The sequence below is a fragment of the Lathyrus oleraceus genome, chromosome 4 (assembly GCF_024323335.1).
Source record: "Lathyrus oleraceus cultivar Zhongwan6 chromosome 4, CAAS_Psat_ZW6_1.0, whole genome shotgun sequence".
NCBI classification, from domain to species: domain Eukaryota; kingdom Viridiplantae; phylum Streptophyta; class Magnoliopsida; order Fabales; family Fabaceae; genus Lathyrus; species Lathyrus oleraceus.
Window position 1 is genome coordinate 487857617 of NC_066582.1, and position 72089 is coordinate 487929705.

Consider the following 72089-nt stretch of genomic DNA (forward strand, 5'->3'; position numbering starts at 1 on the left):
TTCATCAATCAGAAAGCAACTCTATTTGACAAACAAAATTCTCTTCCAAGAAATGTTTCATATCATCAAAAATGTTGAATTTCACGATAATTTCTCCAAATTCCATGGACATGGTTCCATTGTCAACATCAACTTTTGTTTTAGTTGTTTTCATGAACGGTCTGTCCAAAATGATTGGTGATCTGCTTGAATTTTTTTATACATACATGTCCAGAATGTAAACATATGCAGGAAAAATCAAGTCATTAACTTGAACAAGCACATCATCCACTACTCCAATAAGGCGAGCATCGCTCATGTTTTCCAACTAAATAGTAAGACCTGTATGTTGCAAAGGACCAAAATCAAGATTATTAAAATAGAAGTAGGCATAACATTAATATAAGCTCCTAAATCTAACATGTAATTTTCGAATTTACTATTTTCAATGGTACATGGAATAACAAAAGTTCCTGGGCCCTTGCATTTTTGTGGCTTGGCCTGATTGAGAGTTGAAGCGGTAGGTGAAGGTTTAGGCTGAATAAGGGCCAAAACATTTCGTCCCAAATTCACTCTCTCGTTTCCGGCAAGCCTCCTCTTGTGTGTGCACAAATATTTCAAAAAATTTGCGTATTTCGGAACCTGCTTAATCACATCAAGTAGTGGAATATTCACTGCCACCTTTCTGAATACATCAAAAATCTCTCTCTCTTTGTGTTCCTCATCGATTTTCTTATTTTTCAGAACTCTTAGTGGGAAAGGGATTGGTGGTACATACTCTTTTTCAGCACCACCAACAACATAAGGTTCAGGTTTATTTTTAGGTGTTGCACTACAATTTTTCTATTTTTTCTCGGGGCTGGTTCTGCAACTTTTCCAGATCTCAAGGAAATTGCACTCACATTAGGGCCTTTTGGATTCACTAGTGTTTCGATAGGTAGTTGGTTCGATCCCTGAACTTGCTACATGGCATTCATTGAAGTGGCAAGTTATCTATTTTGTGTTTGCAAAGTATGAATACTAGAATTTGTCCGTTGTTGAAACTGAAGATTATTCACAGCCATTTGCTTGACAAGATCCTCAAGTGAAGGTCCGGAATATGCATAAGTGGTTACTTAGGAAGGGTTCTGTGGTGGTGGCAGGGGTAACATTAATTGTTGTTGGCTAGGCTGTGGATTCCTATACCAAAGGTTTTGGTGGTTTTTCCAGTTGGGATGGTATTTGTTAGTGTACAGGTTAGGAATATTGTATTTGTTCTGATTTTCCACTTGATTGTAAAGGGATGCTGCATATGCTTGAGGCAACTTAGTGACCAACTCATCTTACAGAAGAGGACATGTATCGGTCAGGTGTTCGGTAGAAGTACAAATACCACATAACTTTGATCTTTGGGATTTACTTACTGTCAATTGTTTCACTAAAGAGGTAAGTTCATAAATATTGGTTTCTAGAGCTTTGTTGGAAGAAGAAACCTGAATATCATTTACACCTTTTGCTTGGACTATAAAATTATCCATAGTTGTGAACTATTGGGAGTTAAGTGACATGTTCTCAATCAAGGATTTGGCAGCAACTGAAGTCTTATCAACAAGTTCTCCACCACTAGCAGCATCTAAAATGTTTCTTTCCATTGGTAGAAATCCCTCATAAGAGTATTGGATAAGTAATTACTTGGTAATTTGGTGTTGAGGACATGACATTAATTGTTTGAATCTTCCCCAGTATTCTGCCAATGATTCATTGTCATGTCTTATACGACATATATCCTTTTTGATTGATGCAACTCTGGAGGCAGGAAAGTATCTTTCTAGGAGGACTTTCTTTAAATCATTCCATGTTGTAACAAAATTAGGCTCAAGATAGTACAACCAGTCTTTTGCAACACCCTGTAGTGAGAATGGAAAGGCTTTGACATTGGTATGATCTTTTGTTATTCCTTCAGGTCTCAAAGGTGTAGAGCAAACAACCTGGAATTCCTTCAGATGCTTATGTGGGTCCTCAACTGCAAGACCACTAAACATTGGTAACAAGTGTATTAAACTAGATTTCTATTCAAAAGGAACAACAACGTCATCATATTCAATACATAAACCATTATAATTAACATCAGGAGCAGCAAGCTCTCTAAGAGTTCTTTGATCAGCCATATTAAACTCAATAGGAAAAAAATCAACAAAGAATGAGAAAACACATAGCTAATTCAGCAATGCAACAACAAATGTGAAAATGCCAATAATGTCCATATAGAGCAAAATTATTGGAAAACACATAAAACGATTAAAATAAAATAAAATAAAAATACAAAAACACGAAATTTAATATAATGAAGCCAATTAAGAATTTTGAGATTTTTTTTTTTGGATTTTTCTGAAACTATGAAAACAGCAAAAAAAATATCATGAAAAATAGAAAAACGATGAATTTGAGGTTTTGAGGGTGGTGTCCCATAACTCTTTTCAAGAGTAGGGGACTTCGAAGCCTGGTTTTTTTCTACTGAAATGACATAGAAGAATATCAGACAATTTTTTTTCTTTTGAAACCGAGTTTGACGGATACACGTAATTATGCCAAAACAACAAGAACAGATGGGCCCAAAATGTAAGGGGAAACACCTAAGACTCTAATATTGGTTAAAAATGACAAAAGTCTCCGACAGCGGCGCTAATTTGATCCACTGTCACACACGGGTCAGAAACGAGTAATTAAAAACGGTATTCTAGAGAAGCGGCACTCGAGTACCGTATCGCAAGGACTCTTGGAAAATTAACCAAATAAGAAAACGAAATAGGGGGGTTTCAATTCGATTTAGAATAAGTGATTATAAAAAGTGATTATGAAATAAGTTGATCTACTGATTTGGATTCCTAATTTATCATTGGTTAATATAATTTTCATGCCCTAAGCAGATTCTAATCCCTTTTCAATTACAACAACAATATATGATATGTGTTCCTAATTTCTGAATTAAGCAAACAGATTCTGAATTAAGCAAACAGGTTAAGCATGCGCGAATTAAGCAAACACGATTATGGAACATATATCAATCAAAATTAATCAACACATACTCTATAAAACTTGAATAAAGCATACAAGACATGGAACAAGATGTTGAACGGAAAAAGACATTTGATTGAAAATTAAGAAACCTCAAAGTATCAACGGAAATCGATTACAACAGATCAACCTTGTGAACTTTAGTTCTCCATGAAATTCGTATCCTAGCCTCTAATTTTCGTAAATGTCGAATATGATTATTGTAGCAGCAAAAGTACTTATAAAACAAAAGGAAAATTTGGGCCCTTGTGGGATCCGACTCGAAAGTTACAAAAACGACTCAAACTAACTATTTTAATTAAGTCTGGAACTTTAAATAATTATTCGACCATCCTTCACTTTGTATCAGCTTTTGACTTCAACATGAAATTTGTAGCTCTCTCTCTTACATTTTCAACACATATTAGAACGCGCCAATTCGATTCCTGTAACTCAAGTTATGATCTGCATAGTGACAAGGTATCAAATAACTATTTATGCTGAAAATAAAGTACGAAAATAAAATAAAGTCAAAAATAAACTTAAATAGAAAAATACAGTAAAAGGATAAAAATAATAGAATAAACTATAGAGTTGCCTAAGTACAATAGTAGAAGAATGTGAATCAAAATACACTGATAAATGGGTGTTGCATCAATCGCCGATAGAGGTTGAACTTGATCGTCTCAGTGTGAGGAGGATGTTGTGTGTCCATCTTTGAGGTTGGATTTTCCCTCGCGATATGGCTAGCAAGAAGTCGGGGAGGGAGGGGGCAGTTTGAGTTTTGCATTTCTTTTCTTTCACGGTTTACCATTATGACGTTTGAATAAAGCGTTTGAACATTGTTGAATGTTACCACAGGTGACGTCAATGATCCTTTTCAAAAGGAGTCGTTCACAAGGGTGTGAGTTTGGTCACATTCAAGTGATTTTCAAATAGAGCTAGTGAGCTTCAAGTGTGGTTTGACACCTTGATAATGAGTGACACTTACAAGCATTCTAACATCCAAATAGGTATTTATCGAAAGCAAAAGACATTTTATATAAAGAGTGTGTATACTTTGATTTGACATTTATATCCCTTTTTATATGTGGATTGTAGAATTTTTGAGGGCCTATGACCTTTTTGGATAAGATAGTTGTCCAAATGAACAAGTGTTAGAATATATTTTGTTCTATTGTTTGACAGTCGTCCTTCAATTATTTATCATGATCAAATGTTTTTTATGGTAGATCCATACTTATTTACAAGGATGTAGAACCTTTCTTGACTGTATAATTGGTGGAATGATACATTTATTTGATGTCATTTTCTCAAGGTTATTACAATGTTCTTATCTCCTCTCTTATAAAACGATTAAAACTATTAGTCTTCGTTGATAATTAATATTTATTATAGATCATACATTTTATTGAGTATTTAATTGTATTCTCAACGACATTTAATAAATGAGAAATATAGGATTTTTTTACCAAAATAACCCAATTTTTTAAGGAAATTCCAAAAATACCCCTGGTTTCAAAAAAATCCCAACCTACCCCACTTTTAGGAGGAGGCGCCAATTCAATTGGCGACTCCTCTTAAAAATTGAATGGAGACGCCAATCCAATTGGCGCCCATGTGTATTTTTATAAAGGAGCCGCCAATTGGATTGACACCTCAGTGTAAAATGCAATTTTTTTTTGCTAAATGGTCTACATGATACATAATTTTGAAATATGACCCATTGATATTAATAAAATTTTCCGTTTACACAAAAAGCCTAATGGTGATGACCGGGAGCACCTAACCGACCTCCGGTCCCACATCCCCTAGCTACCCTAATCTGTGGCCCTAACCCACGTTGATGATTCACTACTGGTGTTTGAGTATCTGAGGGGCCAGGAGCATCACTACCAACTACAATAGATGACCTGTTGACGTAGTCAGACAAGTCGGCATAGTCTTCAGTATGCATCGAGGGTGTACCGCCATAACTGAGTTCATGACCCATGCCAGAGTAGTTGGGTTGTGTTTGACTCATTGGTGGGCGACCGAGACGGTTGAAGGGAGACATGGGTGTGAATGTTGCGTCGAGGAAAGGTTGGAAAGGTTGTTGGGGTGTTTGGTAGAGATATGGTTGTTGGAGGTTTTGGTTTTGTGAGGTGTGTGCTTCTTGGCTATGATAGGAGGAGGGGAGGTTGGTGTTGAATGATCGTTGAGTGTTCTGGCTAAGGCGGCTTTGGTAGGGTGATGTGTTGGATGTGAAGAGATGTTGGGTCTCAGGTTGATGGTCAATTTGTTGGTGGTGGTATGTGGTATGCTCTTGGTATTGGGGTTGGGTGTATGACATGTTTTAGTTATATGTTTGTGTGTTGGTTGAATGGAACATTTGACATACAGGGGGTTATGTGTGTGAGCAAATTCTTTACTTTGAATAAGTTTTGAATGATAGTAAATTGTGTGATCATTGTCTAATTGTTGGTTGTGCATTATTTTACATGTTTCATTTGTGTTTTTAGCCTATACTATTGTTTCGTGTCTATACATAAAGATCCACATTGATACATTTCTTAAAAGAACTCATAAAAACTGTTTTGTGTCAGTATGTATCGATACATGTTCATTTGCATCGATACATAAATTTGTTTTAAATCACAAAACGTTTTTGCTTCAGTATGTATCGATACATACGAGCTTTGTATCGATACATGCTTAGTTAAAATGTTCTATGTATCGATACATACGAGATTTGCATCGATACATGCTTAGTTAAAATGTTCTATGTATCGATACATACGAGCTTTGTATCGATACATGCTTGTATTAATTCTCTAAAATTAATCAAAGCTACAGTATGTATCGATGCATAATCTTTTGTATCAATACATAATTCTGTTTTGTCTACTAACAGCTTCTGTCTTTCACATATAAGAAGTATTTTTACAGCTCAGTAAAAATAGCACGAATTCAGAAGTGAAAAACAGTTGAACACAAATCAAAGGAGTGTGTAGCAGCAATTGTTTTGAGCAGTTAGAAACCTGAAAGAGACTTCATCTTCTTCATCTTCTCAATCTCTTTTCTGCAAGAACATCAACACATAATCATTCTTGTTCTTTGGATTAAAGGATCAACGAGATAACGTTCAGTGGAACGATCAAGGATCTAGCTGAGGTGTTCAGTGGAACGATCGAGGATCTAGCTGAGTTGAAGGTTGAAGGGGGTTTCGAGGAAAAACCAAATGGGTTGTCCTTCAAGAACTGGAGTGTTCTTGAGGGTTTGTTAGTCACGTTTGCAGAACAGATTCAGCCGTAGCGTAGGGTTTGGAAATTGGGTAATTTCGCAAACAGGTCGTGGAACCGGTGAATTGTTTGCAATTTCTTGCAGGAAATTCTTGATCGAGCTCAGATCAAGTGGAGGTTTTATACAAGAAGAAGATCTTGGGATTTAGACTTCTGTCTTTGTATTGTAACCTTGTATCAACGAATTCGGCATTATTGATTATAACAGTTCTCAATTTCATTTGAAATTGAGAGGGAGACGTACCCACACGCGAGGACGACAGTGGGGAACTTCCTTACCAAATATCTGCGTATCATATTCTTTCCTTATCTCTTTTTACGTTTTCAACAGTTTTGTGATTTCAGTTGGTGTATTGTGGCTGTACTTTTCGTGATACAATAGTGGCAAGAAAACTTCTTTATCTAAACTCCACCATTGTTCATCATTGATCACATATACACCAAATGTTTGACAAAACTGTCAGCTGAGTTTTATTCATTGGAATTAGGATTTAGTGATAAGTGCATTTGATTTGATAATATTTTGGTGTTAATAATCTTTATCGTTCCTATTCAAATCCAGCAATAAATTCGCGTGTCCGGTTTTCTAGTAGCGGTTCTGAATAGACGGAAGTCGATTTGGGACTGTAATTTTCCGCTAAGTTTCAATAACTCTGATAAGAATTTTTAAATCCGTTTATTTTAAAAAGAGGTGATCTATTCACCCCCCCCTCTCGATCACTAGCCACACCGTCTAACAAGTGGTATCAGAGCACCGGTTCGCTGGTGTTTTGTGGCTGCCTGTAACGATATGGATTCTGAACCAAAGGGAGCGTATAATAGAGCACCGATTTTCAACGGTGAAAATTACGGCTACTGGAAAGACTGCATGCGAGTTCATATAAATTCTGTTGATAGGCTAGTATGGGCTGCCATTGAAAATGGTCATTTTCAAATTACTATGACAAATGCGGCTGGCGCCATAGTTCCTAAACCAGAAGGTGATTGGAATGAGAAAGATGAGAAAAAGTGGTCGAGTGATTGGAGAGCTCGAAATATGCTAATTTCAGCACTTGGTGTTGATGAGTATTATCGGGTATCCCATTGCACGTCAGCTAAAGAAATGTGGGATGCTTTAGAAGTTGCCCATGAGGGTACCACTGAAGTAAAACAGTCCTGCATTAGCACACTCAATCAAGAGTTTGAGCTCTTTCGCATGAAACAAGGAGAATCTATCTCCGACATGCAAAAGAGATTTACTCATCTCACTAATCGATTGAATGCACTTGGAAAACCTGTTTCCAATGAAATAGCTACTAATAAAATTCTGAGATGTCTTAGCAGGGAATGGCAACCTAAAGTAACAGCTATTAAGGAAGCCAACGATCTAACGACACTTACGATTACAACTCTGTTTGGAAAGATGGAAGAACGTCAGCAAGCATTAGAAAGTCTTGAAAAGTTTGAGAACAAAAGTAAGAAGGAAAAGGAGAAGAAGAGAGACAAAGAGGGAGAGAAGAAGCCAATAGCTCTTGTGGCCTCTAGCTCTAAGTCCCCACGAAAAGAGCAAAGTGACAATGATTCTAGTAGTGACAAAGATTCGGATGATGAGGAAATGGGACTTTTTGTAAGGAGATATAATAGATTCATTCGAAAGAATGGAGTCAAGCATTCCGACAAAAACCTCATGAAGTTTCGAAGACAATCTACAGATTCAAAACAGGAAGAGAATAAGAAGAGTAGAGGAAAAGGATCTTGTTTTAATTGTGGTAAATCTGGACATTATAAAACAGATTGTCCTATTAAGTATAAGGATCAAGGAAAAGCTCCACCAAAAGGGTACAACAAACAAAGAAGAGCTTACATTGCATGGGAAAGTGATAGTGATTCATCAAGCACACAAAGTTCAAGTGATAGTGATGAAACCGCAAATTTGTGCCTTATGGCTCACACCAAAAATCTGTCCTACCCCAAGAAGAAAATCAATGATAAAAAGGTAAAACAAGCCTATTATAATAATTTCTCTTCTATGTCTTTTTCTGAACTGAAAATAGCTTTTGAAAAACTGCATAATGAAGTTGTAGATGCTTTTAAAAGATTATCTTCCGATAAACAAATTTTTTCATTTCTGGAAGGTAAAGTATACAAAGCTGAAAAAGATTTAGAATGGTTAAAAGCTAGTATTGCAGAAAATTCAAATTTTTTTGACATTGATGGATGTAGTAAAGTTGGGTATTGTGAAGCTTGTCATATTTGGCAACAAGAGATAAACACTCTCAAGGTCAAATTGGAAAAAGCTTTACAACCTAAGGTTACTTATGCCGTTGACTCTATGTTGTTTAAGAAGTCATTAAATCCACCATATGCAAAATACTCTTTTATTCCAAAGGATTTAATGAATAAGAATAAACAAACACATCATCATGGTTTATGTCATTATTGTTGTCGTGCTGGCCATACCATTGAGAAATGCAAGTTTAGGAGATTTCTTGTTCCTAAAGGTATTTATCAATGGAAGCCAAAAGGCAACCATGTTAGCACTTACCCACTTGGACCCAATGAAAATTGGGTACCAACTTCTCTCTTTTGATATTGTAGGATGAGTGCTTTGCTTCCGTAGATAGGAGATGGTTTCTTGACAGCGGTTGCTCAAGGCACATGACCGGTGACATATCACTTTTTATAGACTTCAAAGCAAAGAAGAAGGGATATGTTACTTATGGAGACAATAACAAAGGAGCTATACTTGGCAAAGGTAGTGTAGGTAATCCCTCTATCATTACTATTTCTGATGTCCATTTAGTAGAGGGGCTTAAACACAATTTGTTAAGCCTAAGTCAATTGTGTGACAAGGGTTATAAAGTTTCTTTCACAAAAACTTGCTGCATAATTGAACATGCTGAACAGAACGTTGTGTTTAAGGGTGTAAGAGTAAACAATATCTATATGCCTGACCTTTTTGATGTATCTTTAACAAGTACTAAATGTCTAGTTACCTTGAATGATGATTCTTGGCTTTGACATAGACGGTTAGCGCATGTTAATTTCAATTTGCTTAATAAGGTTGTATCTAAGGATCTAGTAGTCGATCTTCCAAAAATAAAATTTTCAAATGACCACCTATGTGACGCGTGCCAAATGGGAAAACAAACGAGGGTCTCTTTTAAATCTAAAAATGTAATTTCAACTTCACGACCCCTTGAGCTTCTCCATATGGATCTCTTTGGACCGTCTAGGACAAAGAGCTTAGGTGGAAATTATTATGGTTTTGTAATCGTTGATAACTATTCTAGATTTACTTGGACTATATTCCTTCATAGCAAAGATGAAACTTTTTCTGCTTTTAAGAATTTTACAAATCTGTCCCAAAACAAAATGAATTCCAAAATAGTTACAATTCGTAGCGATCATGGTGGTGAATTTCAAAACTATCACTTTGATAAGTACTATGACAAGTATGGTATTGAGCATAACTTTTCAGCTCCTCAAACTCCACAACAAAATGGCGTTGTGGAGCGTAAAAATCGTGTTTTAGAGGAGTTGGCAAGTACAATGCTAAATGAGGGTGGATTACCAAAATATTTTTGGGCTAATGCAGTTAGCACAACTTGTTATGTTTTAAACAGGATCTTAATTCGTCCTATTTTAAATAAAACTCCTTATGAGCTTTTAAAAGGAAGAAAGCCAAACTTGTCACATCTTCACGTATTCGGTTGTAAGTGTTTTGTTTTGAATAATGGTAAGGAAAATATTGGGAAGTTTGATGCAAAAGCGGATGAAGGTATCTTTCTTGGATACTCACAATCAAGTAAATTATATAGAGTATATAATAAGCGTTTACTTACTGTTGAAGAATCTGTCCATGTTTCTTTTGATGAGTCTTATCCGAAAAGTGTCGAAAAAGGTATTTCTTTTGATGACGCAGGTGTATCTACAGAAGACATACTCAAGGAAGCTGTTACGGAAACTAATCAGTCAAGAAAAGTTGCCCATGAGAAGGAGGAAGATACTAGTCATGAAGAAGATGAGGAAGAAAGGACAGCTGAAGTGAATGACCTTCCACCAGCTTGGAAATCTTCAAAAGACCATCCTATTGACAACATCTTGGGAGATATTTCAAAGGGAGTAATGACTCGTTCTAAGATAAGTAATTTTTGTTCTCACTTCGCTTTTGTTTCACAAGTAGAACCTAAAAATGCCAAAGAGGCCTTGATTGATGAATGTTGGCTAATGGCCATGCAAGAAGAGCTTAATCAATTTAAAAGAAATGACGTTTGGGAACTTGTCCCTCGTCCGCGAGATCATCATATCATAGGTACTAAATGGGTTTTTAGAAATAAGCTTGATGAAAACGGAGTGATAACTAGGAACAAGGCACGTTTAGTAGCACAAGGGTATAACCAAGAGGAGGGCATAGACTATGAGGAAACTTATGCTCCAGTTGCTCGCCTTGAAGCTATACGTCTCTTGCTTGCCTATGCGTGTTCTAATAATTTTAAGCTTTACCAAATGGACGTAAAGAGTGCGTTTCTAAATGGTGTCATAAATGAAGAGGTATATGTCTCACAACCTCCTGGTTTTGAGAATGCTGAAAATCCAGATTATGTTTACAAATTAAAACGAGCTTTGTATGGTCTTAAACAAGCCCCTCGGGTTTGGTATGAAAGGCTTAGCAAATTTCTAATTGATCATGGATATTCAAGAGGTAAAGTGGATAATACTCTCTTTATTAAACACAAGGGAAAGCACATTCTTTTAGTTCAAGTTTATGTAGACGATATAATTTTTGGTTCAACTAACACACACTTGGTCGAAGAATATTCTAAGGTTATGCAGGGTGAATTTGAGATGAGTCTTATGGGGGAGCTGAATTACTTCCTAGGCCTTCAGATAAAGCAACTTGATGAGGGTACATCAGTATGTCAAACAAAGTACTGCAAAGAACTACTCAAGCGCTTTGGAATGAACGACTCAAAATCAATTGACACCCCTATGCCTACCAACGGAAATCTAGATAAAGATGAGCATGGTAAGAGTGTAGATGTCAAAAAGTTTAGAGGTATGATTGGGTCTCTTCTGTATCTTTCTACTTCTAGACCTGACATCATGTTTAGTGTTTGTATGTGTGCACGATATCAATCAAATCCTAAGGAATCACACCTGAAAGTTGTTAAGCGTATATTTAGATATCTTCATGGAACATCTAAATATGGGCTTTGGTATTCCGAAGGAAGTGATTGTAGCTTAGTAGGTTACTCTGATTCTGATTTTGCTGGCTGCAAATCAGATAGGAAAAGCACGAGTGGTACATGTCACTTGTTTTCAAACTCCTTGGTAAGTTGGCATAGCAAAAATCAGGTATCTGTGGCTTTGTCAACTGCAGAGGCTGAGTACGTTGCAGCCGGTAGTTGTTGCGCTCAGATTTTGTGGCTAAAGCAACAACTACAAGACTTTAACATTCAACTCAAACGTATTCCAATAAAATGTGACAACACTAGTGCCATAAACGTTACTAAAAATCCTATTTTACACTCACGCACTAAACACATAGAGATTAGACATCACTTTCTTCGCGATCATGTTGACAAAGAAGACGTTGTATTTGAGCATGTTGATACTAAAAACCAGCTTGCTGACATTTTCACTAAACCTTTGGCAACGGAACCGTTCTTCAACATTCGTCGTGAATTAGGGATCTTAGATCTCTCTCCATTGTTGTCTTAAGCATGTTTGTTCTTATTTATATTATGCCTCACCTTGGTTGATGAGATTTGTTTTAGATTTCATTTATACCTCACAAGGTTACATCAACAGAGGTAATATCACTCCTTTCTATATCTCTTTTAGAACTATGTGATTGTGTATGTTAGAACAAAATTCCTTATTTTCGTTTATGTGAATTTCTTTGCATATATTGTTTGAACATTAGTATCTGACTTGTGAATTATACTTGGGCATCATTATCATGACATACTTCATAATGCATAACCATAATGCATAAAAATTAATTAAAATTTGGTTTGGCATCAGTATGTATCGATTCAAAGATGTATGTATCGATTCATGTCTTCTTCATTTCACATTTGTCAAAATTGGTTCAGTATGTATCGATCCATTCGTCGTTTGTATCGATACATAAACCTTTTTAAAAACAAAAAACTCGTGACATGGATCGATCCATTCCCATATGCATCGACACATACTGATTGTTTTTGGATTAAATGCATTTTATTTCACTCATGGATCGACACATCAGCAATTCTTATCACATTTTTTCACAAACTTGGTATCAACAGTTCCCCTACCTCTCAAAACCTGCGGCTAACCCTAATCTCCTTCATCATCATTATCTCCAAAACCCTAAATCCATCTCACTTTTCCTCAATTTTTCATCACCATGCCTCCAAGAATCATTCCGGCTAGAGCAAGGGGAAAAGGAAAAGGAAAGGAACCGGTTGGCACTTCTCAGCAGTTACCAGAAATTCCTCCTAATGCCTTAGATTTGCTTCATCCTGCAATTGCTACTGAGTTTGAGGATTCTTTCAAGACAAGGTTAGTTATGAAACCCCATGTCTTCGATAAAAATGATGCTATTCATCTGCATCTCAATGATGTGGTTGAACTCCTTAATGCACAAAAACTTGGTTCATTTTTTACTACAAAGGATGATTACCATGAGGATTTTATCCGTGCATTTTATGTTGGCTTACAATATGGTAAAGGATATATGTTTAAGTGTTCTATTGGTGTCAGAACCTATACTTTTGAGGCTGGTGATTGGGAAACAGTATTTCAAATTCCGCTTCCGTCGCATAATTTCAAGACTTGGTATGACTTGAATTTTGATATTGACTTTAACCTGAAGGAGTTTACTCTATCTATCTTGAAATTGGACAGACCGCTGGGTGAGGATGAACAGGTTACGTCTGGTATGATTAAGAAAATTCCTCGTATACTTCATTGGATTATCTCGCACATTCTGCGTCCAGCAAACAGTGGACATTTTAGGATAGACAGGGCAGGCATTCATCTCTTGTATATTCTTCAAAATAAGATTCCCTTGAATTGGGCAAATTACTTTGTGAAGCGTCTCTTTTTCGTGCGTAACAGTGCCAAGAATGTTGCTCTCGGTTATGTGTCTCAAATCATGAAAATTCTTACCTTCTGGAATGTTGCAATCCCTTTAGTTCCTCTCATATCTCCATCTGCTGCTCAAGAGTTTGACTCTTCCACTTTATCTCATATGGGATATCGGTGGGACAAGGAACGTCAATGTTTCTATTTCTTTGAAAGGAAATCCAAAACAAGGATCTTAATTTTGATGTGCCTTCTGAACAAATTCATGTAGTTGAAGACCAACCTGATGAAGAAATGCATGATGTGAACGAAGCAGATGTGCCTGCAGCTGATGACAATGTTGGTTGGGGTGATTGGGTGCCACAAAGGTGGTCTCCAACCAACTATGTACCTGAACCAACGGTTCCTCCGTTCTCCGGCGGTGCTTCATCTTCAACACCTACTGCGCACCTAACTCAAATGCTTCAACAAATGGAGCTTGCCAACCAAGAACGCCATGAAGAGGCACGGTCTTGGCATGTACAACAAAGTGAGTGGCATAAGGAGCATCGTGAGTGGCATGACGATCATACACGGATGTACCACAACCAACACTCTTGGCACACGAACTTGGTTAAGTGGCACCAAGTCTTCTACAATGAAATGTCTGGTTTTATGGACGACTGTCGTGCCAATCCCGGTATTATGGACAGATTCAGAAGTGTTGAAGTTCAGGACCAGTTCAGGCACTACACCTTCATGGGCCACAATCCAGATGCAATGCCTCCTCCTCCGCCTCCGCCAAGCTTCAGAGATCCTGATAGAGATGACGAGGAGTCCTGTGGTGGCTATAATCCACATTAAACCATCATCATTTCATTTCACTGCATTTCATTGCATGTTGCTTGAGTTTTTTTTTCAGATTAGTTGCACCTTATATGTCTTGGCTTATGTAAATTTTAAATACTTTCTACAAGTTAAATGCTTATTTCCTTCTGCTTACTTCTGGTGTTTTTGCCCTTATTTGTCATTCTTTTTGAGTGATTCTTTACTTTTAAGCTTCCTTCTGTGTGATTGTTAGCTTCTTTATCATTTTTGTTGTGTCCTGCTACAACATGTTGCCTTGATAAAACTGTTTTTTTCTTCTTTTTAGTGTTGACAAAGGGGGAGAAATGCAGATTTTGACAGATATGCACAAACTCAGGGGGAGTATCACACATCTTGCTAAAAATTTGCCATCATAAAAAAGGGGGAGTTTGTGAGCAAATTCTTTACTTTGAATAAGTTTTGAATGATAGCAAATTGTGTGATCATTGTCTAATTGTTGGTTGTGCATTATTTTACATGTTTCATTTGTGTTTTTAGCCTATACTATTGTTTCGTGTCTATACATAAAGATCCACATTGATACATTTCTTAAAAGAACTCATAAAAACTGTTTTGTGTCAGTATGTATCGATACATGTTCATCTGCATCGATACATAAATTTGTTTTAAATCACAAAACGTTTTTGCTTCAGTATGTATCGATACATACGAGCTTTGTATCGATACATGCTTAGTTAAAATGTTCTATGTATCGATACATACGAGCTTTGCATCGATACATGCTTACTTAAAATGTTCTATGTATCGATACATACGAGCTTTGTATCGATACATGCTTGTATTAATTCTCTAAAATTAATCAAAGCTACAGTATGTATCGATGCATAATCTTTTGTATCAATACATAATTCTGTTTTGTCTACTAACAACTTATGTCTTTCACATATAAGAAGTATCTTTACAGCTCAGTAAAAATAGCACGAATTCAGAAGTGAAAAACAGTTGAACACAAATCAAAGGAGTGTGTAGCAGCAATTGTTTTGAGCAGTTAGAAACCTGAAAGAGACTTCATCTTCTTCATCTTCTCAATCTCTTTTCTTCAAGAATATTAACACATAATCATTCTTGTTCTTTGGATTAAAGGATCAACGAGATAACGTTCAGTGGAACGATCAAGGATCTAGCTGAGGTGTTCAGTGGAACGATCGAGGATCTAGCTGAGTTGAAGGTTGAAGGGGGTTTCGAGGAAAAACAAAATGTTTTTCCTTCAAGAACTGGAGTGCTCTTGAGGGTTTGTTAGTCACGTTTGCAGAACAAATTCAGTCGTAGCGTAGGGTTTGGAAATTGGGTAATTTCGCAAACAGGTCGTGGAATCGGTGAATTGTTTGCAATTTCTTGCAGGAAATTCTTGATCGAGCTCAGATCAAGTTGAGGTTTTATACAAGAAGAAGATCTTGGGATTTAGACTTCTGTCTTTGTATTGTAACCTTGTATCAACGAATTCGACATTATTGATTATAACAGTTCTCGATTTCATTTGAAATTGAGAGGGAGACGTACCCACACGCGAGGACGACAGTGGGGAACTTCCTTACCAAATCTCTGCGTATCGTATTCTTTCCTTATCTCTCTTTACGTTTTCAACAGTTTTGTGATTTCAGTTGGTGTATTGTGGCTGTACTTTTCGTGATACAATAGTGGCAAGAAAACTTCTTTATCTAAACTCCACCATTGTTCATCATTGATCACATATACACCAAATGTTTGACAAAACTGTCAGCTGAGTTTTATTCATTGGAATTAGGATTTAGTGATAAGTGCATTTGATTTGATAATATTCTGGTGTTAATAATCTCTATCGTTCCTATTCAAATCCAGCAATAAATTCGCGTGTCCGGTTTTCTAGTAGCGGTTCAGAATAGACGGAAGTCGATTCGGGACTGTAATTTTCCGCTAAGTTTCAATAACTCTGATAAGAATTTTTAAATCCGTTTATTTTAAAAAGAGGTGATCTATTCACCCCCCCCCCCTCTCGATCACTAGCCACACCGTCTAACAATGTGTATCCGGTCTGACAATATTTTTGGAGGTTTGATATTGAGGTGTCTGGTGTGTAAGTTTGGTGGCGTGGGTCGTACAGGTACATATCCTCGGTGATGAATTGAAAACCAACCGATCTATACCAAGTCATATAAGTACGACTTGATTTTTCTTCATTTGGCATGACAGCGTCAGTTAAGACATGGTCATGGCGGTGCTTCCATTTGCGAAACTCCGATCTTGCAAAACTTTGCCATGGATTGAATTTCCATTGGTCATTAACTTTGCGCATATGTCATTCTCCTAGGCTTGTTGGGGGATCTGGGATGTTTTGGGGCATACCGAACTGCAACTTCACACGATCATTGTTGTGCATCTCCATAGTTGTGAATCGTATTATCGGTGTGCATGCAGTCCATACGGCCGCGTCTTCAGTGTTGACCTCATGGTCATGATCCAAATTAAGGTATGGATGCCAACTGAACTGAAATGTGAAAGAAAATAGGATTATAATCTAGGTAGAAGAAGTTAACAAATTGTAACGAATTAATGAGGTTATTATCCTTACGTTTGTCGGTCGAAGGTGATCCAACAGATTGTGATACTGAGTAATACAATGTCTAGGACATCTGTTATAACTCATACCACGTGCACACCATCTACACCAAAAAGGTAAAAATATTAGTTAGAGATAATAATCTTTAAAGAAGTAAGTAAATATATAACAATTTAAACAACTTACTTTTGGCAACTTAAACAACAAAGATTGTTGAACATGTATTCGGCAACTGGGAGGATTCTTACAAAGAATTGTCACGGTTTTTATGGGCACTAAAAACATATGTCCCATGAACTGTGGCAATTATGGAGACGTTGCCAGCAATGATGCCAGACGAAACCTGTGTTACAGGTAATAGAATCTTTCACCGTCTCTTTTGGGTGTTTGACCCGTGCATCAAAGGTTTCGCATTCTGCAAACCTATTATTCAAATTGATGGCACTTGGTTATACGGAAAATACAAGGGTACTTTGCTTATGGCGGTTGCATAAGACGACAACAACAATGTCTTTCCCATTGCCTTGGCTCTAGTTGAAGATGAAACGGCTGGTGGATGGGGTTTCTTTCTTCGACATCTCATAATGCATGTGGTTCCACAAGTCAATCTCTGTTTGATTTTTGATAGACATGTTGCCATTGAGAGGGCCTATAACAACCATGACAACGGATGACATGATCCTCCTTCTACTCATGTCTATTGCATTAGACATATTGCATAAAACTTCATGCGTGCAATAAAAGATAAGAATCTTCGCAAGAAGGTGGTGAATGTTGGGTATGCTCTAATTCATCCGCCATTTCAATATTATCGTGATGAAATTAGACTGTCTAATGAAGACGCAGGAAGATGGCTAAATAACATACCAGTAGAGCAGTGGACAAGGGAATTTGACGGAGGTTGTCGATGGCGCCACATGACAATAAACCTTGTGGAATGCATGAACGGGATATTCAAAGGAATTAGAATCTGCCAATAACCGCCTTGGTATGATCGATCTATTATAGGTTGGCTTCTACGTTCGCAACTAGAGGTGAAAGATGGAGTGTGGTGTTAATGTCTGGGCAAGTATTCAGCGAGTGTTGCATGAAAGTCATGAAAGAGGAGAGCATCAAAGCTAGCACACACGATGTAACAGTCTTTGATTGTCATATGCAAACTTTCAACATCCAGGAAACAATGGACCACAACGAGGGGAGACCAAATTTAGCCTATGTTGTTAGACTAAACAAAAGTTGATGCGACTGTGGAAAATTCCAGACCTTCCGCATTCCTTGCTCTCATGTCATTACAGCATGCGCATATACTCGTCAAGACGCTTACAACCATTTATCTGATGTGTACAAGGCCGTCACCGTCATGAATGTATATAATAAAAGCTTCTCGGTACTACCAATGGAGGAATATTGGTCTCCATATGAAGGTGATATAGTTTAGCACAATGACGAGATGCGTAGAAAGAAAAAAGAAGGCCAAACATCACACGTATTAGGACAAAAATGGATTTGACAGATAAAATGATGAGATTATGTAGTATCTGTCGTCAACGAGGACACAACAAGAACAATTGTCCCAATCGAGGAGCATCATCTGGGTCATAAGCTTTTTGTAACATTGTATTTCTGTAACCTCTAATCATTATATATCATAAAGTTTTTGTTATAACGAGGTTCACAACAAACATCAGTACAAAATAAGCTAACTAGAAACAATAATATTTCTAACTGATTACAATAATCAAATTGATGTCATCTCGACCAAACATCATTTCCCTAGCATCCTTATCAATCTTCATTCGCACCCAACCAAAGATACTGTTGAGTTTCTCAATACTTCTAATTTTCCCCACTTCTGGTATTTTCCCATCTAACCAACGAACCAACTCCCTCTTCAGTTGCTCGAACGTAGTGATGTTCCAGAAAAGCATCAGCATTTGGGGTTTGTCTCTCGCATAAATCATTTTTTCGTATCGGCGACGAACACCAAACATGATTGCCAAATGATTAAATGAGATGTGGAACAATTACTCACACAACACATCTATTTATAAGAAAAAAATTGTATTTTACACTGAGGTGTCAATCCAATTGGCATTTCCTTTGTAAAAATACACATGGGCACCAATTGGATTGGCTAGGGCATCACATGCCCTAGTCAATCCAATTGACGCCTCCATTCAATTTTTAAGAGGAGTCGCCAATTGAATTGGCGTCTCCTCCTAAAAGTGCGGTAGTTTGAGTTCTTTTTGAAACCAAAAGTATTTTGGGAATTTTCATAAAATTTTAGATTATTTTTGTAAAAAATTCGAAATATAGCACAAATAAAGCATGTATTATTATTTAATTTGCAACCACAAACTAATTTTTTAAAAAAAGATTATGAATTTGATTTTTCTAAATTTTTTCATTGCTGGTAAGATTTTAGTGATTTCAAATTAAAATTTGTCAATTTTTTTAAATAAACCAATAAAATTTGTTTGTTGATCTTTTATATTATTAATAAATAATCACCTATATTTTTGATTTTTTTTAAGGACCAAATGATAAATTTGGTGCTTATTAATTTATTTATAGGGGAGAAAACATCTGTTACCACATTTTATTAGATTAGATTTATCTTTATTAAAAGGCAAAACCGTCATTGACTATCTACAACTGTGGAAAAACCGATAGCCATTTAGATAACCTCTGTTATCGTCGTTCATTCACGCCTCACTCCACCAATGGCTTCTTCTCTCCACCAAAACCCCACCTTCCTTAAACCCCACCACCACCCTCAATCCCCAAAACCCACCACCACCACACGCCGGAGCTACATCCCGGTACAGTGCGGAGGACCGCGTTCCCAGCGTGGACCACTAGTAAAAGGCCGTTTCCTAAGCATCGAAGCAATCCAAGCCATCCAAACCCTAAAACGCGTCCAACGAACCAACCCACCGAACCAAACTCAACTCCTAACCAACACGCTAACCCGCTTAATCAAATCCGACTTAGTCGCAACGTTAAAGGAGCTTCTACGCCAACAACAATGCACGCTCGCACTCCGTGTCTTCTCTGCCGTTAGATCTGAATACGGAGCAAATCTTTCTCTCTACGCGGAAATCGTGCAGGCACTCGGCAATTCCGGTATGTCGGAAGATGTGGACCGTTTGATTAACGAGATTGAGGATGAAGGTGGGATTAGAGTTGATGAGGATCAGAGGAAAGGGCTTTTGTATTTGATTAAAAGTGTTATCGGAGCAAAGAGAAGAGATTCGATGATTAGGGTTTATGAGATGATGAAGAGAAGTGGGTGGGGTTCTGATGTTGAACCTGATGAGTATATTGTTAAGGTTTTGATTAATGGGTTTAAGGGTTTTGGAGATGAAGAACTTGCCCAACAGATTCAAAATGAGTATGATAGGTTTTGTAAGAACAAATTTGACTCATTTGGGGTGTAGTAAAATTGTTGTGGTGATAATTTTTTTTGTTTATGTTGGGATTATTCTAGAACTAGAGCAACACATTTAACCGATAGTGTTTATGTAATATGTAATGTAGAAATGAGAAAATATATGAACACAAATTGAATTGTTGTATAAGATGTTTAAAATTAGAAATGAGAGAGAATACTAGGAAGTGGGTTTTAGATAACAGCTGTGTTATAATGTGTTTTATGCTGCTGGTGTTGTTCTGATAATGGTTAATAACATTTGAAGTTAAGTTAGTGATTGGGTAACCTAATCTCTGATTTCAAATCAACAACCGAAGTTGCTGTGTGTAACAGGGTGAATGTGAATCTCTTACTGCTGATGATCCAAAAACGTCTTAGGCATTTTATACGACCTTTATATAGGTAGTGCTAGAGAAGTAATTTCGAGTATATGTTGGGCTTAACTTGTCCCTTTGAGCTTGATCTTCGGTATTTTTCTCTCCTTTTTGTCCTGGCTCAAAGAGAACCAAAACCTTTGGTTTTGTCATCTTCACTCAATATAATTGTTGTCACAAACACAAGATGACAATTTGCTCAATAAGCGTAGTGCAGCCGTGACTATTTTTGTTGAGGTATGATTTTTGTGTTGGTCAGGTTATTTTAGGGTATTTCCTTCTCTACTTCTGATATTTTTCCTGATGTAACATGGCAACCCATAGGGTTTCCCTTAGGGATTCTAAGTAGGGGGTGGAGTTAAACTGGATTCTTTCCATACGCCTAGATGTGATAATTGCAGTGTGGGAAATGACCACTCTAATGATTCATTTTCTTTTCCTGTGATTGATCTTACGCCTTGGACATTTGAGTTTTTCCATTCCCATGTATGATATTACCTTTCAACACGATGACCTCCAATTGTCTTTCATCGCCTTTTAACGTCATTTATTATCAAGTTTATATTTGGCTCCATCGATGATCTTTCTTACATATTGGAACCATCTTCAAACCTTTCACTATTTGGGTGTCCATCTTAAGCTAAAGCCTTGTGCTTTAGTGTTATGTGACATGTTCAATATCCAATGGGAGTTTTTGGGACATACATATGACCAAGTTATCTTTCTACTAATTTTTTCTATCTTTAAACTCTTAATGCGTCATACAAATGATTTTTGTTGTCGTTTTGTAATTCTCTCTCTTTTAATCAAAGCTTCCCATGAGTTAATGTGCATCATTATTAAGTCTTATAAAGTGTGTTTTAATTAATGTTAGTTGAAAGATCATTTCAATGTGAGTGAGGAAGAGCTATGTTTTGACCCTAAAAAACAAAAAGACGAGGATAATGAATCTTTTCGAATGATTAAGAGTTATGCAGATTATGAGTAAGCGGACCCCTTCATGTCTCATATTTTCCATGACTCGTTTCTTTATCGTGAAAGGTGATACTTTGGTTATATGAGGCATGTATTAGAGTTTATTTTGCAACGTTGGCATTTCTTGTTTCATTATTATTTTTTACTTTGTTGCTTTGCAGTTGACATAACGGGTGGAAATATTCTCAAAATGATCATGGATTGCAAGGTTGGTTCTTCGAGCTCTGGTCTAGTGACAATACAATCCACTTTGTCCCTGATTCTCAAAAGAGGGAGCATGTTAAATTGTAACAAAGGAGGAAAGAGTTACTCGTCTTATAAATGGGCTAAATCTAGAGTAATCTTCTCCGATAAAGACCACCTTGATGTGGTTCTCTCTAATGTGAAAGTGATTTTCGATTTCTACCTTTATTTGTAGCTTTTTTTCCATCAGAACAGTCGAAGATTTGAGTGTTGGTTTCAGAAGTTAATGCCATCTTGGTGGCTGACTGGTGTCCCATGGATCATGAAATCGCACTTGCATGGTGTACTTATTATATTGTCAAGTTAATGGCTTTATCTTGTTATTCCCTTGCATCAGATGCTACTTAATCAGCAAATGAATAGCAATTTACCAACGAGTTAGAGCAAGATAAGCTAAAGGCTCAAAGATTCATTGAGAGTCGCTTACGAGTTCAATATAGGTTAGAAGAAACTCATAATTGATTGAAATAATATGATGCATATCTCTATCGCTCTCGAGAAAAATTAGAACTGATAGTCAATAATCACCCAACGAAAGAAAGAAAACTTAGGGATCATATCCAATTTCTGGATGAAAAGAAAAATAAGGTCAAGGTCATGTTGTCCATTAATGCTGAGCATAAGAAAATAATGGAGGCTTAATTGTTGAATTCATAAAATTGGGCTTCTTTCCTTAAATCTGAAAATGCACTTCTAAAGAAACAGTCTGGTCGAGTCATATTTGAAGAAACTAAAAGCAAAGTTACTTTTTAGTTTCAAAGAACACATAATTGTAGAGAATTCATAAAAAAACTCGTCTTTGAGATGAAAAGATAATATTTGAATTGAGTTCCAAGGTATCAGCTTGACCATTTATATTCTGAGTATGAGACAAAGATTACTATTGTTCGCGTTTAGAGTTTTGAAAATGTCATTGCTCAAGTTTGGGTGTTGAATCCCGACGTAACTTTAGAGATTGTTGGTCTAAAAGGTTGTAAAATAGTAATAAAAGGTAGGATTGAGTGAGCATATTGTAACTTTCTTTCTGGTTGCATTTGAGGCTTGTGTGTAAAATACCTTGGATTGTAATATGAATATGAATTTGGATGTATCTTCTTTCTCTGGATTCTTTACTTTGTGAATCTTTGTGATATGCCCTATAATCCTTTGTGATTTACTATTTTGTTGGGGGAATAAATTTTTCGACCTTAGGTGAATGGTGGATTGCTCATAAGCAACAGTTATTCCCCCTACGGCAAGCCTAAGAGTGAGGTCCTCATTCCATTTTAATTGAATTTGTTGGAGTAGGCCCTAATAGCCAATTGGTATTGGTTGAATATGATTTTGTATGATGATCTTGATATATATTGTTTGTTAATATATATACTTATTAGACATTATATTTATTATGTTACTTGTTTGTGACATAATAAAGTCCTTAAAATAATTAGTATGTTTAATGATACATTCAGTGTGACTCAACTGTGAAACCTCATTAAACATAAATACGTTAATCTTAAAGTATTCCTAGTCAAGCTTTACTATCAAATAGGACAACAGTAATGCATATAGACTATTACGTGAGTAGAATGATGACTGTATCTCAAGGGTCATAGATATGAGATATCAATTCTTCACATAGGTATAAAAATTATAAGTAATATTTATACTGGATTAACCCATCCTGAGAATACTACATATTATGTTATGTAAGTGTCATAAGTTATTCTCATTGTGATAGTGGTGTATATCACCCTTCGACCTAGAACCATTATGGACCCTAGATGTCGAGTTGAATACTTTCTTGTCAACCAAACGTTGTTCGTAACATGATGACCATAAAAATTGTTGATGGATACTCTCTAAATCAAGCTGACGGACATGAATGACCTAGGTGAGATTTTTCTCTTCTACACATACGGGAGTAATATCTATGGGCTCCTTGATCGAGTATAATTGTAAAATACATGGTCGTGCTCAAGTATACTCGGGGATTCGGGAATAAAATATTGAACTATACAATGGTGACACATTCTATGCCTCGTGTTTAATAAAGATATAAGGGGAAAATGATAATTGTACACATGATCATTATTATAGAAATATTATTTTATATCACATGACATTCTCGTCACTTGGGTAACATCGATGTGTTGCTAGATACCGCTCATTAATTATGATATTAACTATGTTATTTATTATTATTGTCAACATTATGAGAACCTACATAGTCACACAAGTAGAGTATTTATAGTGGAATTGATAATTAAATTAAATAAGATTTTATTTAATTATGTATTAATAGTATTTAAAGTATTTAATATATATATATATATATATATATATATATATATATATATATATAAATTATAAATAAATATATATATATATATATATATATATATATATATATATATTATATATATATATATATATATATATATATATAAATATATAAATAAATAAATAAAAAATAAATATATATATATATATATATATATATATATATATATAATTTATTTAATTAGAATGATTTAATTGAGTAAATTAAATATGATTTAATTTAATTATTTAATTTAATTAAATAAAAATTAGATTGAGGTTAATTTTTTAGAAAAGTCTAAAATAAGAGCATTAAGGTTTTAAAAGCTATCTATAAATAGAAAAATTATTTCTCCTCTAATCCTAGTTTTAATTGTTTGTCATTCTCTGAAAATGGCTAGCACCACCTTTCACTTTACGTTCGCGTGGACTTCCTAGAGCCGATAGTATTTTCCATGTTCGTAATCAAAGTCAAAACACGCTTCAAGATATATTTCGATAATCCTAATTATATTTGGTTTGTGATTAATGATTTAATCAATATCTATTCATTGGGATGGTTTCATTAAGAGGGTATGATTTTTGTGATGTATCGGGGAGTATGAGGTCCCATAGCGTGTTGAGAATAATTAATGTAGAAAAAGTTCTGGTGATTTCTATAACACCCTGACTTTTAATCAAATATTTTATTTAATTATTGACATGATTTATTTATTATATTTGAATTTTTGTGCGTAAGAGTATTTTGGTAATTTAATAATTATTGGGGTTATAGGTTTGAAGAGTACAAAATAAAAATAGAGTTTATTGGAATTATTAAAAATAATTGGATAAATTTAATTATTTTGTAATAAGTTAGAGAATAGAAAATTGAGGAATTTTGATTAAATATTTATTTAAATTAAATATTTATTTAATTAAAATAATAATATATGAAAAATTGAGAGTAGAGGGAAAAATTATAAATTTAATAAAATTGAAGAATTAAGGTGTAATAATAGAGTGTTAAGGGGAAAGTTGAGAATTGGAAAAGCCTTCTCAGGTTATTTAAATAGAAAAGTTAAGAGATTTGAAAAAAGTTTTGATGATATGTATAATTGAGAATTAAAAGAAAAAAGGCAACAAAAGAATTGGAAAAGAGAGTATGAAATCATAATCAAGAGTTTGAAAACTTCAATTTCGAGATAAGGGGGGAAATTGTCTTATTGATGGGTGATTTGAACCGCCAGGATGGTGAGAGATCCTTATCCTCCTATCAACGTCTTGGGGGTAATAGTTTTTCTCTAAAATGTATGATCCGTGTAATATTGGTCAAATAAGGTTTGGGAAAACCTTATAGGCATTATCGATGAAATTTATGTTCGTATGATTGCTCTGAGACCGTAAAAGATGAGTTGAGATAAATTTCCTAGGGTCACTATTGTGCTATTGTTTGTAAGTCACACTGTTGTGGTTGATTGTTGTGGTTTATTGTGGTGTTCTATATAAATTTTATGCCTTGTTGTTTATTCACATTTTTTAGACTTGGAATTTTGCCCCAATGATTCGATCGACTCTTTTTGAGTCATTGGTTTCCCAAATATTTTGTCTGAAGAAATGCTTTTTGTTTCCCTATTTGTTTAGCATTTGGGGGAGATTGCGACTCAAATAAGAGAATTTTAAATATGTTCAATAGGGAGATAAACGCAAGAAAAATCACAGGTAGACATAGAAGGGAACTGGTCGCCTTATTTCAGACATAACTTTAGTTTCATAAGTTCTTTTGAGGTGCCATCAGTTGTTTAGAAAACTAACACGATAATATTTATTTGAAGTAGAGAAATTGAGTCTAAGTGCTCTACATCAGTAGCAGTTTGCTGGTTTTTATAACAGATACATAGTCAATTTCAGTCATGCATTGGTCATCATGTTTCACGTGAAACTTTAGTTTCATAAGTCTTTTGGGAGTGCCGTCAATTGCGTTAGAAAGAGGATTCAATGATATTTCTAACTGAGTATTTTCCTAATTTTATCACGATTATATAAAATTTCGTGCTATTTTTAAGTCAAACACTCTATTTTAGAGTTTATGCAGAAATGTCACGATATGGTTGAACTAAAGCGAATAGAACTTGAGTTTCGTAACTCTTCTTAAGGTACGGTTAAGTGAATTTGAAAGAGAGTTTAAAGAAATTTCAAAATACAGAGTTTAATAAGTTTACATATGTATATAATATTTGATGCTATTTTTAAGTGAGACAATTTTATAGTTAAATCAACAATTTTGAGCAATTTTGAGTGTGGTGACCTTTTGTTAACTTTTTGATGAGTTTAAGAATCATATTTTATTTGGTTAGAGTTGTTATAGAGATGTCATAATTGTTTTTGAGTTGTATAGAGTTGGAGATAAGAATATATGATATACTAGAGTTGAGTTTGAAGCCCTGTTGACAATATAAAGTTTACCTTTTGGGTAACATTTTTATTGTCAGAAGTAGTTAAGTCAAAAGAGTTAAAATTGAGTTAATTTGTTAGTTCTTAGAGTTAGTAGAGTTATCACTTATGAATAGTTGTCCTTAGACTACTTTTGAATACTTTACAGTACTGTTGGATACTCTAGAGTCAATTAGAGAGTTGATAGACATTGAGCTGTTTTCGAGCTTTTTGAGGACTTTATTGAGTTAAAATTAACATAATAGATTTTTGAGCATGTATGAGTATTTTGATGAGTTAGAGTTTTGAGTAATAAGATAACTTTACTTTTTTTGGTGAAAAATAAATAAATTCTAAACTATAATTTTTCTTGAGTATAGTAATCTGAAAGGATTACAGTGACGATCTTAATTGTCGATTTTTGATGATTTGTAATTCAAAAAGATTACAGTGACGATCTTAATTGGCAATTTTTGATGATTAGTAATCCGAAAGGATTATAGTGACAACCTTAATTTCCGATTTTTGATGATTAGTAATCTGAAAGGATTATAGTGACGACCTTAGTTGGCGATTTTTGATGATTAGTAATTCGAAAGGATTGCAGTGACGACTTGTGATTAATAACTCATAGGTTCAAGAGTGGACCCCTCTGATGATGATTCTGATGATTTTTATGATGTTGATGATTTTAGGATGTTGATGATGTATATGATGTTTATGATGTTGATGTTGTTTATGATGCTAATGATTTATTTGATGTTTATGATATTGATGATGTTTATGATGTTGATGATGCTTATGATGTTGATGATGTTTACAATGTTTATGATGTTGATGATGCTTATTATGTTTATGATGTTGATGATGTTGCATGCTTCCATTGTACATAACCGTGCATAGATTTATTTCGGAGTTAGGTAAGGCTTCGATCTAGTGATGGTCTGATTCAGAGATGGGTTATGACAGTCTCACGTCCAGAGAGGGACACAGTTCAAGAGGAATCAAAGACATGGGTGGATCGGTAACATATCTCTGATCCCCAAAACTTGGTACCATATGCATTTTTTATGAAGGAGTTGACGACATTAACATTTGCATCATTATTTAACTTTGATTGTGTTTTGTGTGAATGATGTACTTGTGATTATCAATATTTATCATTCTTTTGCTAATTTCACCGTTAATATTTGTATGGTGTATTCCCACCCCATTTTTGTTGTTGTGGCGTATGTGCTCCTCTGGAGTACAAACAATCAGGTTTCAGCATAAGTAGTTGGTTGTGAGTTGGAAGATGGCCTTGGAGATTTCTTCGTTATGCTTTCATATTTATCGTTATATTTTGAGGTATTTTGAATTTTGTTGCGAAGTTTTTGAAAAATATCCTTGAGGTTGCATATTTTGCGTTAAGTAGCACCCTAAGTTGTGAAAATTCTCTTTTATATTAAGAGGAAGAGTTTAGGGTGTTACAATCTTCCCATTTCGGATTATAGGTTCTGGAGTACGGGCTTACTAAATCATGGTTCATATAATTGCCCTTGAATAAATTCTCCAGCGAGAATCATTCTAAAAGGAAGAACTTTTTGTAAAAAATGTTTTAGTCTAGACGACATTGAAACAAAATTTTGATATCAAAACACTTCTCTGACAACAACGCAAAAAATTTGACCGTGTGAATAGCAAGTGCACGATTGTGTCAAGTAGTAAAAAGATTGATTCCACATAGAGATGTATGAATACCAAATTTTGCTCTAACTATGTTTAGCTAAAGCTATCGCAAAAGAGTTGTTTGATGCCGTTTGAAAAATAGGGAGTAGCAAATGATTAAAATAGAACAAGAGACTGTGATTGCAACTCTAGACTCACCCCAATGTTTAACTACGAGATTATTTTGAGAGATCCTCGTAGAAAAATAGAAAATATGTGTGACACCCACTTTCGTGGCGTGCGCAATCTAGACATCGATCTCAGAACAATTAACGACTTTCTCAATAGAGAGTGAGTTACCTTGTCACGTCGGGGGTCTCGTTACTCTATAATTTAACAATCTATTTTCTAATGTCGAATCATTATCTTTCAATACATGATTGACATTTATGTTGCATTTGCTTTCCCAACCCACATAGATATATGAATTTAAAAATTATCCTTCAATACATTGTCGACATTTATGTTGCATTTATGAATTGAAGCTCAGTTGATTGCTAGTAGCTTTCATAATAAATTTATGGTATCACAACTGAATATGTATAAATTAGATATTAATTTGTTAAAAGGGGTGATTACTAAGAAATAAAATTTACTCTAATTGAATAAATATTAAATTCAGCCAAATTAAGATTAACTCAAAATTTCACTAAATTCGATTCCGCTCACACGGTCGAATCAATGACATGCGGTTTCTCTCTCTCTCTCTCTCTCTCTCTAAACTAAAAAGCAAACACATACGGTGCATGGACACAACAAACATTCCTTCACCATCATTCATCTTCCTCCAATGAGCAGCACTCCTCTACCATCGGTTCCACCACAAGATGCATGGACTCTCACTTCCCACAACCTGCTCCCTCGCTGGATTCCCGTTTCCCTCTCTCGCCAGGTTTTTTCCAATCCCCAATCTTTAAACCTTTTTTTCTTTCCGTTTTAGGGTTTTCCCAACCCTAATTCCTCATTCACTCAGTTCTACTAATTGGGAACTAACTCTAGAGACTTTATGATAGAATCTAGTTTCTCAATTTTCAATTTCAAAATTGGGTGTTTGATCAAGTTGCATAGTGTTTTTTAAAGCAATTTGATTTATTTATATTGCTATTTTGTGCAGTCAACGATCCCAATTTCGATATCGAGAGTTAACCAAGTTGATGCTGCAAGATTGGACATTGAAATGTCAGCCATGTTGAAAGAACAGTTGGTTAAAGTATTTACTTTGATGAAGGTACTTTGATATTGTTTATTGTTGAATGAATGAATTTCAATGATGGTGCTAATTGACTAATTGTACTATCGAATTCGGATCTGCTTTCGACATCTTTCAAGTTTTTTCTTTTTACTGTTTTTTTGGGATTAGCCAGGAATGCTATTTCAGTATGAAGCTGAGCTTGATGCTTTTCTTGAGTTTCTTATTTGGAGATTCTCAATTTGGGTTGATAAACCAACTCCTGGCATTGCTCTTATGAATTTGAGGTATAGAGATGAACGTGCAGTTGAATCAAGGGGTAAAGGTAGGAAGGTCTGAATCATTTTTTTTTTGTAGTGATATATAGCCAGTGTCACCAAATAGTGTTATAGTGCCACAAAAAATTTCAACAAATCGCCAAAATTCTGCAAAAGGCAGTTTAGTACAAAGTGTTTTCAAATAGAGGCTATAACAGACTAGCAGCATTATAATAGCATTGTAGCACAGCGAAATTTGAACAGACAATTATTTTCTGTAACTCCTGATTTACAACACTGTATTAACTTGTGATATGGCTCTGAATTCTATTTGCTTATTTGATAAAATGCAAAGGTTAACCACTGAAAAAGAGTTACTTCCATGACGGGTGACTAGGCCTTGAAACAATTGATGATATCCTGTTGATGCTGGGATAATGAAATTTTAATTCACTGGTGTTTGGACTTTTCTTTCAAGTTTTTGTTATATATTTTTTACTCATCGCCTCTCTTGCACCATGGTCATATAGCACACTGCCAAAGTTTTAAAGTGTCATGTGGTGTTTTCTTGCTTTAACAAAATGCAAACAGTCATTTTGATCCTGGAATGTGTGAGACGTTGTTGCTATAGTTCCTAAATGCATCAAAGTTACTAATAAAAAAGACACTTGAGGATGTGTTCGCAATTTCGATTCATTCAGGGACTATAGTAACAACGTCTGACGCATTTAGGGACCAAAATAATATCTTAATTTAAATATTGTCCATCCTTGTAGCAGTGATATGTTTAACTATTGTCCATCCTTGTAATTTATTCATTAAGTTTTCATTCTTTTGGATACTATCCATGCAGTAAGAACTGGTCTGGAGGGACCTGGACTCACCGTCGCTCAGAAGCTTTGGTATTGTATTGCCACTGTTGGTGGTCAGTATATTTGGGCTCGCTTACAATCGTTCTCAGCATTTCGTAGGTGGGGTGATACTGAGCAGGTATTTTTTTAAATCTGATCTTTTAAGTCATACACTGCCAACTTGCAAACATGTAGGCTATTTTGGATAGAAGCGGGCTCTAATTTGATTTGCTTCTCAGAGACCATTGGCACGACGTTTATGGATCTTGATACAAAGAATAGAAGGGATTTATAGAGCTGCTTCATTTGGAAACCTGTTGATATTTCTTTGCACAGGAAGGTGATTCTCTTGAACAACCAGACAGTTCATTCAACACTATTTGTTTCTTTGGATGTTCTTTAGCCTGAATGTTCTTCATGTTCCCTCTGACGAAACTATCTCATGATTTACTTGCTCTGTACAACTTATCTCGCTGTGTGCTATTTTGAAGCAGATATCGAAATCTTATTGAAAGAGTCTTGCAAGCTAGGCTTGTATATGGGAGCCCAAATATGAACCGGGCTGTTAGCTTTGAGTATATGAACAGACAATTAGTTTGGAACGAATTCTCGGTACTTCTCCTCTTCATCCATTTTTTTGTTCTCTAAAGTTTGTTGGATCCAATGGCTTAAACATGGTACTTTTACCCTTTAAAATTTCTTATCACCTAGGTTTTATTTACATTAAGCTCTCTATATGTTGGGCAAAATTTGTGGCATGCATTGTTTTCCATCTACTGCTTAGAATGCTCGGAAATCAGTTATTCATAACTTTCATTTTTTCAATGAATCTGAGATTCTTTCTATTGTCAACATGTGCTATTATCTCTCTGACGATTTATGAATTGAATTGCTTAAACCTAACTTGACACATTCATTTTATAAACCTTCCGATACTAAAAGAGCTTGCGCATTCTCAGAGTTACTATTAGTTGTACTAGTTGTGTTGGGTATTTTATGCCAACAGGAACAGCTGGTTGCCATCTCACAACTAGATGCATTCCTCTTGATATAATGGAAAATTTAATTTGCAAACATGTTAGCTTATGATTTTCTCAAACTTTGATGGTAATTATGTCTGGTTCTGATGGCAGGAAATGTTACTGTTGCTTCTTCCTCTTCTTAATTCATCATCTGTGAGAAATCTTCTTCGGCCTTTTTCTAAGGATAAATCATCAAGTTCGGCTGAGGATAGCACTGCATGTCCCATTTGCCAGGCTACTCCAATCATTCCTTTTGTTGCTTTACCTTGTCAGCACAGGTACATCTCTGGACATGTACTCAGCATATCACTATATCTTTTTTTCTGTTATGAACTTTTCACTTGCCATCACTTTTGATAGTTTTGAATAACCTGTAGATGTTTTGAATAACCTGTATATATGCTTAAAAATAATATGTTTCTCATTAACGGCCACCAGCTAAAATAATGCTTTCAAATTACTTTTTGCAAGATATTGTTACTATTGTCTGCGGACTCGATGCGCTGCTGCCACATCATTTAGGTGTTTGAGGTGCAGTGAGCCAGTTATTGCAATGCAACGGCATGGTGGTGTCTCCACGGAGTAACTGTATTCAGAGAGGAAGAAACAAATAGTAGAGTTAGGGAGTATTTGGTCTACTTACAGAATTAGCTTATACGGTAAAACACTACCTGAAATTGTGGTGGTATATTTTTCTACTATTTTCATTTGAATTCTCCCTTATTATTTACATTTAATTGGAAAGAGAAAAGGAAAGGAAAAAATATCAAATTTCTTCATAGCATCAATGGCTCTTTTGAGTGGGATGCATTCATTCTCTTGTAGCATGTATCGTTCAGTGAGTTACATTTTACCATCTATTTGATGGTTCAACTTGTAGGTGATGTGTTGTAATTATGCCTACGATGTTTTCAACTTATTTTTAAAAAAAATATTTTCAAAATAACTTATGAATAACTTATTATAGGACAACTTATTATGATTAAGATTTTTGTGGAGATACTATGTTTATTAGGCATTTTTATAGGGTGTGTTTGTTTAAAGTTGTGAAAAATATTTCTAGGAATATTGCCATGTTCGATTCAATTTTAAAAAATTATTCTAAGGTCCATTTTATTCTCTGGAAATTTTATTTATACATGCTTTGGTTTAAAGAGTGAAAATCCAACATTCCATAGAAATAAAGTTTAACTAATTAAAGTTTAACTAATTAGAACTCTCCATTACTACTCATTTATTTATAAATTTATTTTGTTTTTTATGATTTTTAAATTAAATAAATATTAGAAATATTTTTAGGAAATTTAATTTTTGTCAACCACTTAGAAATATTATTCTAAGTAATAACAATGTTGAGAACATGATTCCAAAGAATGTAGTTTCTTATCTTGAAACAAATACACCAATCCTGTTTATTAAACTTATAATAGTGGATTTGCAATTTCACTTTCAAATAGTTAGTTTTAAAGAATATATAGTTTGTATTGTATAACATAGATTAAGCATAAAAATGCTTATCTGGAATTTAGTCACTAACCATGCAAACATACGAGAATAAGTTAAAACAAGACTTGACAGAAAAACGAGTTAATGTACCATTTTAAAAACTACCGATTCAGGTGAAATTTAATTAAATATAGAAACTAAATTTAATCTAAAAAACAAAGTAAATTTCAATTTAGAATCCTTCTTCAGATGGAAACAAAACTACCACCAACTTGGGTGGGACTATAAACAATGTTTCCTCTGTTCAATTCTTATAGTATTGGGAATTCTAGTTTTCTTTGCTTTGACGTGTATGGCATAGACTTATCCATAGTACTCGGCAATTCAGATCTTAAGTTTATGTACCCTGAGATCTCTCGCAGGGGACGACAATGCTTATAGTCTATGGTGCTTCAAGTATATGGGACGAGTTATTGTGGCCAAGCCATCTTAAATTTTTAGAGGTTATCTTCCGCGCTTTTAATTTAACTAAATACGATCAAAAGCGTTTTAAATGATGTATGATAAATATACGATACAAGAGTCATAACATGTACGATACAAGAGTCATAACATAATACATATATAATATAGATGTCAATACAAGAAAAACTAAACAGAGAAATACGACGGAATAACATCATAGATAAAGTGGTCTTTAAATATTTCAAGATTTCTTGTCTTTTTCTTTGCCTTACATCGAACTATCTGAAATGTTAAACATAAGGTGAGATACAACTATTTAAGTGGAGTCCTAACTAAATCACAAGTTTGTCCGACCAAAGGATTCTTTATTACTATCCTCGTTTCACTAGCACTACACTCGCATCCCTGATAAGTAAAACAAAAGGAAACGAAGCTCATTCAGCTTCACACAATACGTGAAAGTTGATACCCTAGTTTCGTAAGCCATGTAGAATTCAAGAGGTGACTAACAAGAACATTCGTAACGAACTACTAATCATGTCCACTAAGGCGAGATTTTACAAATTTACCTTCCCCCATTTGTCTGGATCATGTACACCAAGACGAGGTTTTTGGGATTATCTTCCTCCCTTTGTTTGGATCTTATACTCCTAATAAGAAACTACATTTACAACAAGCCCTAAGATTGTTAACTCTCACAACATTTAATACACTTGCTTCCTTTTAGAATCAAAACTATTGGTACTTGCCGAGTTTGAAGTGCCATTACATTTCCACATTTTCTTACCATGGACATCTACCCAAAACCTAAAGTTTTCTCACTTCATTTAGTTATGTCCAATTGATCCATTAGGCAAATAATACACACACAATTCCTAATGCTCTTAGTATAACCTTATCACTTATTCTAAATAAATGCCATGTTATTCACATATTGCTAACAACAAAGCATAGTATAAAAGGATCATATTTTTTTAACCATGAGATAGTTCTTTGAACTAGCTTTTCAAGGTAACTGATCGCGTCTTAATCAGAGTTACAAAACTCAAGTTATACTATTTTCAATTCTACTTCAAAATAATTTCCATATCAGTATGTGGTAATCAATCAACACATATTGATAATCAATTATCTACATAAAATTGGATTCTTAGACCATATTGGGGTTGATAATTTATGACAAGTGTGTAATCAAACCTATTTAATTACTATTTAACTATGACTAAATAGGTCATGTCTTGTAGTCTGCCTTTCACACACTTCTTAATCACACTTTGAAAATATTGTGTGTGAGTTGTCTTAGTATCTTAATATCTTAGGATTTTTCTAATCCCACTTCCTTTCTTTCACAACTCCCAGACTTTCAAGTTTCTTTGCCAAATACACCGATCATATAAACACTCCAATGGAACTTTTAGTCCCTTTTTGAAGAGGCTTGATATTACTTTAAGTTGGTCATCATAATTAGAGAGTTGGAAAGTTATTATCACCGGTTTTAACAAGCATAAGCATCATTGTCATCAAACACCAAGAAGGTTACCAGCATCGAGATTATTAATTATCAGAGAGGTGATAAAAAAGAAAACACGGAGATAAAGTTTGAAGTGGTTAAACTTTCTCTTACATGAGTAGAGAATATATTATACTCCCTCTAAGACTATACTTCTCCTTAATTCTCATAATTAAAAAGGTGAAGAAAACAAGCATATCACATAAATCACATGCTTACTTAAGTAAAATGAATAAATTGCCTTATAAGAGAGGACAAAAACAGTCTAAAGTTAGGCATAAAAGTAGTACCTAAGATATTACTTCTCCCCATGGAAGGTAACATCAAACTTTAAGATCAAACAGTAGGTAAGCTTTGTAGGACACCCTCTTGATTCGTTCTCGAACAGAATCCAAAATTTTTTTGCATCTTTTTTAATTGAGAAGTAATTCCAATATCTACTTCTTTATTGCTCAGATTTCTTTCAAAAGATAATCATTTTCCCATAAGAAATCTTTTGGACAACCTTTTTTAGCCTCTTTGGGTCTTAGACTAATATTGAGCTCTAGACATACTGCATTTAGTGCTCCTTTTCTCTCCAAACACTTAAAAACCAACCAAAGGTTAGTAGAAAAATAATTTAATTGAGTAAGCAATTAATAAGTCACTTACTAGAGATTCAATCAGAGTTTTCTTATTTTTCAATCTCTATTAACTTTACTACCTCAAAACTTCAAGATAACTTGAGAGAACTCCCCCCTTTCGAGGGAATGACAAATCACCGTTGATTTTCATTCTCTACGAGCCATTTGATACGAGAGTTAGTCCAAATACAAGATTAATAAATTCATTATAAATTTACTACATCAACCTTTTAAGAGGTTCCATGAACACAACCATTGAGATACATCATCAATAGAAGTGGGACATCATGAGAGGCACCAATTGGTTTCTCATCATCCATATGTGCTGAAGGAGAATTGCGATCCAAAACGCAGCGGAAATTAAAATTTTCTCCTTTAGAGATCCTTACGAATGGTCATGATCAGTGATAGAATATTTACCTCTTGTGACGATTGAAACATTTGGTGCAGATCTCTTGTGACGATCAAAACCTTTGATGCAGATCCACGGAGCGATCACGAACGTTGAACGATGACAACGTCTCTACTCAGTCCACACGAACGGATTCCTTCAATCTCAGTGCTAGCTGGTACGAATGAAGGCTTTGAGTGAGAGAGAAAGAGAGAGAAAACGAAAATAATGCAACCGCCATTAATGCTTCTGCACAAGGGTTCTATTTATAGAACCACTTGTGTGGGCTTCAAGCTAAAAGGCCCACTTAAGTGTATTTTGGCCCATATCTTATGATATGCCCAAAATCACTTAAGCCCATGGTACCTTACCATATTTCGTATTCTACTCAAGGGCACCGTACCTTACGGTATTCCTTAGTTACTCTATCTCTCATCAATCCGTCCTTCGTGTGTGACCCTGTAGGTTTTCGTGACGTTGGCAATTATATTAAATCATGCATTTAACATAATAAACAGTGAGCGGTATCTAGCAACACATCACTGCTACCCAAGACACGAAAATGTCATGTGATCTGACAATTCCTTCTGTGATAATACTTATGTGTATAATTTCCCCTTTGCCCTTATGTCTATATTGAACACAAGGTATAGACCGTGTCATCCTTGTCCAGTTCAATATTGGGCCCATAGACATTTATCCTGTTACGCAGGATGGGCAAATTCCATCTAGGACACTCATGTCCCTCAGCATGCTTTGTGGAGTACCCATCAACTGTCTTTATGGTTATCCAGTTACGGACAATGTTGGATCAGCAATAAAGCACTCGACTCCACATCTAGGGTCCATAGTGGTTTCAGGTCGAAGGGTGGTATACACCATTATCACCATAAGAATAACTTATGACACTTTACATAACTTTCTATATAGTATTCTCATAGCGGGTCAATCCGGTATAAATATTACTCCTAATATTCATACCTATGTTAAAGACTTGATAACTCTTTATCCATGATCCATGAGATGTGATCATCAGTCTACAAACATAATAGTCTTAATGCTTTAATGTTATCCCACTTCACACTAAAGCTCGACTACGGATACTTTAAGAATATTATCCTTATGTTTAATGTGATCTCATGATTAAGTCATACTTGATACATTAAACAGACTAGCTATTCTAGGGACTTTATTAAACAAACGTAATAAAGAAAAAGCCTTTTATTATTAATAGTTAATTCGATACAAGTACCAAAAGTATTGGCCTCTAGGGCTTACACCAACATGTGCCTCATAAGCAGCATCATCGAACTCGACAATATCATCAAAATTATAAGTCTTCATACCATTCTTACCCATATAGAAGTAGTACGCCCGATGGTTTACATCTCGAAAATAGGCCATGTCGGTTAGGGTACGTTGAGAGAACTCTCGAGCTTGGTCTGGAGATTTATAAGTAAGATTAGGCATTACCAATGTTGGATTATTTCAAAATCTTGGTAATCATGGAGACATAGCAAAATGACGTCCCTTTGTTGCATTCCTTAATGGCGAACAGTCGAGATACAAAGTAATGTGCCCAATTAATTTTGAACTCGTTCAAAATGATATAGACCAAATGAATTTGAGCAAAATTAATTCTTGAGAACCCACCATTCTTTGGGCGCAAGACATGAGAAATCAACCACAACAAAATTCTAGGAACTATCTTCAATTGACCAGTAGGAATATGATCATAACAATCATCAACATGAGGAGATTTAAGTATCTCATTCACATGAATGTTACACTTAAAGTGTATATGAGTGTTGGTATCCATCACCAATAGGCCAACTTCATCATCGTCGTCATCATCATCAATAACAATAATACCAAGTAAAGATTTCCAAAGATCATCTTTTAATTCATAAACAATGTTATCTATGGTAAACTTGAAGCATAGACCTCGCCTATCATGTAACCTATAGTAGAATACACAGATGAGGTCTTCATTATAGTCCCGAGCAAGCTTCAGAAAGTAATCAATTTGTTGATGAGCAATATGACTAGCCACTTCAGGAATATCCAAACAACCAACCCCAATAGGCTTCCAAACATATTGATTCACAACAAGCCAATGTTGATGTTTTTCCTCAAATTTATTAGCATACTTAGTTGAAACCAAAGAAAATGGAGTTTCTAAAGCAGTAGAAGACGTGTTTGCCTTACCTTTTCCTTTAGAATCACCCTTGGTTTTTGAAAGCTTAGGTGCCATGGAAAAATGTTCAAACAAAGTTTGCACATCAGTTGTTCTATGCAATGTGTGAACTAGAAGTGAAGGAGTATAAGAGATAAATGATTACCCATACACTCAAATCAGGTGAACAAACACAGAAAGATACAAGGAAGTGAAGAAAAACAAAAAACAAGTGTAAGTTTGGATTTTTGGAGAGTTTGGGTGAATGAAGGTTTTTGAAGATGAAATGAGGAAAATTGATGAAAATGTTAATGAGTTGTTTGAGAATTTGAATGTTGATGATATGTAATGAATGAATATATCAATAGTTGACGCCAATTGATTGATTTACACTATTCAATATGAAATGAAGAGATTAGGAGATTTGGGTGCATGTATGAGAGCAAAGGAGAATTGAAGAGAACTTACCTAAAAGTGACTTATGAGTCGACCTCTTGGAAGCATGTGCCGACCTAAAAAGGTTATGAGTCAACACATACTGAAGCGACTTCAAAATATTTCAAAAATTAATTCTATGTGTCGACCTATCCAAAAACATGAGTAGACACATACTGAACCAATTTTGAAAAATTCAAAAAAAATGTTTTTATGTGCCGACCTATAGGAAATAGGTGTCGACACATGATGTCCAAATATTAAAGTTTTCGACACATGTGTATTCGGGATGACTTTGGAAGACTCAACTTGACTCATGCATAACTAATTGATTAGAGACACATGCATATGATTGTTTTTTTATAATTTGCTAGCCAATAACATGTAAGCAGACAAATGTAAGTATGAAATAGTAAGAGATAGATCACATGTGAAGATATTTAGAATGAGGTCACTATAAACATGTTAAATGAAACACACAACGGTTACACTTGAATTTTTTGGAAATGAACACCCATAACATGTATCATACATACAATATATCACATACCTTTGAGAGATAAACAGGTAAAAAAGAACTTACTTACAAAGTAATAAAAGGATTGAAACGATATCACCTCACCGTACGAATGATGAAGGATGCACTTGCATTCCACAAGGAACTCTTGAACGAAAGTTGGAATAAATGCAAAGCGTGACACAAACTCTTTGAAAATGAACATCCTTACCACTTTTATCTTTGCAAAAGTACTTGAAAGTGTGATTAATGATGTATCCAAGAATCTTATGAACTTGATGATCATCCTTTATGATTGGACTTTCAATCTTGTTCAATCATGACAATTATCTTGCTCCTCCTAGGGTTTCATCATCTTAGGTTGATCAATCCCTAATTTGATGCACTTGAGTATGTCTTGTTGAAGATAAACCCACATCATGAAACACAATACCTTTTCCGAGACTTCTCAGATAGAAAACATTAATAATAATCAACACACTTTTACCAATTAACAAAACACTAAATGTTGACCTCCTTGGTAACATTATCCTTCTTCCTTGCCCCAAAGTCAAAGCAATAAGGAGGTGTTACCCGTATCAAGTCCTGAGCCTCCATAAATGAGATCCCATACTCTCTTCATAAAGCCAAGACATTTATCCTGCAAGATCAGCGAAAAATGATGGGTACCCAATCTTCATTGGGTCCTTGAGGATTAATGAAACTTTGGTTGCATTTAGGAAACCATTGATAAACGCCTTTAGGAACCAAAAGTCTCCTAAATTTTCATTTTTCAATAGTGTGATACTATTTTGAAGTATCAATAACAAAAGTAATCTTTGGTTGTAATGCCTTATCCAACTTAGTTTTAAGAGTTTTTGCCTCTTTTTTTCAAATGTGACAAGTTTCACAACCAAACCATAAAGGTTTTTCATCCTCATTCTTATATTTTAGAATATCTACTATAGACTGCTTAAGAGCTTCCATATGTTTTTTCTTTTCCAAAATTTTAGCTTCCGAGTGTGAAAAGATTCATTTGTTTGAAGCTAACTTTTTGAAAGCGTCTGCGGCTTGTCTTTGTAGATTTTAAAAGATTTTTGTAATTGAGAATAAGATAAGTCATTAGTAGAATCAAGCTTAGAGTGACTTACAATCTTCTTCTTCCTTTTGTTTGTCATGTAGCAAATTTTGGCCGATTTAACACTTCAATTCGAGCTTTCATTACTTGAAGAATCAATTTCGCTCCCCCAAGCAACATAGGCTCTTCTAGACTTGTTAGATTTCTTATAATGGCCTTTATCTTTTTCTTTCTTGACCATAGGACACTCTGACCTATAATGGCCTCTTATTCTCATCTTTCTTTGAGGAGTTAGATAGCCTTCTAGATTTTCTTTGGTTCTTGTCGGAGTACTTATCTCCAGTTTCCACATGTTTCTATTAAACTTTTTGATGAACAACCTCATATTTTCTTCATCGGAATTCTTGTCATCTTTTGTTTCATAATCACTTTGCTCAATGTATGAGGACTTTGAGCTTGAGGTCTTTAGAGAAATAGACTTATTCTCTTCCTCCTTGTATTTAACTTTCTCCTCCTTTACCTTCTTCTCATGCTCTTTTTCATTTTTTCTAAGCAAGTGAGTTCTTGCTCATGTTCTTCCAATTTGCCAAATTAAGTAGTGAAATCAAGTGTTTTAAGACCATTCTCCTCTTTGATTGCGGTGACCTTGGGTTTCTATTCCTTATTAAGATACCTCAAAACTTTATTAGTAGAAATATCATTGGAAATAGGCTTACCTAGAGCATTCAACCAATTTATAAGATGGGTGAACCTATTTTGCATATCGGTAATGGTTTCACCATGCTTCATACGAAAGAGCTCAAACTCTTGATCCAATGTATTGATCCTAGCTTGTTTGACCTTATTAGTTTCCTCATGGGCAACTTCTAATGCGTCCTGCATAGCTTTGGAGGTTTCACAATGGGAAACACAATAAAATTCATCAACATCGAGTGCAGATGTAAGAATGTTTTATGCTTTCCAATCATATGGTCACAATTTCTTATCGTTATCATTCCATTGATTTTTCGGTTTTGGTTTGACGATGCCTTCACCATTGGTCTTTGTAATTTGGTTAAGACCGTTGATGATGACGTCCCATACACCCTTATCAACCAAGTTGATATGGATACGCATACAAGTTTTCCAATATCCATAGTTTTTGCAGGTGAAAATTGGTGCTCTATTATACGTCCCTTTAGGTTCGGTAGCCATTTTCTAATAAGCAAATCTTAAGCACAAAATAAACCAAAGCTCGTGATACCAATTATTAGACGAATGACTTAGATCTAGAGAGGGTGATTAGATCACTAGTTAAAACTTTGACAAAAAAATTTGAAAAAGTTATGGCGCGCAGAAGCAAGCGGAAGTATCCTGGATCAAAATCGTCTAACCGAACCCGCTATCAAAAACTCGGATATGCAAAATTGTAATCTCAGTATGATAATGAATCACAAATTTACCAACCATAATTAATCACAACCAGTTGAATGCAAAGCAACAAGGATAGCATGCTTCTAATGATAATTCACAAAAAAAATATATTGAGATAATTTGTCAAAAACCTAGTGTGCAATCAACATTTTGGAACTTTATGTGGTATTGTTGATCTTAAAACCTAATCACAACCTAAGGAATTGTGATCAACTCAACAACACCAATTTTAAAATGTAATAAAAAATATTATCCAAACAAATTGATCGCACGATCGATGAAATCAACAATTTGCAAACCAAAAATAAAAGAGAGAGAGAGAGAGAGAGAGAAATAGTACACAAGGAGTTATTTAGGAAGTTCCTCAATCGATCTCACTATGGATACGTCTGCACTTAATTCAAACTCGAATTGAGATAATGAAATTAACCTTACTCTGCAAATGTATGTATACAAGAGAAATGTAGCAATCCAATCCTACAAACCCTAAGTTCAATGTTGATTTTGACACCATCTCTTCCCTTAATCAAGGCTTGATCAAGTAACCCAACAATATTGATTTGATTCACCGACTCACGCTACTTCTTTGCAAGAAACCCCGTGTTCTTCAAATCTTTCACTCTATCGAATCCAAAACACGTAATTGTTGTAACCCAAAATTTACCAATGTAATCCATCATTCCATGCAACTCTTTCGCAAGAACCTCCCGTTCTTCAAAGACTTCACTCGATCGGATCTGGATTGCGTAATCTTGTCTAAAAGCTTCAAACCCTAAATGAGCTTGAAGGAAATCCCCAACTCGATTTTCTTATTTGAAACCCTTAAAGATCTCAACCTAATTTACAGTACAATCAACCTAAATTGGTAGTTATCAACCCTAATTCTATATGACACCCAAAAAAAGAATGATTATGTATAGTTTGTTTCTGTGTATGCATAGAATGAGGTTGGAGATGATGAGAATTCTTTGAAATCCTGGTTTCGTATAGGTTTTAATCTCTAGAAACCTCTCTAGAAAATGATGCTTGTATCAAATATATATATGTAAACAAGTATGAAGCAAAAGGAATAGAAAACAATGCAAATTTTCAATATTTTTTAATGTATGTGTCGACCTATACAAGTCATGTATCGACACATACGATACATGTGCCGACCCATAGAAGTAATGCATCGACCTGTACAGGTTATGTGACGACCTGTAGAGGCGAACTATAAAATGTATGTGTCGACCTATAGAAGAAATTTCCTTCTACATTCGACCTATAATGCGTATGTGTCGACCTGTAGTATGTTTTTCACATAAAAATGAGTTTTTTATGCATAAAACCTTTTCTTGATGCATGAATCTTTTCTAAACCTTTTTCAAACATGTTGTCATGCTTTCTAATACTAAAATGCACAACTGGAATCAGATGATATCGTTCGATATACATAAACACTAAAATATCCTAGTTTTGACATCATACAAAATATATATAACGGAAAGTTGCACTCGCACAAAGGATCTTCAATCAACATCAAGGACATCAAAGACATCATCTAACACTAAATCAAAGTCTAAATTTGTAAATTTTGATGTATTTGTTAAGTTTTTTGAGTTTTTGTGTAAATGACTAGAAAATGATGATTTAGGTAAGAAATGAGTAGGAAATGCAAGAATGTTACTTTATACATAATGTAAAGCATGTTTGTTTGTTGAAAATCATGATTAAACTATTTTTTTAGGATTGCATGTCTGCATTTCCGCCATTGATGAATTGAAAAGTTGTAGAAAAATACGGAGATGCATCTCTGGAATTTTTTAACATTTAGTTTCCTAGTAACCAGAGATGCATCTTCGAAAATTCTCAGTCTGTCTTTTTTTACCGCTTGTAGTGTTTCTTGTACTAATTGTCTAGTTTAACTACATACATTATGGTTGATAGACATAATAGACTGAGGCACGAGAGGATTGCATAACATGCATCAGTTTGGCGGGAGAAAAGTTAGGTTTCATAGGCTCCTGTTCACTATGGCCATGTTGAGACATCTAATTCTAGGGCTCATGCTACGCCATCTTCTCCTTCCCGTAGGAGACGAGTTTCACCTACCGACACATCACTCCCTTCAACCTCCAGCAGGCTCCAGGTTTCACCTATTCAATCGCCAAAGGTGCCCGAGTTGTCGGTGGTACTAGAGGCACAAATGCCACCTCCGACGGATGATGCTTCTAAGTCAGTGTCACCTCCGGTTGCTGATGTTGCGCAGCCAGTGCCACCTATGGATGGTGAGGCTGTTGAGGATGGTGAGAGAGAGCCACTTAGGGCATTTGGATGAGGCCCTATAGAGTTGTCACTACTGCCTATGTATCTAGACCATACTGCCAGACATATTTGAGACGGAGAGGTAACATTAGTTGGATTCATTCTTTTTAACTTAAGTTTATTATTATATTACAAGTTTCTGACATTGATTTATTTTTCTACATGACTGTGATTGGCTCAAGGTTATTAACCATGTGCAGAAGATTACTGGTTTACCTCAGCCGAATGAGGAGTGGTTTTAGGCATCTTTGTCACTATCTGGGATGAAGGACTTGTGCAGGACTGATTATATTATAGTCAACCAAGGGATGCTTAATGCATTCTTGTAGAGATGGCACACCGAGACCTCGTCATTTTATCTCCTGCTTAGTGAGATGTCTATCACACTCGACAATGTGTCGTGTTTGCTAAATCTTCCAATCTTAGGGAAACTTCTAGATCATGGGAGGATTAGCAAAGATGAAGCATTCAAGTTGATGGTATACTATCTAGGACTTGACCTAGAGGTTGTGATGATAGAGATGGAGCGAACCAGAAAGGCTCATGCTAGGTTTGAATACCTGAAAAAGATATATACAGATAAGCTCCTTATAACATAGCAAGCTAGAGGTGATGACGAGTAGGTGAGGCTTCATAAAGCGTATGCTATGAGAGCATACCTGATATATTTGGTTAGCACTTCAATTTTTATGGACAAGAGTGCCACTTATACAGATCTCCTCTACCTACGGTACTTCAAGGACTTTGAGAGGATTAATGAGTACAACTGGGGGCCACTTGTTTGGTGTACTTGTAGTCGAAGTTATCAGAGGATTGTAGATGGAAGACGAAGCAGATCACATGCAGCATCACACTACTGACAGTAATATTTATTGGTCTTTTAATGTTTCTGTGTCATTTTAATTTCATCTTTGCAATGTCATTACTGATGATTCGTTTGTTCCAACACTTTTCAGGCTTGGATCCTCCAGCACTTCCCGCACACCTCCGGCTGGGCGGGTGTACCGACTTACATTAAGGATATGTCACGTACTATTGCATTTGCCCTGCTCAGAGGGAACCTAGTGATTGAGTCGTTAAGAGTGTATCTTGACTGCTTGATTGTCGAAGACATGCACTTCAACAACTATTTTGATTACCATGAGATATGGCCATTTGATGACATAGTGTTATACTCAGGATGACTGGCTTTCGGATCATGTCTCACTGCTCCTCATCTCCCTGAATGAGTGATGAGGAAGTTCGGCTACACTCAGACCATTCCCAGACACCCAATTGTGTTTACTCCTCTTACTTTGACACGTAGACAGATGAATGCCATGTTTGATGATTATGAGAGTCATCTGGTACTAGAGGAGGAACAAAGTATCATAGCTGATAGCGATTCGAGCTACGTCGACGAGTACATTAGGTGGTTCTTCAGGGTGTCACATCCGTATATGATGCAGGATGCTCCAGGAGATCCATCTGGGTCATCTCATCAGGAGATACTAGAAAAAGAGCAGTCACAATTAGATCAAGATGAGGATATCTTGCCTAGATGCCATCGCATAATGGAGATTACGCAGACACACATTGACATATGTGTCATACCCCAAAATTTGCCCGTTAATCTTCCAAGGCATTCTTCAAGGCACTCCAACTCATTGTTCAAGACACTGATCTCAAAGGAATAAAAGCCCAGCTCACAAGTGGCTCAATCCATAAAATGGCCCAAACTGGCATGCTCGCTAGGCGAGCAACTCCTTCGCCTAGCGAACCCTTCGCTACACGCTCGCCTAGCGAAGCTTGCGAATATCAGAATTTTTGGGCTTCATTCTGAGCCCATTAGGTCACAACAAGAGCATTATAAATAGCCAAGCTTCAGTCAGAAAAAGAAAAGGGGGGGGACGACAGATGAAGACGGACAGAAACCCTGGCATAGAAACCCTGGAGACTAGCTCAGAGAATTCCGAGTAAAGAAACCCTGAAGGCCGCTCATCCGCACCGAAGTTACCTCCGCCCAACTCCATCTGATACCAAGAGTGGTCAGTCCCTTCAACATCGCAGCTCAGTTACAAACAGGTTTGCGCATCACTACTGTTTTATGCTTTTAATCGGTAATCTCTACATACATAAGGCATCATGATTAAATTTTCGGATATGTAATTTGATTTCACATGTGAATTTAAGTATGCCTGAATATCCTGAATGTTTATCCATGCTATTCCTGTAATTAAATGCCATAAAGTTCAGGGTGCCGGAGATCATGCTGCTATCAAACTCAAAACCCGTAGCAGCTCGCTAGCACATCGCTAAGCGAGCCTGTAGCGAGCACTCGCTAAGCCTTCGCTAGGAGAAGCAGGAGCGAACGGGACAGTGGCTGTTTTGTTTCTTTTCTGTTCTGCCTTATGTTTATCTAATCAAGATTTATTATAATTCTGCATTATTTGGCCTGACTTTATGACTGTTGTGTTTATTTTGTGGTGCAATTTTCAATTGTACTTTATCTCGATGTTCTAACCCGTGTGCTGAATTATGTAAAGGCTTACATATTCCCGAGGAAACGGCCGGCTAGGTATTCCACTTTATATGTGGGATACCCTTAGGGAGATGGATTCTGAATTACTTAATTTTAATGTGGAGATTCATCCTAAATTACCTAGTTGATTTTAATGTATTGATTTCATCGATTTTAATGTGGACCTAATTACTTAATCGATTACGGCTATCTAATTAATTGTAAAACTTTGCCTTTAAATATGCGATCTTGGACCTCTCTTTGTTACCCTACGATATTACGGTATTATGGTCATGTCCCGCGAATGTGAGGATGCACTTAGCAAAGACCCTTTGGTTAAATCATCATAGTCCCTCGAATGTTGCCTTTGTCCCTCGATGACCCTTCGGTATAGCCTACGGTTAAATGATGATCGTCCCTTCGAATGCTAAGGTATCCTTACAAATGTTGCCTTCAATGACCAATCGATGACCCTACGATGATCCTTTTACATCCAAAGGATAAAACTACTTACTTCTCAATAGTAAGGACAGTTTTACCCTCATAAGGATAGGAAATGCCCATAAAGACCTTGGGTAGGTATAACTCCTAAATGCTTGCTCACAACTAAAACTACTTTTCACACCTCACACTTTTCAAAACCTCCATTAAATCACCACTTGGCATATATTCGTACTAGAATCATTGTCAAGTTATATTCTTCTAAACAACTTTCTAAACTAAACGAGATAACCACTTCGTATACATTCATGCAAGAATCATTACAAAGTTAAATTCTCTTTTCAAAACATTTTCTAAACAATTCATAACCACTTTTTCCAGACAAACATAAGTGATCAAGAAATTAAGAGCCCATGGATAACCATGGATACAAAGGGTGCTAACACCTTCCCTTTGTATAATGTACCTCCCGAACCCAAAATCTAATCAAGGTCTTTCCTGTTCTTTTCCACCTTTCCTTATTGGATAAAAGAAAAGTCGGTGGCGACTCTTGCTAACCGCGACATTTGCTTTCCAAAAGCAAAACACCCCAAGTCAGTTCACCGTATGACAGAACTGGCGACTCTGCTGGGGAAAATAACTAAAGAGAGGTTACCTTAAAAACAAGATCACTTATTTAACATGTCTGATTTACTTTTAAGGGATTGCTTGGGTATTTTATGCTTGAGTGAAAGATCCTACACCCGGATCTAGTGTACCTTAGGTAAGTAGCAATAGATCATCGCGACTATCCGGCGTATACTGGAATGGTTAAAATGATGGCTACGGTTAATGTGACACTTTGGATGTCCTGATGTTCCTCATGTTTACTTGAGGAAAAATTTGGCTTCCGCGTGGTGTCATCAAAACATTAACCAGACCTTTAGAACCCTAATTGACTCATCCTAGCCATTAGAAAGTAGTGAGATAACTGGCTTCGGTTCCGACTGAGGTTGGTTGAGACTCGATACTACACTCCTTGAGATTGGACTTTAGGGAAGCTTTGGTCAACCACTTGGTATTGCACTAAAGTGGACTTAAAGGAAGGTCAATGATTGGAGATCCTTCTAGAACCCGGTTACTATTCTAGGACAGGTTGAACCAACCAAACTTCAGTGGGAAGGGTACTTACCTATGGAACTCATGCAAGCCTTAAAACCTAGGAATGATTGTTGTGTGACTTGTTTGTGCTTGTTGTTTACATAACATCATAACATCATAACATCGTGGCATTGTACTAACCATTTCGAGGACTTAAGGATTTAACTTTGCCCTGTTTTGAAAAAAAAAGTTTCCTTTTTTGGTAGTTTACGCAAAGTTAAATTCCAGAAGTCCTTGAAAACATTTCATACATTGCATAGCATAACATTGCATAACAGGTATTCTAAGGGATCAGTGTTCTCACGGTTTTCCTCCAAACAGAAAAATGGACCTCGAACAAACCGTCAAAGATCTCCATGCTCAGAATGCTCAACTCCAGGAGATGATCTTGAACTTATCCAAGGGGCAGGAGGAACTGAAGGCTCTCTTGCTCGAGAAGAAAAAGGACAAGAAATCTGTGAGTCACATTAACCCGGGAAGAAGGCAGTTTACGAAGATCAATATGACTTTAGCACAAGCACTGCCGGGTATGCTAAAAGCAAATTTGATTACCCTCAGAGATCCTCCTGCAAAACCCAACACTACTTCTCCTAGTTATAATCCCAATGTCAGGTGTGCATATCACTCTGATAGCCCCGGGCATGATACAAACGATTGTTGGTTGTTGAAAAATAAGATTCAGGATATGATCGACGCTGGAGAATTTGAATTTGATCCTCCGGGGACTCCTAATGTCATCCCTGCTCCTCTGCCTAATCATGACGAGATTGTTAATGCTGTAGAAGATGCTGATAGCGATTGCGACCTGGATAGCTGGATTTTCCCAACAATTGGTGACAGACTCAATAATTGGAAAGCTGAAGACATTATCCCGATTTCCTTTAGTCAGGAGTAATTGTTATTACTATTTTAGCATTTTAAAGCATTGTGTCTATGCCCGGGGCACAATAGCTAATTTTTCAAGGGTTTTGTCATTTTCATAAGCATATTCACATTCAATGAATCAATGGACTTTTTGCATTCAAATATTGCGCTCTTTATCTTTCCTGTCATCTTTTAAACAAAGCTATGTATTCTTACACACACTCACGTAACAATTTGCCGATCCATATCCACTCTGGATCCTGTTGGTAATAACTCTGCTACTGTTCATTATGACTTTGAAAATCCGATCTACCAAACCGACGATGGGAGTGAGGAAGATTGTGAAGTCCCTGGAGAACTTGCCAGACTGGTACTGCAAGAAGAAAAGACTATACAGCCGTATGAGGAGTCAAATGAAATCTAGGTACTGAAGTAGACAAGAAAATTACTGAGGAAAAATCAGGAGACAATATGGAATGATGAATGTCAAGAAGCTTTTGACAAAATCAAGAAGTCTCTCCATGAACCTCCAATTCTGATGCCACCAATTGAAGGAGGACCTCTAATCATGTATTTAACCGTGTTAGAAAATTCAATAGGGTGTGCGGGGGGCAACATGACGAGTCTGGTCGAAAAGAGCATGCAATATACCACCTTAGCAAAAAGGTACCGACTGTGAAACAAGATATTCACAGCTCGAGAAAGCTTGCTGTGCTTTGGCCTGGGCTACTCGCCGACTAAGACAGTATATGTTGAATCATACCGCTTCATCTTAAGATGGATTCTATCAAAGATCTATTTGAGAAACCTGTTGTCTCCTGAAAGAGCTATCACTGATAATGGTGCTAATCTGAACAACAAGATGATTACTGAACTCTGCACGCAGTTCAAAATAAAACACCATAATTCCGAAGTGGCGGCTTGGTAATAAAGCGTATCATTCTACCACAAGGTGATTCTAGAGGCAAATGGACTCCCACATACGAAGGGCCATTTGTAGTTAAGAAGGTATTCTCTGGTGGAGCCATGATACTTGCTACAATGGATGACGAAGAATCCCCGCATCCCGTGAACACGGACATAGTTAAAAAAATACTACGCATGTACACCCGGCAAGTCGAAAACCTGAAAAGGCGGCTTGGGCAAAAAGGGGTATCCTGGTGGACTGAAAACCTGAAAAGGCGGTCCAGGCAAAAATTAGGGATTAAAGCGTATGACTATGTCCCGTTCTCGGTCAGCTTCACCCAAATCAAAGGGATTGAACAAGCCAATCGCTTTTATCCGACAGCAGGAGATGAGAGGCTTGAAGACATAATGACAGTAGTGGAATTAAAATCGATGGGACTTTTTCTGCATAGCTTTCTCTTTGTTTTCTGGACGGCTTCCTCTTACTAGGATTTCTGTCTCCTTGTACTCAAATTGCCTGTTTATAGGCCCTCTTTCAAAGTCGATACCATTTCATCTTCCAAAAAGATGCTTTTGTTTTACTTTCTCTGTTTTGTTTGCATAAACGTCCATTGATTTAATTTGAATTGATATATGCATTTGAATATGATTGATGTTTACCGAAAAAACATGCATGAAATAGCAATAACAGTTACTGAAAGACTTTAGGGTCGAAGATAAGGTCTAACCATGCTTTCCAACAAGTCCGGTTACAAATCCTGTTCCCCAACAAAAACTGACTATTTCCAGAAGAGGTCGGCATCACCAGACAGACTGGTCATCTCTTCTATCCCCAGCCGGGCTCCGTTGAGTATTTCCACCATCAGACAGAAATCAAGTACCCCCAGCTGAGAAAGGGTCATCGATACAAATATCTCCAACCAGAATATGGGGATTTATTTTTCCCCGGCGAAAGTTTCAGACACATAATCCATTCATGCATCATTTCACATCATATACATGCATACAATGTTCGCATTTATTTCAGACGCATAATTCATTCATTACATCATTTCACAACATACGCATGCATACCTTGTTCGCATTCAGTTTCAGAAGCATAAAACATCTCATGCATCATGACATGGCATGAAGCTAACTTTACTTTTCAAGTTAATTATCCTCTTGATACAGTCAAAACAAAGATCCATTCAGACGGACATCTTTATCAATTACATTCAGGATTCAACTACATCTTTCAGATATACTCCATGTCAACATTCATTCTGACATCCTCCTAACGATGGCAACTATAAGCCCATCCCAGACATTTATTGCAAATACAACATATACAAATACTATCAGATATAGCCTAGCGTACGGTTCATTCTGATTCAGCTCAACATATGACTCCTTCAACTCAGATACGATCTAACGTATGATCCATTCTGACCTTCAACTACTCCAATACGGTCTAATGTACGACCCAGTTAGACCTTCAAGTCCTCAGATGCTACCTAGTGTACGGTACATTTCTGAGGTGTAGTCTAGCGTACGACTACCCCCTTTCATCATAAGATTCAGCCTAACGGACGACTCATTCTGCTCAGAGACGGTCTAGCGTACGACCCATTTGGACGTTCATTCCCTCAGATGCTACCTAGCATACGGTACATTTCTGAAGTGTAGTCTAGCGTACGACTACCCCTTTCATCATCAGATTCAGCCTAACGGACGACTCATTCTGCTCAGAGACGGTCTAATGTACGACCCAGTTAGACCTTCAAGTCCTCAGATGCTACCTAGCGTACGGTACATTTCTGAAGTGTAGTCTAGAGTACGACTACCCCTTTCATCATCAGATTCAGCCTAACGGACGGCTCATTCTGCTCAGAGACAGTCTAGCGTACGACCCATTTGAATGTTCATCTCCTCAGATGCTACCTAGCGTACGGTACATTTCTGAAGTGTAGTCTAGCGTACGACTACCCCTTTCATCATCAGATTCAGCCTAACGGACGACCCTTCTGCTACTCAGACACGATCTAGCATACGATCCGGTCTAATCTTCCATCCCCAGTGAAGTCACCCGCTTAATGGATAACTCATTCTGCTATTCAGATGCGATCTAGTGTATGGTCCATTCTGATCCTTTATCCCCAGCAGCGTATAACGCACTCTGACTCCCCAGCGAAGTCGACAGCATAATGGAGGACTCACTATACGGTCTAGCGTATGACCCAGTATGACACCCATGCCTTCAGATATCGTCTAATGTACGACGCACTCTGAAGCTCTCATCATCAAACTTCCTGGATGGCATCTTTAAGCCCACCTCTCGATTAACAAGAGCAAATTTTTGGGGCATTCTAGTGTTCAATAATCTTCCACCTCCAGACCACGAATGGCGTACACACCATTCTAACTCTCTCGGTTCAAGAATATTGAACAGGGGCAGCTGTCATACCCCAAAATTTGCCCGTTAATCTTCCAAGGCATTCTTCAAGGCACTCCAACTCATTGTTCAAGACACTGATCTCAAAGGAATAAAAGCCCAGCTCACAAGTGGCCCAATCCAGAAAATGGCCCAAACTGGCATGCTCGCTAGGCGAGCAACTCCTTCGCCTAGCGAACCCTTCGCTACACGCTCGCCTAGCGAAGCTTGCGAATATCAGAATTTTTGGGCTTCATTCTGAGCCCATTAGGTCACAACAAGAGCATTATAAATAGCCAAGCTTCAGTCAGAAAAAGAAAAGGGGGGGGGGGGGGGGACGACAGACGAAGACGGACAGAAACCCTGGCATAGAAATCCTGGAGACTAGCTCAGAGAATTCCGAGTAAAGAAACCCTGAAGGCCGCTCATCCGCACCGAAGTTACCTCCGCCCAACTCCATCTGATACCAAGAGTGGTCAGTCCCTTCAACATCGCAGCTCAGTTACAAACAGGTTTGCGCATCACTACTGTTTTATGCTTTTAATCGGTAATCTCTACATACATAAGGCATCATGATTAAATTTTCGGATATGTAATTTGATTTCACATGTGAATTTAAGTATGCCTGAATATCCTGAATGTTTATCCATGTTATTCCTGTAATTAAATGCCATAAAGTTCAGGGTGCCGGAGATCATGCTGCTATCAAACTCAAAACCCGTAGCAGCTCGCTAGCACATCGCTAAGCGAGCCTGTAGCGAGCACTCGCTAAGCCTTCGCTAGGCGAAGCAGGAGCGAACGGGACAGTGGCTGTTTTGTTTCTTTTCTGTTCTGCCTTATGTTTATCTAATCAAGATTTATTATAATTCTGCATTATTTGGCCTGACTTTATGACTGTTGTGTTTATTTTGTGGTGCAATTTTCAATTGTACTTTATCTCGATGTTCTAACCCGTGTGCTGAATTATGTAAAGGCTTACATATTCCCGAGGAAACGGCCGGCTAGGTATTCCACTTTATATGTGGGATACCCTTAGGGAGATGGATTCTGAATTACTTAATTTTAATGTGGAGATTCATCCTAATTACCTAGTTGATTTTAATGTATTGATTTCATCGATTTTAATGTGGACCTAATTACTTAATCGATTACGGCTATCTAATTAATTGTAAAACTTTGCCTTTAAATATGCGATCTTGGACCTCTCTTTGTTACCCTACGATATTACGGTATTATGGTCATGTCCCGCGAATGTGAGGATGCACTTAGCAAAGACCCTTCGGTTAAATCATCATAGTCCCTCAAATGTTGCCTTTGTCCCTCGATGACCCTTCGGTATAGCCTACGGTTAAATGATGATCGTCCCTTCGAATGCTAAGGTATCCTTACAAATGTTGCCTTCAATGACCAATCGATGACCCTACGATGATCCTTTTACATCCAAAGGATAAAACTACTTACTTCTCAATAGTAAGGACAGTTTTACCCTCATAAGGATAGGAAATGCCCATAAAGACCTTGGGTAGGTATAACTCCTAAATGCTTGCTCACAACTAAAACTACTTTTCACACCTCACACTTTTCAAAACCTCCATTAGAAAATCACCACTTGGCATATATTCGTACTAGAATCATTGTCAAGTTATATTCTTCTAAACAACTTTCTAAACTAAACGAGATAACCACTTCGTATACATTCATGCAAGAATCATTACAAAGTTAAATTCTCTTTTCAAAACATTTTCTAAACAATTCACAACCACTTTTTCCAGACAAACATAAGTGATCAAACAATTAAGAGGCCATGGATAACCATGGATACAAAGGGTGCTAACACCTTCCCTTTGTATAATGTACCTCCCGAACCCAAAATCTAATCAAGGTCTTTCCTGTTCTTTTCCACCTTTCCTTATTGGATAAAAGAAAAGTCGGTGGCGACTCTTGCTAACCGCGACATTTGCTTTCCAAAAGCAAAACACCCCAAGTCAGTTCACCGTATGACAATATGTATCCTCTCTAATAGATCTGATGTGAGGCAGGTCCTAGATACCATCATGACAGAAGCACGAGAGGCATTGATGTACTAGAGACAGGGATAAGGGACAAGGGGGTTGATGGACGAGGAGGCATATGAGATGTAGTCCGACATACACAGTAATGCAGTAGTATATAGTAGTTGTACTTTAGATTTATTATGGATTGTATTTTATTTTCACTTCATGTTACTTTATCGTGTATTTTGACTTTATTTATATATTTCATTTTTAGACCATTTGTATTTATATATGTCATTTTTTGCATATCGATTGACTGGTTTAAATCTCGTCACATAACATGAAACCTAACGTTTATAAATGTTCATATGAATAAACACAAACAAAACATAACATGTACTCTTCTGATAGGTTACGGAGATACATTTTTGTAAAATAAACGAAGATAGATCTCCGTAAAATAAACGGAGATACATTTCCGTAAAATAAACAGAAATGCATCTCCGGAATAATAAACATGTAAAATACTTTCAGAGTGGATACATGATCGGTATGTTTTAAAATATTATGGAGATGCATCTTCAAATCAATTAATATTTTGACTTAAAACAGGATATGTTTAAACATGTATATAAAAAATTTGAATGACATTTTCAATTTTCTAAAAGGTATTTATTTTTCCATCCTAGGATAAAAAATTACCTTATAACTTTTAGACGTAGAGATTTTGGCCACAACCAAAACTATTAGTTTAGGTGATAGTACTAATTATTATGAACTTATAACTATGGATAATTTTCTCGCTTTACCTTAAGGTTTTTTCCTTATTAAAAAGTCGAGCTTGTAATTCTAAGAAACATCTTTAAAGACAAAAATACCGAATGAAAATTTTATATCACCAAAACAACCGTACCCTTAGATTTCGTCACAAAAGCCTTATAAGAAAACAATAAAAAGAAATGCACTACTTAGTAGTGAAGAGTTATAGAGAAATATTGATATGCTTATGAACTCAAATAAAATTTATTCAAACACAGTTATAAAAGTAAATATCATTTAGCTATTTAACTTATATATAATTTGATTTTTTATACATTTTATATTTGAGAAAAAGAGACTTATTTATTAACTGTATAAATTAATTTTATATTATTCATAAGTAATAATTATATATCCGTCAAATAAAATTGAAAATTATTTATATAATGTAATATAATAATATATTGGAAAATAGTGCAATTTTTTTTACAACGTGAGTAATCTCGATTAAACCCTTTACATTTTTGTATAGTAATTTCTTTTATTTTGTAGTCTTTCTTTTCCATTTGTATGCACATTTAAATCATATCATTTGAGGTAAAAATACAATATATTTAATAAACTTCACAATTTATTTTATTAAGGTAGGATTGTACAACATGCATCAGTGCGGCTAGAGATGAATCAGGTTTCTGAGCCTCATGTTCACCATGGCCATGCAAAGACGTCTATTTTTGGGACTCAAGCTTTTCCATATTCTTCTTCCCGTAGAAGACGAGTTTCAACTACCGATGCATCACTCCCTCCATCCTCCTGCATGCGTTAGGTTTCACCTATTCAAGTGCTAGAGGTACCCAAGTCACCGGTGGTATCGGAGGCACCAGTGCCACCTCCAACAAATGATGTTTCTGAGCTAGTGCCACTTCCGACTGCTGATGCTGCTGAGCCAGTGCTACCTCCAAAAGGTGAGGCTGCTGAGCCAGAGTCACCTCATGCATTTGGAGGAGGCCCTATAGAGTTGTCACTACTGCCTCTGGGATGGATAGGTAACATTAGTTGGATTCATTCTTTTTAATTTACATTTATTATTATATTTCAAGTTTCTGACATTGATTTATTTTTCTGCAGGATCGTGATCTGCTGAAGATTCTTAACCACATGCGAAATATTACTGGTTTGCCTCAGCCGAAAGAGGAGTGGTTTAAGGCAGTTTTGTCCCTATCTGGGATGAAGGGTTTGTGCATGACCAGTTATATTATGGTTAACCACGGGATACTTAATGCATTCGTGGAGAGATGGCACACCGAGACCTCATAATTTCATCTCCCGCTTGGTGAATGACTATCACGCTCGACAATGTGTCGTGTTTGCTACCTCTTCCGATCAGGGAGAAACTTCTAGAACGTGGAAGGATTAGTAAAGATGAGACACTCGATTTAATGATAGATTATCTAGGAGTTGACCTAGTGATTGTGATGACAGAGATGGAGAGAACTAGTGGGGCTTATGCTAAGTTTGAATTCTTAGAAAAGGTATATATAGATGAGCTCCTTATAGCAGAGCAGGCTAGAGGTGATGACGAGCAGGTGGGGCTCCATAGAGCGTATGATATGAGAGCATACATGTTATATTTGGTTGGCACTGCGATTTTATGGACAAGAGTGCCACTTATGCAGATCTCATCTACTTACGGTACTTCGAGAAGATCCATGAGTATAATAAGGGGCCACTTGTTTGGTCTACTTGTACTCGAAGTTATCAGAGGGTTGTAGGTGGAAGACGAAGCATGTCACGTGCAACATTGGACTACTGACAATAATATTGATTGGTCTTTTAATGTTTCTATGTCATTTTCATATCATCTTTGCAATGCCATTACTGGTAATTCGTGTGTTCCAACACTTTTCGGGTTTGGATCCTCTAGCACTTTCCGCACATCTCTGGTTGGGCAGGTGTACCGACTTATACTGAAGATATGTCACGTGCTACTGCATTTTCCCTACTCAGATTGAACCGGGCGATAGAACCGTTCAAAGTGTATCTTGACTGCTTGGTTGTCGAGGAGATGCACTTCAACAACTATGTCGATCACCGTGAGACACGACCATTTGATGACATATTGATATACTCGTGATGGTTAGCTTGCAGATCACGTTTCACTGCTCCTCATCTGCCTGAGCGCATGATGCGGCAATTCGGGTACACTTAGACCATTCCCAGACACCTTGTTGTGTCTGCTCCTCCTGCTTTGACATACAAATAGATGGATGTCTTGTTTGATGATTATGAGAGTCATCTGGTGTCGGGGGAGGCACGAAATGCCATAGCTGAGAGCGACTGAAGCTACGTTGACAGGTACATCAGATGGTTCTTCAGGGTGTCACATTCGTATATGGTGCAGACTGCTCTAGGAGATCCATCGAGGCTAATTCATCAAGAGATACTAGAGGAGAAACTGGCACAATTAGATCATGTTGAGGATGTCTTCCATAGATGTCGTCGCATAATGGAGATTGCGCGAAATAGACATTGACATATGTATCTTCCTTGATGGGTCTGATGTGAGGCAGGTCCTAGATACCATCATGACGGAGGCACGAGAGGCATTGATGTATCGGAGATAACGCTGGAGGACGGGGAGGGGGGGTGTATTGAAGGTCGATGAGCTAGAGGAGGCAAATGAGATGTAATCCGACATACGCAGTAATACAATAATATATAGTAGTTGTACTTTGGATTCATTATGAATTGTATTTTATTTTCACTTGATGCTATTTTATCGTGTATTTCGATTTTATTTATATCTGGCATTTTTGGACCATTTGAATTTATATGTCATTTTTTACATATCGATTGTATGATTTAAATCTCGTCACATAACATTGTACATAACGTTTATAAATCTTCATTTGAATAAACATAAACAAAACATAACATGTATTGTTCTGATAGGTTACAGAGATATATTTCCAAAAAATAAACAGAGATGCATCTCCGGAACAATAAACATGTAAAACATCTTTCAAAATGGATGCATGGTGTATTTTTTAAAATATTATGGAGATGCATCTCCAAATCAATTAACATTTTGATTTAAAATAATGTTTATTCGGAGATACATTTTCAAAATCTAAAAGATATATTAAATTTTCTAAATAATATTTTTCTATCTCATAGGATTCTCTAATAACTTTTACACATGGACATTTTGGCTCCAACCAAAACCATAAGTTTAGGTGATAATTTTATGAACTTGTAATTGTGGATAATTTACCTTAACGTTTTTTCCTTCTTCATTAAAAAGTCGAGCTTGTAATTCCGAGAAACATCTTTAAAGACAAAAAGACCAAATGAAAATTTTATATCACCAAAACAACCGCACCCTTAGATTTAGTCACAAAAGCTTTTTAAAAAACAATAAAACGAAATTTTTCACAAAAGAAAATGCAATACTTAGTAGTGAAGAGTTATAGAGACATATTGGTATATGCTTATGAACTCAAATAAAATTTATTCAAACACACTTATTAAAATAAATATCATTTAACTATTTCACTTATATATCATTTGATATTTTTTACATTATGGGGATGATGTACTGACTTCTACAATTATATATCCATTAAATAAGATTGAAAATTTTAAATTATTTGTATAAAAAAATAAGGTAATAATATTGGATAATAATTTCTTTAACTTTGTACTCTATCTTTTCCATTTGCATGCGCATTTAAATAATTTCATTTGAGGTAAAAATAACAATACGTTTAATAAACTTCACAAAACTATTTATTTTTATCAAGGTAGGATTAGTTTACATAAAAAAAAAAGGATAATGTTAGGTGGTTAAATAAATATTTTGTATTTACAATTTTTAACATTAATTAAATAAAAATCAAAATTAAAATAATATTTTTGCATAAAAAATCATTGTTCCTAGAAAAAAAAAACAGTAACAAATTAACAAGTGAAGGCATACACAATTTAGTGATTTTACACATGCAATGCAACATCTCCAATTTGATTGAAATCAGGCAATCCCAACTTCAAACAGAGTTACAGAGAGATAAATATAGGGGAAAAATAAATCTAAAAATTAAAAAAAAAATTGAGAGAAAATTAGAAAATATCAAGAACTTCCAATATCAAATTATTGCAAAGAGGACAATTTCCTCTACTCACCCATAGCTCTCTTGAACACATCCTGCAAAACGTGTGTCCACACGGTATAAACGCTGCACCTTTATGCCTCACCATACACACGCAGCAATTGCGTTCCACCGAAACATTCCCTTCTTCTTCTTCTTCTCGTTTCTCATCCACGTCATCACCTTCGTCAACATCACCAATTCGATCCAAATCAATTTCACTCTCTTCTAACAAATCCATCAGCGACATACTAACCTGCGCCGTCTCCGAGCTATTAACGTTCATTTCCTCGTCGGAGGACTCCCCGCCGGCGAGCAATTCGACCGGATCCGAATTGTTCAGATCTTCCCGAACGACGTCGTTTTGTTGTTGTTGTTGTTGTTGTTGAGTTGACTCGTCCGAGTTACGACGCTTTAGACGAAGTAATTCCTTAAAAGCTTTCCACGATTTTCGATCTTTTGTGCTGTTGCTGTTACTAACATCGTTGTTGGGCTCGTTTTCTCGTATAATGTCTAAGAGAGTTTGGTTTCGGGTTTTCTGAATGGCGAAAACGGCGTCGCTTTGGATTAACGTTGCAAGTGAGCTTCGAGTGTTGGTTGTTGTGTTACTGGATGAAGTCATTTGATCGTAGAGTGTTATTCTTGGACGATTTTCCATTTTTGTTGTTGTTGAAGGAACAAACATTTGTTAATGGGAATATGAGGAATGAATAATGGTTTAGTTGTTGGAACTGAAAGGTTAGAAGTTGTTATATTTGTAATAAGATTGGAGATATATTAAGCATGAGTCAACGTTGCTTTTGGAGTAGTTTGTTTTACCAAATGGGATTATAAAAATGGAAAAAGGAAAAACAGAAGACGACAACCTATGAAAGAGAATTTAAGTTGGAGTTTGTGTCTTGTTAAAATTGCGTGACTACATTAATGGAGTTACAGAGTAGTATTAGGGACCGGGTGCGTGAAAGTAAAAAAGAAAAAGAGGATCGATGATGGGATGATTGAATCTGTAAGTGGGGCCATTCATAAAGACACAACAGAAAGGAAAGACAAAAGTAAAAGGGGGAGACAGAGAACGCTTTGGATACCTTACCCTAACTGAAAGAGAAAGAGACCACATATATCAAATGAATTGCTATCTTGGATCTTAAGAAAATTTATTTTTTAAATTCATTATGAATCTTAACTGTATAATTCGATATTTTGATTATTTAATTAATTTAAAAATTAACTAATTTTTTTTATAAATCAGATAAAAAATTCCATAAATATTTATATAATTTTGTTAAATATTTCTTTCGTCTCATAAAAATTATCTTATTTAATTTAATTTAATATGCAATTCGGTTTGATTCTGTTGATTTTTAAAAATCAAATTAAATCAATGTGGTTTGAATTAGTTCGATTTTTTACAAGATTTTTATTAAGTCATGCACACACATAGAGAATAACATAATTTTGTGTTTACTTATTTATACATAATCAAATAACAACAAAATTCATCATATTTAAATAAAAAAAATTCATGCAAATATACAAAATCAGTTTAAACAAACATGAAAAAGATAATAGCATAAAATAAATAGAGGAGATGAGAGATTAGAGAAGATGAAAAAGAAAGAGCAAAAGATTTGTGATATTAGAGAAGAAAGGTGTGGTAAAAATTTAATTAGAAGAGAAAATAGTAACATAAAAATGAGAAGACGAAAAAAAAAGAACATAAGAGATGAGATATTATAGTAGAAGATGCGACACGTACGTGGTAAATAAGATATGAAGAATGTGCAATACTATTAAAAGATATTTGAGAAAGTTGAAACTACAACCTTAAGTGTGAGTAAGAGAAAATCGTTCTTAAATATAAAGTTAAGACATAATAGGTTTAAATTTTTGGTTGGTTGTGAGATAAATGAAGTTTGGGTTGTAACACAATGCAATCTGGTTTGGTTTAAATTGATTTGCAAAATACAAACTGCAAGAAAATCAAACCGCGCAATTTTGTTAAAAAATGACTCAAACACATCCAAATCAAATACAGTTTTTTGCGGTTTTAATTTGATTTGGTTTAGTTTGCGATTTTCTATTGGGTTGGTTCAGTTTTAAACCTTCATACTTTTTATTCATCAATAATTGAAAAAAAAGGTTGAAAATTTGGCAAACTAGCAATTTGAAAATTGGAAACCATTGATTTTGATTAGATCAAGAAATGATAGACGATGTGGCTCTCACATTATAATGTAGAGCAAACTACCAAAAGATGCATATATCTGGATCGAATTTTGCTGCACAATCATATATTTCGGTTGTTATGTATTGATAATCGTCTGATTAAAAATAGATGGTTACGATTGAATGAATATGTATTTTAAATTACTCTCTTGGTCTCATAAAAAGTGGCTTATTTAGGCAATACACAGTTCTTAAGAAAATGGTTAGATGTGTTGATTTTAATGATAAAATTAATATCATTTACTAGAATGCATTTATTAATTATAGTTAATAGAGTAGTTGAATAAAGTAAAAATTAATAAATAGGGATATAATAGTAGAAAAATAATAATAATAAATGTTGCATTTGTATTGTAAATGGACAATTGTTTTGAGATAGAGAAAAAAATGCAAATGAAACATTTTTTTTATGAGACAGAGGGGGTAGTATTAAAAAAATAAAATCTGACTTTTATAGGTTGTTTGAACATGATTTGATGGTCACGGATATCATGACTCCATGATTACGTGAAATTACATTTTTAATGTTTTTTTTTTCAAATTTTATGAATATTTAAAATTATTTTTTTTATAGTACAATCTATGCATATATGTATGACAATTGTACTAATTTCAGCGGGTACTCGCAAAAAAAATACATATAATAGGTAGGGTAGAATCTACAAAATGGGTATGAACACGGAGACGGGTAATTATCCATAAAAATAAGTGAGTATGAATGTGTATATAGATACCTTGGTACCATATCCGTCACATACCTGCACAATGTATATTTATATATTTTCATTTATGTTATTATATAAAATTGTATATCTATCACTTTTAAAAAATACATTTTGATATAAGTGTTTGATTATTTCATAACTCAATAATAAAAAATTTAATTTTTTTTCAATGTGTTAAAAATATAAAATGATATGATATTTTTTAATTTATCAATTTGTTTTTACTAGAATTACGGATAACGAAGGGGTATGGGTACTTAGGTACCCATAGGGTACGGGTACATGTATAAAAGTTGGTGCACACGCGAGTATGAACTATAGTACAACGATTATTTTCAAATCGTAGGTATAAGGATGAGTACTATAATACCCTAACCAAACCCTACCCATTGTCATCCCTAAATACACATCTCATGCAATGTTATTTATATGGAGTCAATAAAAAATGATTAAATGGATAATTTCAAATATTAATATTCAAACATACAATCCAAGTAGTAATATCCATAGCCTCTTTTTTATTAATACGAACAAACCTTTGTTCCTTCCCCCAATCAATAACATTTCAAAAAATAATCTAAGCATATTATGAATACCATTATCTGAAAAATCACATGTATCTATAATATTTTCAATCTCAACCCTCCCTCATTCAATCTTTTTTAGTAAATCATTTCTAGACATTTCTTGCAAATTATCGCGACATTTTCAACAACTTTAATCTCCTCATATTTTCACATCACTTCAAGTTCGGTTAAGAACAAGAAATAAAAGATAAGATGATGGAGTTGCATCTCATTACGATGGAGAAATACTTTTTATGCGGAGGAGCAGGGCGAACCTGTAAGGTTAACACTTAACACTCAACGCCCAAGTTAGTAAGAGAATAAAAAATAAAGTGAGTGTGAGAATGAACTTGAATGCCTGAAATAACGCACTTTAATCATACATATCTAGAGAGTTTGAAGTCGTTTGTGTGTGATGCAGTGTATTGTGTAAACATTCTTTTGATTTAATTTGATAATAATTGATGTGTTGGAGGGCGGAATTGTCTACTTCTGGTCAAAGTGAATGTCTATATATCTTGTGAGCCCTTCAAATTGGTGTTCGTTGTTTGGCCTTTTTCCACGGGCATGTGGACGACCCAAAATTGTTGACCCTAAGCCCTTGTTCCTATTCTATAGAATGGCGGTTTTGCCTTGTACATCTTTAGCCCAACTATTAGGTAAGTACAAATTTTGATGTGACATCACTAGCATTGAGAATAGATGCATTACATGTCTTTCTCTTGATCCACTATGGTTCACAAGGAAGTCCTGACTTGTGTCCCTATGTAAGACGATAATGAGACCCCCTCTGTCTTAGGTTACTCAAGTACTTTGAAAATTTCTCAATGAGATCTCGAGTGTTAGTCGTGTGGTTTACGCTTCCCTATATGGTAGGTCACACTATTCACTTATGTTGAAATGCACATTAGATGTCCCTAAACCAATAATTTTTTATTTTTTTATTACTTATGAATTTGAAAAAATCTTATTCCCCTTCGTCTACAACTTCTTCCATTATTGTCAGCCTTCTTACTAAGGTCTTCATCTCGGACTCGTTTGCTCCCCTTCCTTCAACGCATGAGTCCTCAAATTTGTATTTATAATGTAACACCAAGATCCATGTTTCTTCCACTCTTGCTTTCTTTATTATAGTTTCTAGATAAGAGGGTTATGGGGTTTGACTGAGGAAATTGTCGTTGATGGTGGCTTATTAGGTGGTCATGTGTATTTTAGCATGAACACCAAGCTTATCCTTAAACTTGCCTCGTGTTGCTATTCATATTCATTTTTTTCATGTGTTGACAAAATTTCTTACAATGGAGGACCTCCTACCCGAAATTTGAAAGGGGGACAACTCTTTGGTATAGATGGACCAAGAGATGTTGTATATTTCCTTTGCTTTTATTGGTGAGGGGGGCTTACATCAAGCCTTCACAAAGATGGGAACTTATAAATATTGGGGGTATACCCCCTAAGAAAGGCAAAAGGACATGTAATGAATAAGATGGGTATGTCGTTCCCTTTCACGAAAGTTTATTCTCCTTCGCAGGTGTTTGTCTCCCCTTCAATGATTTTAAGGTCGGTGTGCTTAATCATTTCTTAATTGACCATTCACAATTGCATCTAGTGAGGTGGGTTTACATCAAAGTCTTCTATAATTGGTGTGAGTATAATATGGTGTGTCGACCATGCCTCTCACTCTTCTTAAATTTCTTTAAAGCCTAAAACAACTCTTTTCACTCCCTGCAGGGATAAGGCCGAATACCTCACAGGCAGTGTACCAAGATGTTCGATGTCTACTTAGAGAACGTGATGTTGGACAAGTGACTTCAAGCACAAGAGGAGGCTGGGTGAATTATGTAGTTTAAAATTTGCGATTACTTTTATACTTTTCTCGATTAAGATCTTGTTAATACTTTATTTGAGAGTAAATATAAGCGAAAATAAAAACAAATGATAAATAGAAGAAAATAAAGAGAGTAAGGGTTAGGGATATTCCACCAGAGAGTTATCCATGTTTGGTCTAACGTTGGCCTAGTCCCGTTCCCAAGAGATCTTATTGAGATTTTAACTAAAACTTTGAGTTTTTACAGGTTATGCCCACGAACCGTTTAATACAAGCTAATCTTTAAAATTAGTTATCCCTAATTAAACAGTAATCTTTTACCCAAGATAAAATAAAAATGAAAATATAGATTCTTCAGGCTAATCTCAAGAACCAAACAGAGGTTTTAAGACTAGTTAATCTCAAGAATCAAACTTTATTCTACAAGAGTATCACACTCTTAAAAGTAATAATAAGGGCACTTCACTCAAACAATTTATCCTCACAAGTAGTGTTCATTCAAAAGCACCGTGACGATTGTAAGTGAAGAAAATTATTTCTAGAGAGAGAAGGAGAAAAATAGAGAGATAAATTCTAAAGAAAATCTAAAACTTCAGAAATTGGTGCGAAATGAAGAGGATGCAACCCTCCTTTATATAAGAGAAGGAAAAATTGAAAAAGGAAATGATCCACATGAATTCTTAATGTTTTAATCGATTGGACAAAAGTGCCAATTGATTGGTTAACCTAAAAAATCAATTTTCTTGGCCCAAAATTGAAAGATTTGATACAGATCCATTGTCAGTCATTAAGACACTGTCATACTATATTATAGTTATGAGCAAGAGAAATCTGGTGTAAGGAGTAAGAAATATGATCTAAGATTTTATTTCTCCCCACAGAAGGTAGCATCCAACTTTGAAAACATTAGGTAGATAAGCTTTGGAGAACTTCTTCCCCTTGATTCTTTCTTGAACAGACCTTAAAAGTCTTTGAAGTTTTCTTTATCGAGAGGGAATTCTGTTGTAAACTTATTTATTTCTCAGATCCTCCTTGGGCCTTAGATTAATATTGGACTATAGGCATTTTGTATTTAGCACCCTATTACTCCAAAAAAACTTGAAACTCAACCATAAGTTAGTAGAGAAAAGTTCTAATTGACTAAGTAGTTAATAAATCACTTACTAGAGAATCAACCAGAGTTTTCCTGATTTTTATATCTCTATTAACTATACTACCTTAGAAACTCAAGGTAACTTGAGAAACTACCCCTTTATTGAAAACGACAAGCCACCATCGATTTTGCTTCTCTACCAATCATTTGATACGAGAGTTGGTTCAACTAAAGGACTGATAAATCCGTTAAAAGTTTATCATCTTAACCTTTTAATGGGTTTCATAATCACAACGGTTGAGTGATACCATCAACCTCAACACTTTTATCACATCCATTGAGAGATATCATCAACTTAAAGAGCATCTAGACAGGCTCCATTAGGTAACCACTTCTTCTTGTACACCAAAGATATTTCAGAAAGCTCTCCTATCTTTTGATATAAAAAATGTCCACACTAAGGGAATGTTTAGATGTATTTCCTTTAGAGATATATCCATTAACATTCTGAATGAGATAGTCCTTAATAACACTATGTAGTTAGACATTGATTCTCTTAAGTCGACTTCTTGAATTTCTTCATTTGAACGTTTGACCTTTTTGTTTTCCTTGATTGTCATCTTCCAATGATGTTCTCTACGAGATACCTGCAATAGTAACAACCTCTACTTCTACCAAGACTCAAAGATCCAATGATTTTGTCTTGTCATTATTAGGCAAATGAATTTATTCCCTCGTAGGAGAGAAAGTATATAAGATATTTATTTCTTCACTTGAAGAGCAATTGTCGATATCATCATCTACATCACAATTTGACATTTCTACCTTTGGTACCCCTATCTTTTTGGGTTCTTTGATGTTAATGGAATAAATGTTATGAGAAAACGTCTTTCTATTTTCATGTTCACAATGTTCTTTATAAAATTACTAGCGTTCATACGGGCACTCATGTCCGTTTGTTCGCTTTTTTTAACGCGCACACAGTAGAGAAAAATAAATGCGTGTTTTTTGTGAGGTTTTTATTTTACGCCGCATTAAAAATAATATTATTACATTTTGAAAATGGTAAACAAAGATATTCAAAATTATATTTAAGCATACAAAGTACTATTGATATTGTATAATGAATGACGTTCTTTAAGAGGAATGCCAAATATGAAATCTTTATTCAAAATTTTTTTTACTGCAATTATTTTCCTTAGTAAAGCAAAAATATGTAAGACTCTCATATTAGATGTTTTTTTAGAGAAAAAGATAGTAAAGTAAATAGTAAGTAGTGTAATATAGTTTTTTTTACCTTGTAAAGATTCGAATCAATTCTTCGTACATCCCTTTACCAATGCGCTCTTGAGTTTTAAAAAATTACAAATACATGACGAAATATCATATCATCAAAGAAATACATTCAAAACATGTGACTCGTTTGAATATAATATGGTTTATTATGACATAAATAAATGTATACCTGGAGAATGGTGATACTTTGTTTTAGTTTAGATTTGGTAGAACAATAACTCTGACCTGTTTTTGAATTACTTGGATTTCTGGTAAAAAAATAAAAATAATGGACTTAGTAAATATATATGATTTTATTTACATAAACCAATAATAGAATTTAAATTCATTATTCAAAATATTCTAGAGTAAAAAAACGTCTTAAATGAATAAAATAAAAAATATCTCCATCCTTTGAGATATTATTTCTCTTTTCACCATTTTCGAAAGTTGTGTTTTATCTGTTACCATTATGGAGCTCCAACTGACAAAGTAAAGTTTTAGACATTTAACCTGTTTCACAAGGATGATAAAAGTGTTAGTGAAAGAGTTGTGAAAATGCAAGAAACAGATTTTTTATACGTATTGCAGAAAAGGTAAATACACCTTATTGTCGAGTTTGCCGATTGATGAAATTATTTGTTCATCCTTCCATGTGCTTCATTTATCTTCAAAGTCTCCTATCTAAAATTATTGCATAAGAATAGTGAGAATAAATATGATCCAATTGATTATAATATAATAAAATCATGAAAGAAATGATTAAGTATAACTTACTTTTATGTCGAAGCAAATTTCCACATTCTTCCGCCTCAACTTGTTACATAATTGGAAGATTTCAATGTGTTCTAGTTTGGTTGTATATTAAAGCAAAAGAATATTATATTTAGTTATGATATAAAGAATACAATATAATCTTGGTATTCCGTGTAACTAAAATGGGAATCAATGTATGAGCAATTTTTTTAATGTACTTAATGAATACATGCGGGTGAGATAATATAATTTGTTTAAACAATACATTTTTTGTGTAGTCACCATATTCTCCTTTCAATTTTTCTTCCATAGTTAAAACTCTTGTCGTAGTTTGTGAAACACCCCATGATAAAGCCACATATAATTGTCCATGACTAAAAACATGTCGTGGAAGATATATTACAATATTTGGAATGGTTTGTCCTTGTGATTTATGTATCGTAATTGCAAAACTTAGTCGCACATGAAACTTCTTTCTACTAAGGACAAAAGGAAACCCATCACTTGCATATGTTTTTTATTTTAATTCTGGGCAAGAATGCTCGTTTTCCTGCATTGTTTCCTGTCAAGATTTCCACATCCAACATATTCATAAATAAACCATGACATAATAACCGCGTCCAATTACACAATCCATATCTAAGATATATATTTTGCAACAACATCAATGGTGCTCCCTTTTTTATCTTTAGAATATGTGGTGGAAAACTACCTTGTGCAATTGAGTTTAAGAATTCTTGCTGGTATAAGTTATGATTATCCCCTTCAACCTTGTCAAACGACAATAAATTATGTTCTTCTCCTGGAAACTGGTCGATAATCATATCATTCATTTTTTGGACATCATCCTTTGTTGGTGTCAAAATAGCTCTTTGTACCATATATGTGGCATCCCAACCATGAAATTCTAAATCAAGAAAAGTATGTTGGATAAGTACTTGTATGGAATGTTCACCTTCCCATGGGATTGCAATCTGTGAAGGTAACCTCATCATGTCGTTCGATTTGGTAGGTTCAACACCATCACCAATTCATATAAGAAATTATGCAAACTCTTGATCATGCAATGATCGCATATTTTGACGCAAACGCAAAATCTTGGTATGAGTCCATAAATGAGACTGAACAATACACGCTGAAATCATTTGTGGCTTAGTACCTTTTCTTACAACAGGAAGAACTTGACGAGAATCTCCCCCATGATCATAACTTCTCCACCAAATGGAGCATTGTTGCTACAAATGTCTTGCAATGATTGATCTAAGGCTTCCAAACATATTTTGTTTGTCATTGGGGCTTCATCCAAAATTATTGCAGCAACAACTCTAATGAGATTTGCAAGATATTTTTGCTTTTGAATTCCATAAATGAAACTCAGTTGTATATCAATAGGTATCTTAAATCAAGAGTGTGTAGTCCTACCACCAGGTAACGATGTTGAAGTTATACCAGATGATGTAATTGCTAAGACAATTTCTCCTATACTTTTTAAACTTACCATTAATGTTCGATAAAGGAATGTTTTACCAGTTCCGCCTGGACCATCAACAAAAGATACCCCACTGTGTTTTTGACCAATTACATTCATAATGGTTTTGAATGCAATCATTTGATTATTATTTAACTTAGAAACAAATTTAATATCTTTATTGGGGATATTGACTGCTAACTCCTCTTGCATGACACTTGGAATCGAATTTATGTCTACTATATAAGGGGGTAAATATGAGAGATCATAATCTTCAATTTTTTTATCGTGCAAGTTTAAGAGTTCATTCAAGTCCTTCAACAACATATTAGCCAAGTCTGATTCCACAATATTGTTTGTTGTTTGATAACCCTCTGTCATATGTGTAAAAAACTCATTCCAAAGGCCTCTAACATCAATAGGTTCACAAAATATTAGAATTGTCACGAATAACCTCCGTAAAGCATATGGAATCCGGAGACTCGTAGCGTAAACCAAACAATCACGAATACTATGACCGGTCTCTAGAAATTCCCTATCCTCGACTGATTTTTTGAATGTATTGAAAGTAGTGTCGTTATTTGTAAGAGTATTTTCCCAACTGGTTAGACCTGTGACATGATATAACAATACTCGCAAGTAAAACTTCTCTCCCTCCTAAGGTGATACCGTATAGATTCTCCTGATAACTTTTCTTGTTGACCGCCTGCGATGCCATTCCTTATCCCTCTTGCTCCAACAATAATGCTCTGGAATCTCTATATACATATAATTTCTTACTAGTGGATCTCTTAGATTCAATGCAAAGAATTGCGTGAATTGTTTTAGGGTTGCGTTCATTATTTAACACATCTGCAATTTGTTGATGATCATAAAAGCACACTTGAAGGCGGTTCGGCAAGTGGATCTGCAATCTTTCAACTGAAGGATATAATCGGTAAAGAGTGAATCAAAATATTTTCCATAATGCCTAGGGAGCACAAATCCATCTTTCATTTACATATTATTGAACTTCATCCATGCATGATCCTTTATGAACCTCCATAGCCACACGAGCCACACGATCAGGGCCCTTGTACACATATTTGTATAGATACTTATACTTTTAATGCTACTGAAAATCTATATATTGATGTGACAGTCATACTTTAACAATAACCAAGGGTTATAAGGAACCACCCATCTATTATCAACCGACCTATCTCTACCTAACTATATATGTTCATCAAACTTTTTCATATACTCAGGATATGAGTCAGTGCCTTGACATGTTTTATCCAAGAGTTATTTGGGATACCTTTTTTTACAATTTCCGTCTTTCATACATGGAGACTTTCAGTTGATTATGCTGCAAGGTCCGTGGATCATATGTTTTACAACTGTTTCATGCAACCGTGGTTCACATTCTAATTTAGATATTTCTACTCTTACCACACTATCATACTCTTCTGGGTCACATAATTTGTCGTTATTTTCTAAGACCAACAACACATGCACATACGGCTGTCCTCGTGTTTGAAATTCAGTGACATACATGTAGCTTTTAACCTTTCTCAAGACTCCATTATTAATAACATCATCCTTTAATTTCTTGAATTTCGAACACAATATTCTTGTTAGCAGATCTGAACGTTCTTGTGGTGTTTGAAAAGGCAAAAGTTCTGATGTTATCTCACTCCAAGAAGGATTGCATGTCATTATTAGAAAAATATATGGTTTACCGCCATTAAGAACAATAACCATGCCATCTTCATAAAGTTATGTCATGTCTCGACGATCGCCAATAAATGATGATGACAATATTGTTCTTTTTCAATGTTTTCTATGGTGATTCATGAAATGCATTAGTTTTAGAATACATGAATGATTATCATTAGAAGTAAACTAATAATTAATCTAAAACTGTATATTTTTGCTACATTAATTAGTACCTGCATTAGTTTCACCAACATGTAAAACATCTTGTAAACCTTGGTACACTTCAGCATGTATATCACATTGGTTCTCTTTAATCCACCTTAACCTCCTTGATTTAATTTTGACACAATTGTCTACAACATATTTTTGCAATAGTCGACCTGCATTTAATAACATTGATTGATCATTTGGACGAATCTACAGTTGATTGAAAAAATGTCGGTGTTAAATGTAATTTTTTTTAAACAATGCTTAGCTAAGTATACTATCTACTAAAATTAATCTAAATTTACCTGAAACATGTAACTGTAATATGCTCGACATGACACTCTTCGTCCATTACAATTTGTTGTGTTGACGTCCCAACCATGTGTCCCACATGGAAACAATATAGGGTATTGCATGGGATCATAATATCCCTTTGTTTCTTGAATTTTCTTGAGATTTCCATCATGACGAATGACATTAACATCCCTTTCATATTCCATAAAATATGTATCACATCCAACAATAATTAGTGCAACTTATTCTGCAGTTGGAAGATCACATTGATAGTGATTACTTGGTTGCGATAAGTTGCAGTTTAATCACCGATATTTGGAAGTAGTGATAATTCCTTGAACTTAATTACAAAATTATTAAACTGATGGAACATTTTTTATAATTTGTGAACCACATTTTGATGCAGTTGTGGATTTTCCTACATTCTATTATGTAGCTCCTTATCTGTGTCATAGATGTATAGTTGTAAGGAGTGCGGTCTGACACCCTCATTTGGATAAAAACCTCCTATGTTATGGTAAAAAGCACCTTGAGCACGAAAGGTATATATACCACGACCAGATGCAGGAATATTCTCATCAACGTGAACACTAATTGAAGTGAATGAGAGCACATGGTTATAACTTCGAATATGTTGCCTAAAATGTTTTCCTTCTGCTGAACCATCCAAAAATTTCGAGCAGGAGTATCATATTGATTACTAAATATTATCTAAAATCTACAATACAAATAAAAAATTAACGCAAGATGCCTCAGTTAGAAGATTTAATATTGCATAATTTTCAATTTTATGTTACTTGAGTAAAAGCTACATTTATTTGACACAAAATGTTTATGAACATACCTTGAGGACGACATGATGATGCACCATTTTCTCTGGCATCCATGCTAACATATGATGTTACTGTATCCTCTAAAGCTTCATCAACATC

General features: G+C 35.4%; 3 protein-coding genes across 3 annotated transcripts; 2 read left to right on the forward strand and 1 right to left on the reverse strand.

Annotated features, from left to right (window-relative positions):
• Positions 1–19358: 19358 nt before the first annotated feature.
• Positions 19359–20385, forward strand: LOC127076506 (protein THYLAKOID ASSEMBLY 8, chloroplastic). The gene has a single exon (XM_051018173.1). The coding sequence runs from the start codon at positions 19476–19478 to the stop codon at positions 20190–20192; it is 717 nt and encodes a 238-aa protein (XP_050874130.1). The 5' UTR covers positions 19359–19475; the 3' UTR covers positions 20193–20385.
• An 8455-nt stretch (positions 20386–28840) lies between these two features.
• LOC127076507 (peroxisome biogenesis protein 2) lies at positions 28841–32413 on the forward strand. Its single transcript, XM_051018174.1, has 8 exons — positions 28841–29089; positions 29312–29425; positions 29558–29711; positions 30497–30633; positions 30734–30834; positions 30989–31106; positions 31628–31794; positions 31988–32413. Exons 1-8 carry the CDS (start codon positions 28988–28990, stop codon positions 32100–32102), a joined length of 1008 nt encoding a protein of 335 aa, XP_050874131.1. The 5' UTR covers positions 28841–28987; the 3' UTR covers positions 32103–32413.
• Positions 32414–58762: 26349 nt separating this feature from the next.
• On the reverse strand, positions 58763–60108 carry LOC127076508 (uncharacterized). The gene has a single exon (XM_051018176.1). The coding sequence runs from the start codon at positions 59704–59706 to the stop codon at positions 58993–58995; it is 714 nt and encodes a 237-aa protein (XP_050874133.1). The 5' UTR covers positions 59707–60108; the 3' UTR covers positions 58763–58992.
• Between the last annotated feature and the right edge of the window lie 11981 nt (positions 60109–72089).

What these genes read in the sequence shown, in the direction of transcription:
- LOC127076506 (XM_051018173.1), top strand. Translation starts at nt 19,476, where the DNA reads ATGGCTTCTTCTCTCCACCAAAACCCCACCTTCCTTAAACCCCACCAC.
- LOC127076507 (XM_051018174.1), top strand. Translation starts at nt 28,988, where the DNA reads ATGAGCAGCACTCCTCTACCATCGGTTCCACCACAAGATGCATGGACT. An exon ending in CCGTTTCCCTCTCTCGCCAG is followed by an intron (nt 29,090 to 29,311) that starts GTTTTTTCCAAT and finishes TATTTTGTGCAG; the next exon opens with TCAACGATCCCAATTTCGAT. An exon ending in TAGTTTGGAACGAATTCTCG is followed by an intron (nt 31,107 to 31,627) that starts GTACTTCTCCTC and finishes TTCTGATGGCAG; the next exon opens with GAAATGTTACTGTTGCTTCT.
- LOC127076508 (XM_051018176.1), bottom strand. Translation starts at nt 59,706, where the DNA reads ATGTTTGTTCCTTCAACAACAACAAAAATGGAAAATCGTCCAAGAATA.